Source organism: Zea mays, chromosome 10 (genome assembly GCF_902167145.1).
Source record: "Zea mays cultivar B73 chromosome 10, Zm-B73-REFERENCE-NAM-5.0, whole genome shotgun sequence".
NCBI lineage: Eukaryota > Viridiplantae > Streptophyta > Magnoliopsida > Poales > Poaceae > Zea > Zea mays.
The window spans coordinates 145,386,444-145,458,024 of record NC_050105.1 but is presented as its reverse complement, the minus strand read 5'-3'; the positions used below and the strand labels follow the sequence as shown (position 1 = coordinate 145,458,024).

At 45.1% G+C, this 71,581-nt stretch overlaps 3 protein-coding genes across 9 annotated transcripts; 1 reads left to right on the top strand and 2 right to left on the bottom strand.

Moving 5' to 3' along the window:
- The first annotated feature begins 19,716 nt into the window (after positions 1-19,716).
- Positions 19,717-23,170, top strand: LOC100283634 (AT hook motif family protein). 6 transcript variants are annotated; one of them, XM_008663761.3, is made up of 7 exons: positions 19,717-19,920; positions 20,545-21,441; positions 21,772-21,825; positions 21,911-21,964; positions 22,053-22,121; positions 22,220-22,277; positions 22,741-23,170. In XM_008663761.3, exons 2-6 carry the CDS (start codon positions 20,574-20,576, stop codon positions 22,252-22,254), a joined length of 1,080 nt encoding a protein of 359 aa, XP_008661983.1. In that variant the 5' UTR covers positions 19,717-19,920; positions 20,545-20,573; the 3' UTR covers positions 22,255-22,277; positions 22,741-23,170. The 6 variants fall into 6 exon arrangements, 5 of the variants coding, with proteins under 5 accessions (XP_008661983.1, XP_008661981.1, XP_020400672.1 ...); XM_008663759.3 differs by having other exon boundaries at positions 19,758-19,920; positions 20,489-21,441; positions 22,197-22,277; XR_004853044.1 differs by having other exon boundaries at positions 19,760-19,920; positions 21,895-21,964; positions 22,197-22,277.
- A 5,862-nt stretch (positions 23,171-29,032) lies between these two features.
- On the bottom strand, positions 29,033-34,003 carry LOC100277366 (uncharacterized). The gene is made up of 10 exons (NM_001361291.1): positions 33,678-34,003; positions 32,218-32,339; positions 32,006-32,145; positions 31,726-31,790; positions 31,423-31,640; positions 30,995-31,237; positions 30,294-30,395; positions 30,155-30,205; positions 29,656-29,746; positions 29,033-29,525 (listed from the first exon to the last, which is right to left on the bottom strand). The coding sequence occupies exons 1-10, from the start codon at positions 33,853-33,855 to the stop codon at positions 29,371-29,373; spliced, it is 1,365 nt and encodes a 454-aa protein (NP_001348220.1). The 5' UTR covers positions 33,856-34,003; the 3' UTR covers positions 29,033-29,370.
- A 6,708-nt stretch (positions 34,004-40,711) lies between these two features.
- LOC100193230 (uncharacterized) lies at positions 40,712-45,419 on the bottom strand. Of its 2 annotated transcripts, none has more exons than XM_008663184.3 (7): positions 44,910-45,419; positions 43,645-44,110; positions 41,911-41,960; positions 41,697-41,827; positions 41,508-41,610; positions 41,222-41,422; positions 40,712-41,061 (listed from the first exon to the last, which is right to left on the bottom strand). In XM_008663184.3, exons 1-7 carry the CDS (start codon positions 45,240-45,242, stop codon positions 41,059-41,061), a joined length of 1,287 nt encoding a protein of 428 aa, XP_008661406.2. In that variant the 5' UTR covers positions 45,243-45,419; the 3' UTR covers positions 40,712-41,058. The 2 variants fall into 2 exon arrangements, with proteins under 2 accessions (XP_008661406.2, NP_001131852.1); NM_001138380.1 differs by having other exon boundaries at positions 40,956-41,061; positions 41,151-41,422; positions 44,910-45,273.
- Positions 45,420-71,581: the final 26,162 nt, after the last annotated feature.

The window sequence follows — 71,581 nt, the reverse complement described above, 5'->3', positions numbered from 1 at the left end:
CAGCCCATGCTAGTCTTAGCGATTAAGCATGCATCTAGACCGGCCTCCTCTTTTGCAAAATCAACTAAATAAAGTTTGCCATCTAGTACACCCTTAAATGCTAGTGAACCATCACTTTTTCTAAAGACAGGCACATCTATATTTGTAAATAGACAATTATATCCCATATTGCATAATTGACTGATAGATAGTAAATTATATCCAAGAGACTCAACTAAAAACACATTAGAGATAGAGTGCTCATTGGATATTACAATCTTGCCTAAACCTTTCACCTTGCCTTGATTCCCATCACCGAATATGATTGAATCTTGGGAATCCTTATTCTTGACGTAGGAGGTGAACATCTTCTTCTCCCCCGTCATATGGTTTGTGCATCCGCTGTCGATAATCCAGCTTGAGCCCCCGGATGCATAAACCTGCAAGGCAAATTTAGGCTTGGGTCTTAGGTACCCAACTCTTGTTGGGTCCTACAAGGCTAGTCACAATTTCCTTAGGGACCCAAATGCAAGCTTTATCACCCTTGCATTTTGCCCCTAATTTCCTAGCAACTATCTTCCTATCCTTTCTACAAATAGCAAAGGAAGCATTTAAAGCATGATAAATTGTAGAGGGACCATTCATAACTTTTCTAGGAACATGAACAATATTCTTCCTAGGCACATGATGAATATTTTTCCTAGGAATAGCTCTACCATGCATATAGGAAGAACTGGAAGCATACATAGCATAAGAGTCATAGGCATGTGAATCAAAAGTATTACAACTCCTATGAGACCGTCTTCTATCATTGTACATAAAAGCATGGTTCTTTTTAGTACTACTTGCCATAGGGGCCTTCCCTTTCTCCTTGGCGGAGATGGGAGCCTTATGGCTTGTTAAGTTCTTGGCTTCCCTCTTGAAGCCAAGCCCATCCTTAATTGAGGGGTGTCTACCAATCGTGTAGGCATCCCTAGCAAATTTTAGTTTATCAAAATCACTTTTGCTAGTCTTATGTTGGGCATTAAGACTATCCATTTCATCATTTAACTTTGCAATAGAAGCTATGTGTTCACTACAAGCATCAATATCAACGTCTTTACATCTATTGCAAATAACAATATTTTCTACACAAGTTGTTGATTTACTAGCTATTTCTATCTTAGCATTCAAATCATCATTAATGCTCCTTAAGCTAGAGATCGTCTCATGGCAAGAAGATAATTCACAAGAAAGCATTCATTTCTTTTAACTTCTAAAGCATGAGATTTTTGTGCTTCTACAAATTTGTCATGTTCTTCATACATCAAATATTCTTGTTTTTCTAAGAGCCTATTCTTATTGTTCAAGGCATCAATTAATTCATTAATTTTATCTACCTTGGTTCTATCTAGGCCCTTAAATAAACATGAATAATCTATTTCATCCTCATCACTAGATTCATCCTCACTTGAAGAAGCATAAGTAGAGTTTCGACTACATACCTTCTTCTCCCTTGCCATAAGGCATGTGTGACGCTCGTTGGGGAAGAGGGATGACTTGTTGAAGGCGGTAGCGGCGAGTCCTTCATTGTCGGAGTCGGAGGAGGAGCAATCTGAGTCCCACTCCTTTCCTAGATGTGCCTCGCCCTTGGCCTTCTTGTAATTTTTCTTCTTTTCCCTCTTGCTCCCGTGTTCCTGGTCACTTTCATTATCGGGACAGTTAGCAATAAAATGACCAATCTTACCGCATTTGAAGCATGAGCGCTTCCCCTTGGCTTTGGTCTTGTTTGGCTGTCCCTTGCGACCCTTAAGCGCCGTCTTGAATCTCTTGATGATGAGGGCCATCTCTTCATCATTAAGTCCGGTGGCCTCAATTTGTGCTACCTTGCTGGGTAACGCCTCCTTGCTCCTTGTTGCCTTGAGAGCAACGAGTTGAGGCTCATGGATTGGACCGTTCAACGCGTCGTCCACGTACCTTGCCTCCTTGATCATCATTCGCCCGCTTACGAATTTTCCAAGGACTTCTTCGGGCGACATTTTGGTGTACCTGGGATTCTCACGAATATTATTCACCAAATGAGGATCAAGAACGGTAAAGGACCTTAGCATCAGTCGGACGACGTCGTGGTCCGTCCATTGTGCGCTTCCGTAGCTCCTTATTTTGTTGATGAGGGTCTTGAGCCGGTTGTATGTTTGGGTTGGCTCCTCGCCCCTTATCATCGCGAACCGTCCAAGATCGCCCTCCACCAATTCCATCTTGGTGAGCAAGGTGACGTCGTTCCCCTCATGAGAAATCTTGAGGGTGTCCCAGATCTGCTTGGCATTGTCCAAGCCGCTCACTTTATGGTACTCGTCCCTGCACAAGGAGGCTAACAACACAGTAGTGGCTTGTGCATTTCTATGAATTTGTTCATTAATGAAAATAGGACTATCCGAGCTATCGAACTTCATTCCACTTTCCACAATCTCCCATATGCTCGGATGGAGAGAGAACAGGTGACTACGCATTTTGTGGCTCCAAAATCCGTAGTCCTCTCCATCAAAGTGAGGAGGTTTGCCAAGTGGAATGGAGAGCAAATGAGTATTTGTACTTTGCGGAATACGAGAGTAGTCAAAAGAAAAGTTCGAATTAACCGGTTTACTTTTCTCGTAGTCGTTGTGGTTGTCGTCCTTTTGGGAAGAGGTAGACTCATCACTGTCGTCGTAGTAGACAATTTCCTTGATGCGCCTTGCCTTGTCTTCTTCTTCTTCCCATCTTTCCGTCTATGGCCCGAGCCCGAGTCGGTAGGCTTGTCATCCTTCGGCTCATTGACGAAAGACTCCTTCTCTTTGTCGTTGATCACGATTCCCTTCCCCTTAGGATCCATCTCTTCGGGCGGTTAGTCCCTTTCTTGAAGAGAACGGCTCTGATACCAATTGAGAGCACCTAGAGGGGGGTGAATAGGTGATCCTGTGAAACTTGAAAACTTAAGCCACAAAACTTGGTTAATCGTTAGCACAATAATTGCCAAGTGGCTAGAGAGGAGTCAAAACACAATAACCACAAGAAATCAATCACAGAGATGGCACGGTGGTTATCCCGTGGTTCGGCCAAGACCAACGCTTGCCTACTCCACGTTGTGGCGTCCCAACGGACGAGGGTTGCAATCAACCCTCTCAAGCGGTCCAAAGACCCACTTGAATACCACGGTGTTTTGCTTGCTTTTTCTCAATCTCGTTTGCGAGGAATCTCCACAACTTGGAGCCTCTCGCCCTTACACTTGAAATTCACAAAGAAGCACGGAGCAAGGGACGGATTAGCAACGCACTCAATACAAGAAATCACAGCAACACCACGCACACAAGTCGCAACGAGAGCTCACAACACAACTCAAAGAGTTCACTACTCAACTAGAGCTCTAATTGCTATCGCAAAGAATCAAAGGCGCGGAATCGATGTCTTGGTGCTTAGGAATGTTGTAGGAATGCTTGGTGTTCTCCTCCATGCGCCTAGGGGTCCCTTTTATAGCCCCAAGGCAGCTAGGAGCCATTGAGAGCAATCTGGGAAGGCAATTCTTGCCTTCTGTCGTCTGGCGCACCGGACAGTCCGGTGACCGATTTCTTTCCTTAACTGACGCAGCCGACCGTTGGTCGCCAGAGAGCCGTTGGCGCACCGGACATGTCCGGTGCACACCGGACAGTCCGGTGCCCCCTTCTAGCCGTTGGCTCGGCCACGTGTCCCGTGCAGATCGCGCGGCCGACCGTTGGCCCGGCCGACAGTTGGCTCACCGGACAGTCCGGTGCACACCGGACAGTCCGGTGAATTATAGACGTACGTCGCCGGTGAATTCCCGAGAGCGGCCACTTCGCTCAAACCAGCCTGGCGCACCGGACACTGTCCGGTGCACCACCGGACAGTCCGGTGCTTCCAGACTGAGCAGAAACTTGGCTGCTCGAGCCAAGGCATTTTCAATTGGATTTTTCCTGTTTCCAACACTTAGACACAATACATTAGTCCACAAAACAATGTACTAAGTTTGAGAAACATACCTTTATCCTTGATTTGTACTTTGTCCACCATTTTACACTTAGGCACTTGTGTTGGACACTAAATCACCAAAATACTTAGAAATGGCCCAAGGGCACATTTCCCTTTCAATGCTTCCATTCTCATCTTAACCCATCTCAAGAGAAACGCACCTTGCCCAAGAAGACACCGGGAAGCTTACCCTTGAAGCCTGGAACAAGCTACAGAAGAAACCTGTCCAGCTGCTCAGTCAAAAGGACCGACCGTGAGAATCAAAGTACTGCCCTTGAGTCAAAGTAAACAGAAAAAGAGGACAGAAGAAGTTATTACCATACAGAGAGGCAAAGATTCTTGGAACCAGAGACCACAAACATCAGGGTCATCGACCCCACCACTCACCCGTGGCCCCCGCACGCGTGCCCGCCTCCATGCGCACTACCACCGCCCACACCCCCCCTTTGCAGCGCACCCACCGCCACCATCATCGCCGGCAACACCAGACCCCCCTCCCCTTGTCGCACCTGCTGCCGCGTAGCACCTGCTCCATCACTACCACTCCACACCCTAGAGCACCACCTCGCATACCGCTCGCCTATAAAGCCCCCCACCAGCTCCCTCAATTCCTATTCCACTCAAAGCAAAACACTCCCGATAAAAATTCCCTCTGCCAAATCGCAAGCAACTCCATTTTTCCACTCCCTCGCCCCTAAGATCACAATGCTTGGTGATTCTTGGGTTGAAGTCTGTTGCACATGGTTCATAGTCTTTGGTTTCCTCCAGTGTATGATAGTAATACTCTTTGATAGAATCCTCCAGTGGGAAGAGCAAAGAGAAATAAAGAGGCAGTGAAAAGTGAGAAGTGAGAAGAGAAAAGAAGATAGTGAAGAGAAGATAAGAAGAAGGTTCTCCCAGAATCAACCCTGTGTCAGTCATCACTCTGCAGCCTAATCAAGAGCAACAACAGAATTTCAAATCCTGAAATTTTCTCAAACTCGCTCTAAATTCAAAATGAATTTCAAATTTCATTTCAAAATGTTTGTTTGCGAGTTGATATCAACAAATAAAGTATAGTGGTCTATATTCTCTCTAAAATCCTCCTCAAAATATCCTACAAATATTTCCCCAGTGATCCCCCTCAAATTGTTTACAGAAATACTGCCCAGATATTTCCCTAGTGATCCTCTTCAAGTTCTTTCTAGAAATACTGCCCAAATATTCCACCGATATATTTCCAGGTATTTTCCTCTTGAGAAATACCTTCAGAATCATTTTTCAAGTCCCTACAAATATTTTCTTCATAACTTTCCTCATGATCATACGTATACGTATGCCTCTAGTGTCATACGGTGAGCTCTACAAGCTAATCTCACTTATACAAGACAAATACATGCTAATGTCCCACTAATCCTTTCATCCTCCCACTAATCCTCTCATCCCTCCCCCTAATCCCCCCACCATGGCTATAAATAGAGGGGCAAGGGCCTCCTCTCATCCCACCCCAAGCCATTTCATGGCAACTCTCTTCCCCCCCCCCCACACACACCCACTCCATGTTCCACACAAGCACACACTAGCACAAGGATCGTTCGATCGTTCTTCGATCGTTCGTCCCCTGTTCTTAGTTTGTTCGTTCGTTCGTCCAATCGTTCGATCATTCGTCCGTTCGTCCGATCGTTCGATCGTTCGTCCGTTCGTTCGTCCAAATAATCTTTTTCCTACCGTTATGCTGCCGAAATTCCGATCGTTCGTTCGTTCGATCGTTCATCGTTCGTTCATAGTTCCTATTCATCGTTCATCGTTCGTTCATAGTCCCTATTCATCGTTCTTCCAGATAATCTTTATCCTGTCGTTATGCTGCCGAAATTCCGATCGTTCGTTCGTCCGATCATTCGATCGTTCGTCCGTTCGTTCATCCAAATAATCTTTGTCCTGTGGTTATGCTGCCGAAATTCCGATCGTTCATTCGATCGATCATTTGATCGTTCATCTTCGTTCATAGTTCCTATTCATCGTTCATTGTTCTTTCATGGTCCCTATTCATCGTTCTTCCAGATAATCTTTGTCCTGCCGTTATGCTGCCGAAATTCCGATCGTTCGTTCGTCCGATCATTCGATCGTTCGTCCGTTCGTTCATAGTTCCTATTCACCGTTCATCGTTCGTTCATACGACTATTCACCATCACTATTCACCGTTACTATTCATCATTACTATTCACTGACACTATTCACCATCGTTACTATTCAGTGTTACTATTCATCATCGTTACTATTCATCATCGTTGCTACTCATCGATGATATCTAGTAACTTTTTCGTCATTATTATTCATCGATTAGCCGATCACCCCAAATTTCAACTACTCATACATCATGCTGTCCAGTCCACCTAAGACCAGCCAGACCCATATTCCAGTCATACGAACTCCGGTGACTGTGATTTTCTTTCCAGTAGGGAACTTTCCATCTGGTCACCCATCCTAGGTTTCTCCAAGTTGAGCACGCTTAACTTTGAGATTCCTTCGAACCAGGCTCCCAAACTCAGATTCCAATAATTCTTGTTTCTAAATTCTTATCAAACTATTCCCTATCCAACCATGCCATCCCTTAAGCATGGTCCATATTCCAGAAAACTCCCAAAATACTCTTGTCCCATATTCTGCCTATAACTCTCTTGTTCATACTAAGTCAGACGATTCATTCGTCACTATTCTCACCAACAGTGAACTTCACTGTGCTACACCACATACACCCAGCTATAAATACACCCAGCTACCCTCTCCCTCTCCACACACACTCAACACCCTCAACCAAGGCAAACACCCCACCCACTCAGTTACTCTGCTCTGCCGGCTACACGCATAGTGTCGCTTCGCCTCCAGTCCACCCTCCTGGTAAGCACCTCCGCTCCACCACCAGTAATATCACAACACCACATGCCACAGATTCTACTCAAGACTCTACCCATCCATATATCGCTATTCTGACCACTATACTAAATATTTGATGGTATACTTGCTTGTTTGTATGTTTGCTAGTTCATGTTGCATAGTTATCGGAGTGTTCGTGCCATCTCGTGGAGGCCAGATCTGCAAGTCTACGCCAGGCGGTGGAGCCAGAAGCCAGTTCCGCGAGCTCTCCTTCCCCTTCGCCGGATAAGCACGGCAAGCTCACTGGATCTCTTTGGTGCATAAATTACCTATGATTTTTCAACCACAACTCTCAGCCTGTTATTTTATGCATGATATGATTTTGAGACAAGTTATTATGGCCACCCAACCGCTTGCCGCAATCAATCCCTGATATATATGTTCCAAATGATTTGAGAACATGTGTGAGTTTTCAAAAGGAAATGCTTTTCAAAATGTGTGTGATGAAGGGTTTTCACCCTTATCACCTTGTGAGTGGGATAATCAGGGTCTCCCTGGTTTAGGGGAGGGCCTAAGGTGTTGGCTCAGCTGGTTTAGGCGTGAGCAGAAGGATTGTCCCCTCATATAAGGACCGGTTTGTCATCTTCACTACCTGTACTCTTTAATAGTACAACCACTCGAGACTGTGTGGGCAGTCACTCAATCTGAACTCGTACGGTCCAACCCCAGGGTTATGAAGGCTAGGGAGCACCGGGAGGATAAGGAGGGGGAAAGTTTTGTCCGGTTTGGACATGGTGGTGGCCTGACTCCTTCCGGATAACCGTTAAGGTTAGGACGTGCGGGGAAAGAAAGAGAGTCGGATTCGGGTCTCATTGGCCATGGGATCGCAGAGCCGAACTAGTGGGTAAAGTGTACCCCTCTGCGCAGAGTTCAAACCTATTCGAATAGTCTGTGTCCACAGGAATGGACGAGTCTAGTATGGTATGACAATTAATGTTTTGTTTTCCAAAAAAAAGAGATGGTTTTGAGAAAAGTGGTTTTTAAAAGGTTCGGCGGTTGAGCCGTGAGCTATGGTGGACGGGAAGTCCAGTAGCTGTTTTTGAAAATGAAAACCAGTGGGAACTGCTGAGATACCTGGATGGTTTAGTCCAGGGGATTTTGTTATAATACTGAAAAACTTCCTGCTCCTTTTGGAGAGGATGCGCTTTGCAAAAATACAAAATGTTTTTCAAAACAACTCTGCATAAAATATTGCTATTTCTGCAAAATATCTTAAGCTCCACATATTCCATGCATTATATCTGATTTCCCCATTCCGCGGGTGAAGGTGGGCTGCTGAGTACGTTTGTACTCACCCTTGCTTATTTGTTGTTTTTCAGAAAAAGGAGATCGGGTAAGAGTTACGACTATTCCCAACCTTGCCTGTGGCTGTTGGACCGCTGAATTGCTTCACTGTGTATATTGGGCTGCTTCAGCCCCACTATGATGATATGTCCCGAGTTGTGGACCAACTCTTAAAGTTGTTCGCCACCTTTATAGGTTTGTCTCGTTTAAGCAGATCTGGAATCATATGATGTATAAATGTGTTTACTAGCCTCCTGGGACTAGTAATTGTATCACATTTGAGTCCCAGAGGATCGGGACGCTTCAAAGATGTTGTTGATTATTCCTACAGAACTGGTGTAACATCCCAAAATCCCAACCCAGGTTCGAAACCCTAATCCCCCCTTGGTTTTATTCTTCTCCCTTAACCCTACCCCTAGGTCACCCAATCCTTTGCATGCACTTAAAATGATTTGAAGCACCTCACATAAACCATATTTATCACCAAGTTCATTTAGAGAATTTTTGTTAAGAGAAAAAGAAACAAAAGACACAAAAGTAGAAAAGAAAAAGAAAAAGAAATAGAATAAGAAAAGAAAAAGGAAATCCCTCTCCCCTCCCTCGGCTGGGCCGAATTTCAGCCCAGCTCGCGCGCCCCCGCAACCCCCCTCTCTTCCGGCCCAGGCGGCCCAAACTGCGCGCCGCTCCCGCCCACTGACCTCCGGGCCCCGGCCGTCAGCGCCTCACCGCTCTCTCTCTCGCGCGGACCTCTCTCACTGGCAGCCCGACCCCACCCGTCAGCTCCTTCTCCCTCGCCCATCCCTCACCGGCGCGATCGCCGCCGAGCGCCCCTCGCCTCGTCGCCTCGCCATTAATGCTCGCCAGCCTCCGCGACAACCCCGCCACTGTGCTTGAGCCGACCTCTCACCCCCTCAGCCTACCCGAGCCGTCCCAATCGGCGTTAGCGCCATTCCCGTACCCATGGCGAGCTCGCCGGTGCTCGCCGTCTCCCCCATCCCCCTCCCTCCCCCGAGCGCCTATAAAAGGGCCCGCTCGAGCCCCGTCTTCGCCACACAACTCCAGTCATCCCCACTGCCCTCCTCCCCGAGCTGTTCAAGCAAGCGCCGTCGTGCTCCCTGCCTTGCTCCGGTGAGCTCCCTTCCCCCTCTCTAGCGTCTCTCTGTTCAATTAAGCTATGGCCGAAGCTCCGCCACACGCTCGCGATCACTAGGCACCACTTTGCCTCCCCTGTCGTGGCCGGAAACCTCACCGGCGGCTTTGCCGCCGCGGGCACCCGCCACTGCGCCGTGGACCGGCCGCCATAGGCCCCCGCAGGCCAAATTCGCCCCACCATCGTGACCCACTCCAACCGCCCGTGCTTCGCCACCCCTTCCCCGCCAGAGAATCGGACCGACGGCGGAGAACCGCCGCGGAGTTCGCCGCCGACCGGCCCCGGTCGAGCCCCTTTCCCCTCCGTTACCAAGTAGCGCCGTCAGCCCCCCCTCTCTCCCTGGCTGGTGGGCCCGCGCTACGGCGCCGTCCCTGCCGCCGTTCCCTCGCAGCTGGGCCGGCTAGGCCGCAAGCGCGCCCGCGCCCGCGCCCGCGCGCCATGTGGGCCAAAATTCCCCCCCCCCCCGGCCCAGTTGGATGGATAATCCCTTTTCTTTTTCTTTTCCTATTTTCTTTTCTCATTTTCACATATATATTTAGATACTAATATTTTATGCACCAAAAATTGTCTAAATAAATTATTAGGGCACAAAAATAATAAAGTATAACAATTTGCACACCCCACAAAGGTCACTATGTTTGATGTATTGTTATTGTCTATGTTTAATTAGCGGAAGAGGGATCCGATCCTCCGGAACTCTTAGCTCTGGAAGAAGGGCAAGAACCCGACCCCTCCGAGATTAACCTCTTGTGCCAGGAAAGCTTCGACGAAGGCAAGTCCATCTTTCCCTTGATGCATTATTTACCTATCTCTCTCTACCACTGCATAAGCCTAGATTATGGGATGGGAATCGAATTGCATGGTAAGCATGAGAGAGCCCGCATTAACTATTACTTCGATTAAAAGATATGGGACAAGTAAAAAGGGGTATAAGTGAAATGTTTTCCAAAAGAGTGCGATGAAGGGTACTCACCCTCATCACCTGGTGAAGTAGGATGATCAGGGACTCCCTGGTTTAGGGGAGGGCCTAAGGTGTTGGCTCAGCTGGTTTAGGCATGAGCAGAAGGATCGTCCTCTCATATAAGGACCGGTTTGTCATCTTTCATTACTTGTACTCTCAAAAGTACAACCACTTGAGGCTGTGTGGGTAGCCACTCAATCTGAACTCGTACGGTCCAACCCCAGGGTTATGAAGGCTGGGGTAGCACCTGGAGGATAAGGAGGGGGAATGTTTTGTCCGGTTTGGACATGGCGGTGGCCTGACTCCTTCCGGTATAACCGTTAAGGTTCGGACGTACAAGGAAGGAAAGAGTTTCGGATTCGGGTCTCATTGGCCATGAGATCGCAGAGCCGGACTAGTGGGTAAAGTGTACCCCTCTGCGCAGAGTCTAAACCTATTCAAATAGTCCGTGTCCACTGGTATGGACGAGTCTGGTATGGTATGACAATTAGTGTTTCTACTACAACTGGGAACAGGGAAATGTGTGTGTATGTTCTGTAAAGAAAGTAGTACCACGGGAGCGAGAAGCTCAGTGGTGGTCAAGCAAGTGTTACTTCTATTGTCTTGGGAAAACCCTAACCATTGAGTACTGCCTTTCTCTGAAAAAGTATGAGTGACTTCAACTCCACCATATAAAGCATGTACAATATAGGTGACTTTCTCTTTACGGGAGTCGGGTGGGCTTGCGGAATACCTAGTGTATTCACCCAGATTTATTCATGTTTTTCAGCAGCTGAAGACTTCTTTTCTGCTATGCTTGATTGATGGGGATGTGTCTTCACCCAGTTCTGCCTGTGGCCTGGGCTATTTTATCTTCCACTGCGCTTTATGTTTCTCGGCTCACTTTCGAGCTTGTATCCCCGGTATTGTAATAACATTATTCAGACTCTGTAACTATTTGAAGTAATGAATGTGGTTACTAGCCTCCTGGGACTAGTAATTGTATCACATTTGAGTCCCAAAGGATCGGGACGCTTCAACTGGAGGTGCAACTAATGTCATTAACTAATGTCTTTATGCTTTATACATTCTTACACGGATCTGTTTTTACAAGAGCCGAGCAGCGATGCTTCCATTTCGGACCACGACCTAGCTAAAGGCTAATGGTTCCAAATGTCTGAAGTACCGAAGACAGGGCTAGCTCCTCGTTTTTTGTCATGTCAACAAAATCGTGTATGATTGCAACAATATTGGCAAAATATTGTTGTAATTTATATTTTGATATACTGTGAATAAAACAAGTGCCCTATGAGACCATCATAATTTATACATTTTCAAACTAAATTTTACGACACTTCTTGTTGTGTTTTATGCTTCCATTAAAAAAAAGTCTTACTGCGTTTTACGCCAAATCTATGATACTTTTTGATGTGTTTTACAACAATCTCTTGCGAAGTGAGATTGTGAGCGTGTTTTACACTAAATTTCGTACTCATTTACGCTGTTTTAGCTCACGTTTTACGCTGAAATCATTCGAGCTAGAACTCGCGCACGATCGACTGCACGCGATTTTCACGCTGTAATTTTGGGCCCCGTTTGCTGTTACAAAACAGATATAGGATTTATGATAAATTTCGTACTTATTTACGCTGTTTAAGATCACGTTTTACGTTGGAATCCACCCGAGCCAGAACCCGTGCACGATCGACTGCACGCGATTTTCACTGCGTAATTTTGGGCCCCGTTTGCTGTTACAAAACAGATATAGGATTTACGCTAATTTTCGTACTCATTTACGATGTTTTAGCTCACGTTTTACTCTGGAATCCGCCCGAGCCAGAACCCACGCACGATCGGCCGCACGCGATTTTGACGCCGTAATTTTGGGCCCTGTTTGCTGTTACAAAACAGATATAGGATTTACGCTAAATTTTGTACTCATTTACGTTGTTTTAGCTCACGTTTTACGCTGGAATCCGCCCGAGCCAGAAACAGAACCAGATCGGGCGCGCGTGGATATACCTGACTGGGGCTTCCCATACTAATGGAAGCACAGGGCTTCCATTACCTCTTCTATATATATATATATATATATATAATTTGTATGAAACATAGATACAGAACGACAAACATCACGATGATATAGAAAATCCGTATGACAAACATTATCAAATATCACACAAATTATTTCTAAAGAGTCAATATAGAATTTTTAATGATAAGCATATATGTCGACAATCGTACACTATTCTAATTATTTTTAGCGATATTGATAAGTTTTCTCTCTTGTATGTTTGCAGTAATGGCATATCGACACGAATTGTCCTCATAGTGAACTTGGCAATAAACAACATTTGGAGCAGATTATCTAATAGATCAACTCGGTTCTTTGTTTTCATATTAATAGCTCTAAGTAACAGGTGACTAAAAACAAGGAAAGTCTGCTAAAATTCAATAGTGTGACTGTGCAGAACCCTCAATCTTTGAATAAATATGATTCCAGCCAGTGCTACCACTGCGCTCACAAAACAATCTGGTCATAAGTTGATTCAATCACATAATATGACGACGCATATGAACATGGACAATGTATATTAACAATATAAGTACAGAAATAAAGAGATGATGAGTCAATTTACTAAAGGGTATGGACAATGATAAAAAGTACCGGCAATGTAAATAAGGCAGGTGACAAAAATTATATGGGTTTATGCCCATAACATAGGCATCAGCTAACACATAGTCAAAAGATGAACATTTAACCTCGTGGGCATGCACAACAACCAAATCAGGTAATCAAATTGGAAAACAAGGGTCTAGAATGATTAGATCATACCTTAACTTTCCAACATATGAACTCCTTCTTGAGTGCATATCATCATAGTCATAAGAGATGATATATTATGTATGTGTTCCTTGGTTGAACCTTCGAGCAGTAAAAAAACTTCCCTTTCTGTTAGGGCTACCATGAGAGAAAAATAAAATTAAATATCACATATGATATTGCAGTCTGATATTTATAAAGAATTCCAGACAAAGTGCAACTTTATTGCTATAATCTTTTGAACAAGCTTATTCAAATCAGCTGCACTTGTTCATTGTTCCAAGTTGCCAAGTTGTAATGACATACCATAATTGTGAGAAACTATAACCTTATTTATACAACCAAATAGTGAATCATCTCTTCTATTAAAACCTGACTCCTTTTCGACGCACGCCCGTGCTTCGCGCTAGCGAGCGCACTTCCGCGTGACGCGCGGAGCCCTCCACAGCTGCACAGACACAGTTAGGCTTGCCTGCACTTTCCGTTTGGCCCCACGATGCAGCGAGAACGCGCGCCTTTGTTCGTTGTTCTCGGTCGGCTACAGGCGGGATGGGAGCAGTGACCGTCATCGCGCAGGACAACATCGCACGGCTCGACAGTAACCGACATGGTCTTGAGCAGTGACCGTCCTCACGAGGACAATGTCGCATGGCTCGACAGTGCTCGGCATGGTCATAATTTTTTGTCTGCGAGAAAGCCAATCGCTTGGGTATTATCTATCCACCGCACGACCTCCTCTCACGCCGCTCGACTTTTTCTTCCAGCCCCCGCCGTCCGTCCTCCTCTGCACCTGTACACTCACCTCAAAACCCCCTAGCGCCGTGCTAAAACCCTAGCCCTCGAATCCCCCTTGCCCGCGCGGAGTAGACGAGCCCGAGCCCGTTCCCATCGACCATCGCATCCTCAGCCTCAGGGTCCGCCGCTAACCTCTGTGTACTGCTTGGGCTAAGCATCGCGGGCGTCTTCCTGGTGGCGCGGCGATTGATGAGGCATCATGCGCGCCCTGACGACGGCGCTTCCATCGCCCGCCTGGAGCTCCTCCCGCCGCCCTAGCCTCCGTCGTCGCAAGGAGGCCAGGCCAGACGAGGTGGCGCGTGCCATCGCCATGTTCCCCAGATCCTGTTCCACAACGTCGAGGAGAAGCTCTGCCCAATGCTCGCCTTCTTCCAGGTACACCAAGCTCTCGCCTTCTTCAGGCACCGCGCCAAGGCGTCAAGCGCCACCCAGTCTCCCTCCCATCGGTCGTCGCTGCCTCATGCTGTTCGTGGTCGTGCTCGCGCTGCCCACGGCACGGAGGCATCGATCGGACCCACCGCCATCTGATGTATGCCCACAATCTGATGTATGCCAAGCTCTCGCCATCTGATGTATGCCCACAATGCCATAGCCATGAATTTCTGATTTTGTATTAGAAATATTATTTAATTGAAACATATATTTGGGCAATTTATACGTGCTCTATGTCTCGGTAGCTGTCTTTTATCCTTATGAAAATAATGGATAAAAGCACAAACTATTTACTTGTGACTCAAAATGTAAAAGAAGTCTTATTTTCATGTCTAATTATCTACTGAAATCAGATTCTAACACAGACCAAAGTCGAAGTATGAAATAAGTGTTTCTTGGTAGATGCAAGTGAATTGAAACAATTGCATAGACTGTTAAGTTTGAGCTGATATATCATAACGACATTGTCGATTTCATAAACCTATCAAAAACATTATTTGCAGGCAACTGGCATGCATTAGCACCAAGGACATTGTTCTTTGGACTGGAAGAACCATCCTGGCATGCCTTGCCTTGCTCCAAACTATTATCTGATGCTGTCTCAAAGGGTTTATCATTAATCAACGATGTTTTCCCACAATTCTGTTCAACAGAAGCCACATTATGCACAGGTAGGATAATCAACTGACATGTGCATAGGCTGCAGACCTTCAATATTGTCGTTTCTTCGCTTTAAGCTATCTATATTTTTACTATCACAGCTTGCACATTGAACCGTATCATCATTTTTGTTTATATCATCGATATTAGACCACTATGATTATCACGTAGTTTCAATATAAATCAGCCAAAATGTCTTTGGTCCAGAAACAAAAGGATAAAAACGTTTATTTTCCCATCTCCCTTCTGAATATTAATTTTGTACAACCATAAATATGATAGAAGTCCAGCAAGGGAATCAATGCTACGAACTCGTCATATTACAGATTGGCATGGGCGTTTTGCTGAACTGCTAACCTTGCCAAAATTTTCCAGAAATTATAGAATTACAAATCCCTGCACTAATAGTTCAGTTCATGGCTGTAACAACAAACTGAGGTTTATTTATATATGCTCCTTATCCCTTTAGTTCGTCTACAAAGTATTTTTTTGTCATTTGGTTCGCCTAGGAATTTAGAATTTGAGTTAGATAATTTATTTATATATAAGAAACTTAGAAAGAGACACTTGTCGTTATGCATTGAGCCATTCATTTGTTAATTTGTCCACATTTGTTTTGAATTTCTAAAAATGCAGTCAAAATATTTAGCCATTCTTTGTCGAAGCAAGGAACAAAATGTGTTGTAGTTTGGTTGGTCTCTCTATCTCTCTCCTTGCATGAGTGCATAGGAGAGGCAGCATTTTCACCAACTGGATCCCGGCCTTCATCAATTGCATTGCATCCAGGTCTGTAGATTCTGTTCTACCCGACGGTACCCCTTGTCATACACCACAAAGCCCTACGTGTGGCGCGTAACTTAGACTTGGATCATGTCACCTTATTTTGGATCAGCTTCCTGCTGTGATGGGTCTGATCGTTATAATGTGTTGCACCTCTGTGTATGGTAACTTGCTAAAACAGAGAACAACTGTAACTTTAATGTAAATTATTACATGCCTCTCTATGTGCCTGGTCTGATCGTTCCTTTGTTGTTCTGTCTCTCTCGCATGCTAAATAGTTTATCAAATCTTTAGCACTTATGTTTTCCCCCTTTGTAGATAGGGAACACTTATGTTGTTGCTTGCACCGTCTGAATATTATGTTTTTGTCACATGTGCGTTACTCTTAATAATGCTTTGAATTTTAGGTGTGTTCTTTGTTTATGTTGTTTGCTTTTCTCTTCTAAGGGTTGTTGTCATGGTTACTAACAAACAGGTAACATTGTTATGGCAGTGAGTTATTGAGAAGTAGTAGAGTTACCCCTCTATAGCCTTGGGGCATGAATATCTGCATGATAAAAGGTAAATCAAATGTTAAGTGTCATCCCATTCCTGCTTCTCCTTATCCTTTTACTCGATGTTTGACATTCTTCTTGACTTGTCCTGGTTATAATGATATCTAAAGATTTGTTGCTACCATTCTTCAATCATGTATTGTTATCTTTTGAAAAAGAAAGGACATGTCGTTGTTTTTTGTAAAGCTACCAAAGCGCCATATATTATGCGCAATCTTTTTCAGGTTGAGAGACCATGCCTTCAAGTCCTTCAAGTCGACAGTAGAAAATTATGTTTAGTAGCACAAGGAGCACTTGTGTAGCTGAAAGGATTTTCCATAAATCGAGCTTGAAGTCCTTCTGACTATATGTAATTGTAGTTAAAATATTTTATCACACAACTAGATGCACTACAGGTTATAACTGCTTGGTTCTCAGGAATTGAGGTGGCTGAAGTCCTTTGTACAAACATTATCTTAATGTGAAGGAGAGAAATTGAGGTAAGTGTTTTTCGATATAAACTCACACGTGATTTTGCAACGTCTGATATACATTTGTCTATACATTTGCATGGTAGAGCGCCCGATAGGGCGCCTTTTTTCTAGTACACTTGATAGGACACCATCATGAAAAAGAGAGTATGGCAACATGTATTAGGGAACCTGGATAAGACTAAAGAAAAGACTAAATCAACCAGATTCAAACTAAATCTCATTAGAATAGTAGAATAGATCACGATGAACTGTATCTACGCGTCCTGGCACGAGTAGACACAAATTGAACTGAGAGTTGTACCTACGATGTCCTGGCGTCCGTAATCCTCCTCTGGCATTGGCATCCGTGCGTTTAGCACCTCGACGACCGCACCCTCTGTGACATTTACTTAGCCCCCATTTGTTTCAGCTTTTTGGAGATTCTGACCACCAAAAGCTATTGCGAACTGCCAAACGCTCAGCTTTTCAGTCAGCTTCTATAAAATTCGTTTGGGTAAAAACTATTCAAAATCAATATAAACACATAATCAGTTGAGTCGTTGCAATAGTAGGAATCCGTCACTTTCTAGATCCTGAGTCCTATGGACACCTTTATCTTCCTCCGCACGTAATCCTAATGATACTCAGATTCTCCCCACAGCCAGATTCTCCCCACAGCCAGATTCTCAGAAAAGCTGGTCAGAAAAAAGCTGAACCAAACAGGCCCTTAGATACATGGACAACTCGAGAGCGTGTGATGCATCTGGGACGAGTATGACAGGGGTTGTTGCGGAGGGCAGCTGACATGACATTCGCCGACATGGGCGGAAGTTGTTTGGAAGGGGAGAGGACACATATAGCGTGGACTTTATCTAGGTAGAGATAGTGGAGGGCGCCTGGCGCAACGTCGGCGAAAGTTGTTGGCTACGACACGATGCAGAGGGTGGGGTGAGGACGCAGGGCAGGGGAGAGGGCGCAAGGCGAGCACGACATGTGCTTGGCGGTGGTGAGGGTGCGGATGGCACGAGAGAGGCGCTGAGGATGGGAATACAATGGAAATCACCGCGCCGCGCGTCGGTGTCGGGCCGTGGGGGCATCACGCGCGGGGTGGGGGGAGGTGAGGGCATGGTTCCCCCGTGGTATACAATATCGTCTTAATGGATATTAGAGATGTAGTATTGTGGTTTCTAAACTTTGTAATCACTTTATTTAAAATCATGACGACATCGTCACGTGTGCATGATATTGCACGGTGGTTGGCGAGACCGGAATATTACCGCGCGTCGTCCTATGCGCCGACACGTGCGCACATGGCGGCAACAAAAGTAAATAATTTGCGGTGACGACGAAGCGAGTACTGCACGCACGCACACAGTCTCGCTATCGGAAAGGTCTGATCAAGCATAACTTGTGCTGGGGCGAGGGTCACGGAAATGGGGCAGGCGTGGGCGCATCTCGCGACAAGTTTTCCAGGGGAAGCCACGACATGGTGCACGGTCTACAAACCGTGCTTATAGAGTAATAGTGATAAAAATACAAATCGTACTGTTTAGAATCTAAAAAATCAAACTTCTCGCAAGCATAAGGGCATGCAGGGGCGAAGCTAGATATACGGTTGGTAATGGATCATGATTTAAATGTTTTTTATTCGTTTAAGCTTTTAATTATTTTTAATTATAAATAATAGAAATAGACCTCGATCTTAATACGATTTGATTCTTAACATTTATAATATAAAATCTAGAGTCTATTATCACGCTTAGCTAGACCTACGAAGATTTATAAAACTAGTGAAATAAATTAGATTTTTATCGTGTATATGTACATATACTCATCTACAAGATACTATCATACACCCTCGAACCCTCCTCTGAATTACTCTCACTCCCGACGACCCGTGATCTCGAGTAGGGGTGGATGTCGAGCAGCTCGAATCGGCTCGAGCTGGCTCGTTAAGGTAACGACCTGGTTCGACTCGTTATGTTAACGAGCTAAAGATCTAACTCGGTTCGACTCGTTTGCCAACTCGAGTTGGACGAACGGATATAAAAATATGTAGCAAAAGAAGGAGATCGATTTAGAAAAAAGAATAGAGTTTGTAACTTAAGATTCCAGACTCAACAAAGAACAAGATTAACTATAATAGAGTATAAGATTAACCATTTTGGATCATAGATTATTGTGATTTGATTAATTACTCTAACTCGTTCAGCGAGCCAGCCAGCGAGCTGACTCATTATCATAACGAGTTGAAATACAAGTTTAACTTGTTACAAATTATAAACGAATCGAGTCGAGCCTCTATAAAGTTATCGAGCCGAACCGAGTCATTGTCAACAAGCTACGAGTTTTTCGTACTGCGAGGCGGAGCAGCCCGCCAGCCTCCTTCCATCTCGGAGCTGCCATACCACCATAGACTGCATAATCCGCTGCGAACAAACCTCACCATAGACTGCACAATAACGCGATCGTTCTCGTTGTTGTCCTGAAACTTGGAGGCGAACGAACCCACGACGGGAGAGCGGCTCTCCTGCATAATCCGCTGTTCTTCTGCATCGACGCGCCTAGACTGCTCTCTGAACTAGGAAACACAGCTGAACGAACACGCGATGCATCGCTGCCGCTCGCCGTCATCGTGCAACCCGCAGCCGGTGCTTCAAGTTGAAGCCAGCACCAGAACGCAGCCTTGTACACCGCTCGCCGTCAAACGGCTTGTCAGCGCCGCTGCCTCCCCACGTGCCGGCAGCCCGGCACCGCGGCACGCCCGGCGCCCCCACGCTACACCCTCCTGGATCCTTGTCCTGACTCCTGGAGCTGGATCGGCACACCACCACGGCACCACATGGCACACGCGCAGGCGCAGGCCGGGCCGTCCTCCACCATCGGCACCATGGGCCTCCGGACGCGCGGCCCACAAGCGAAGAAGTATGGGCCTCTGTGCTGAGGGTGACGTTCCCTCCTTCGCCTTAATTGTGGCTTAGGTTCCGCTCCCCAATTTTCCCTCATTTTCCTGGGGCTGCTGCGCCGCGCTTCTCTCTCTCGCCTTCTCCCTCTTCGCGGCGATCCGGGTTCCGCTGCAACGGCCCCTGTCGACTGTCGTCTTCTCTTCTCCCTCACGGCGCTCGATCCCTCCGGATTGCCGCGTAGCGGGATCAGTGGTAAGGAAGCGATAGCTCGTCTGGATTAATTGACCGTTTCCATTTGTTTGGTGTGAGCGTTCAAATGGAAATTTCTCTGTGGGATGGATGCTCCGATCAAGGCGATTCACTTTCGCTCTGATGTGTAACGGAGTGTGATGTCTGTTTATTTCCTGTGTTTTGGGGGGGGGGGGGGGGGGGGGGGTCGACTGATCACGATGTCCCTGTGTTATGTGACTATGTCCGTATGTGCAGATGGTAGCGTCCGAATTAAATATACGCATGCGCATGGGATCCATCGGCTTGTGTGTTGATTTATTTAAGGAATCAAGTTAGTCTTATTGATTACCTTTTACTCTCGCGTTTTAGCCCACGAAATATATTTATCTCTTTGCTTTAAAATTTTCGAATCATTTAGCAGATATACAAATGTATTCTAAGAACATTGGATTTGAGCCTGTAATGCTGCTTTGACAATACACGCTCTAACCATTGCATTGTTTGTCCTAAATTGTGCCGTGTAGCTTCTGAAAATTCTGTGCACGCTTTTTCATTCTGAGGGTGTTTGTTCTACTGCGTCACTTTCCAGGTTTAGAGGAGAGGAAGCGCTGATTGACGCTAACCGGGTGTTCTTACCATTTTTAGATTCAGCTGGTTGAACAGAACTAGTAAAGATGTCATCAGAAGGGAACAAAGATGTGCCTAATGAAGCTTTGTCCGTGGATCTGTCATCGATTTCTGGTGCAAAGCGCAAGCGTGGCCGCCCAAGGAAATATGAGCATCCTGCATATGAACTACCACAGAAGGTACAGCCCCTCCAAAGCGCCCCGCCTCTTCACTGCTCACAAGATGGCTCAAGTATGGCCAGCCATACATCAGGCGGCTATGCTCATGGTAGTTGGTCCGCACAACCTAGGAATTCGGTTAATGCTTCTATTCAAGGTAATTCTGGCAAGGATGACGTTCTCGGCAAGCATTTTGTTGGCAAGCTGACCAAGAAAATCCCTGGGTTTTCCCTCATTACGGTAAAAGTGAAGGACAATCAGGTGCTCAAAGGTTGGGTTCCAGATGAAATTAATCTCCGTCCAATAACACCTAAGGATGACCTTGCCCCAGAGCTACCCATGCTTCGACCGAGTCATGTTCGGAAGCGAGCATCAGCAATCCACATGCAAACAGCTCTTACTGTGCCATTGCACTTGGAGGATATTACACTTGCAAAGCCTCTGCAGATGAGGAGGCCTGTCGAGGAAACTATTGCTAAGCACTCTGTGCCTCTTGCTCCTAGGCCTTACATGGGTTCTGGTGTTGTTGCGCCAGTACCTATATCAGTTGCACTTGCACCCAATAATCCTGAATTGACAAGTTTGACCAGGCAGGATGCTGAACTTGTCATCCCACAATCATCAGTTGCTGCAGTGCCAATTACATCTGTTCCTCCATGCAAGCAACTGGCTAATCAAAACGAGTTTACTGAAAAGAATTATGTTGATGAGTTTCAGAAAGATTCAGAATCTCGAAATGTAACCAAGGAGTTACCAGGTAAGTTTTGCTGGATTGGTGTTCTGTTGTGTTTCAGATCATTGACTTGAATCTCGAAACTGTTGTCCCGCAGACTGTATCTCCCGTCTGATTTTTCAATCTCATGAGTCTTAATGACTTCCATATTAATGCTTGTAAATTTGTCCTTATGTAATGAAAGCTGGAAAAAACAAACATTGTTCTTGTGGATGGAGTTGCCAAGGATTCTCCAGGTCAAATCTAGTTTAGGTGCTACCTTTTATATAAAATTAAAATGAAGAATGTCTTTGGGTTGAAAGAGACTTCAACTAAACGTAACCTGATCTCATTCCCTTTTTTTGGTCCCTACAGGGGAAAGGCAACAGCTTAATGATCAAGTGACAGATGTGGTTACAGAATCTTCTGGTAAGATCTAGAATTTTATGTTTGAAGTGTAATAATTGGCATAGTGCATGTAGACGGAAGTCTCCATAGCTCTTTCTCCTGGCAGGTCAAATCCAGAATACTGATGCAACAGTGTCTGATAAGATCAAGATAACATCAGGCACAATATAATTTTATACTCCTGATTTCTGATTCCATATTATTTTGTTAAAACTTAAAAGTGACCATTAAGTGGGGGTTTTCTTCAGGCGCCAGAGATCAGCCAAATCCTGCAAATAGTGAGCAGCATGAGCAGCAGAGTTCTAAGGAACCATCAGGTGATATATGATCCCAATGTTTCACACACTTAAAAAAACTGGCCATGATCTTATATCGTGGGTATGGAAATTTAGACATCACAGAACAATATGAGCAGATGAAGACAGAGACCGATGTCCAAAAAGGAGTTGATGCCTCAAAGTCAGATGCCTCAGGTAAAAATGCCTACACCTCTCATTTTAATGTTTCTAGGGGCATCCAAATCTCAATTTTATGATAAAGTCTTGCAACGAGCCAACGATTGAATACATTTGTGTTGAAAAGGTCAAAGAAGAATGTGATGGTTTGATTATACCCTTCTATCTGCACAAAATAAAAAGGCGTACTAAATGTAAGAATTTGTAATTTTGTTGAAACTACATCCATGATGTCAAGTTCTCATGTGTACTCTTCTCATTGAAATGAATATGGCAGCTCGTGCGTGTTTGAGAAAAAAAAAAGATATATAGTTCTTTACCCTACACTTTATTGGACCCTAATTAGCCCATGCCAAATTTGTTAGCCATGCATAACTAATACTTGGTGGCCATGACTTATCCTAACCCCGCTGCCTACCTTGTCGGGAGACTTCTTTTTACTGCAAGAGCTAACAAATTACTGCGGTGTTTAATTTTGTAGTTCCAGATGACATTCAGCCTGCGTGTGATGAACAAGAAATCAAGGTTGGCTGTAAATGAAAGTAGAGATCAAGATTCAAGAAACACAACACAGATCATGATGTTTCTGTCAGGCGTATTGGGATGTGGAGCTGGAGTTTTACTGAATGGCCCAATGCTTTAGGTGTAGGCCCATTTTTTTACATTTTAGATTAAGTAGAGATACATATTTTTTTAAAAAAAACCAACAAACAGCAGTGTAGCACAGATAGAATCGCAAACGAGAAAAAAGGAGACAGAAACATACTTGGTCTTTTCAATTTTAGGAAGATGGCATGCCTTAAAAGTTAATTTTGAACTCCTAATCTTGTAATATAACTTTGGGCCCGTTTGGTTCCTTTAGTTCTGAGACTAAAGTTTAGTTATGAGACTAGAGTTTAGTTTTGGTTTTATGGACTAAAAGTATTCAAAACGCATTAAATGAATCATAAGACCGTCTGTAGCAGTCTACTCATAGTTTACCTAAAATTACTGTTTTACACTTTCTGCACTGTAGACTGTACCATTCGTAGAGTAGAGTTTGAATATGAGTATGAGGATATGTAAGCTGTTGGAGATAGTCTAAGAGGACTAAAATACCCTTAAGCATTCTTTTGATACATCATTTGGTCAATTATTTCCTCTAGATTCCTGTAAGTATTTTCAATACAGTTATAGGCTTGCAAGTTTTCAAAATAAACCTTTACACTTATGGGACGCTTGTATCACTTCATTTAAGAGAAATTAAAATTCATTTAATAAAGTAACATATTTAACTTAAAATTTAACATTCCATCACTTTCCAAATTTAGATATAAGTCTATCTCAAATTTATGGAGTGGAGGATGAAAAATGATTTTATGTATTATTAGAATTTCTACTCTGTAACTTATATGACACTCTTTGACTCACTCATTTATAATAAAAAGAGTAAATTTCAATGGCGGTCATCGAACTCGTCACGAGTTCTCATCCAGGTCCCGGAACTCGTAAAATACATAGGCGCATACATAAACTTGTCTTAGGCTCACATTTAGGTCCAAACCTCCCCCGCCTCCCTCGGCCAGGCTGACGTGGACTGCCAGGTTAGATTACAAAATGCAAAACCCCCCCTACTTCTCTTCATTTGAAGGTCCAAACTCCAACTTCAACGCATCTAGGTTCAGAAATTTGTGAATCAATGATGGAAAATGGAGTACATGTTCACATAGATGTACAGATAAAGAACTAGAAGCACATAACTTCAAATGAGCCATCTGAAATAGCATCCATACAGCGCCATGCATACAGGTTACATATGAGCCATCTGAAATAGCATCCATACATAGCATTATATATGTTTCTGATGCCACACGCCATGCATACAGGGTCATACAAGCTGAGCTTCCATACAAGTTTATGGTGCCTCATAGCATGCATACATGGTGCCTTACATGCTGAGCTTCCATACAAGTTTATGGTGCCTCAATATACACATCAAAATATGAAACCTGACTATCATTTACAAAAGGATCAGCATGCTATCATTCACAAAAAGGGTCAGCACGCTATCATTCACAAAAGGGGTCAGTAACCTATCATGTTGACCTACGTTTTCTTCCCTCCAGACTTGGGTTTTGTCTTGGATTTCTTAGTTGTCTTGGTTGCTCCTGTCGTATTGCCTGCACTCTTCCTCTTCTTGAGTGCTGCCTTTCCCGCCTTGGATGCGGTGGTGGGTGCAACAGGTCGAGCAACAGGCTGATTGTCTCCAATAAAAACTGAATCTGGTAGTGGACCATGCTGAATGTCTGTAGGGCCACTTGAAGCCTGCATGATAGTTATCTATTGTGAGCATACCTCATGGAGCATAGGTGACAACATGGTCTCATTGGGATGCAAAGTAAGGCCTAGTTGAGTATACCTCATGGAGCATCTGTGATAACATGGTCTCACTAGGATCTACAGCAGCAGGTTGTGGTCTCCCCATTTCCTGCATAAAAAGCATTGGTAACATAGCAAATAAACATGGATGCAAATTGAATTATAGTGGTGAGTGATATACTTGGGTGATGACTGGTTCTTCTCCATCATTTTCAACTGGTTGTTCTTCAACATGTGTTGCAGATATTTGTGTAGGATCGATTCCTAACTTTTTAAGACTGCAGCCAGCCCTATTGTGGTTCTCCTTCCCACACCAACTGCAAGTGATAACTACTCCATGCCTTGACAATTTAGGGCCTTGGGTTGTCTGAATCTCATGTGGCTGCTTCCTTCTAGATTTTGGTGGCCTACCAACCTTTTTCTCATAGATTGGTGGCTGAATCTCAGGACCATTTGTTTGTTTCCACATGGATTTGTCATTGCAAGGCATAATAGTGAATCCATACACAGAACTGTAAGTTTGAGTAGAATAACAAGCTGGGAGCAGATCCTCTGCTGGGATCCTCTCATGTCTAAGGCAGGCAATGGCATGGTTGCAAGGGATTCCAGTGAGATCCCATCTCCTGCAGTCACATTTTTTCTTCAACACATCTACAATGTAGTCACCCCCCTTAGACTGTACTTGGAAAATACCATGCCCAGCAGGTAGGACATAACAGACATTAGCATAATCAGCATTTTTTAAAAGTTTCTTCCTGATTTTTAGGCAAACAGGTCCTGAGAATTTTTCTGTCGCCTCTACTTGTTTGTTGTAAAACCTGGTCATCAACTGGGATTTTATCCTCTCCAACATAGACAGAATGGAGAGTTCCCTAGCCTCAAGGATGTATTTGTTGAACACTTCACAATTATTGTTCAGGAGGCTATCACACTTTGGAAATGTGCTAAAAAAGGCCCTAACCCAAGTGTTTGGTGCCATTTTATCTAACCAAGCATGAGCAGCAGGGTCTAGGACCTTCATGGCATCCATATTTTCATTCCACTGTGTAACAGTACTAGACCTTGCACACATCCATAGTTGGTTCTTTAGATTCTCACCTTTGAAGTGTTCCTGGAAGTTCTGGTACAGGTGCCTGACACAGAACCTATGCTCAGCATCTGGAAAAACTTGTTGCACTGCTGGAATCAGACCCTACATAAACAAGAAGCCCACATAAGATAGGATGTTACACAAGTCAATACATTGATTACATACCTTCTGTTTGTCTGTCATTATGGTCCATGGATATGTGTTGTCAATATTAAGATCTTTCTTGAGTGTCTCTAGGAACCACTTCCATGTGGCTAGGGACTCCACTTCAACAACAGCCATTGATATTGGAAATATACAGTCATTTGGGTCTACCCCAACAGCAGTTAGTAGAATGCCCCCAAATTTAGTTTTCAAATGGCATCCATCAAGGAAAATAACTGGCCTACAACCACTGAGAAATCCTCTCTTGCAAGCATCAAGAGACATGTACAGATGGCTAAAATGACCATCTAAAAGCTTCAGATAGAATGTGCTTCCAGGGTTTGATCTTAATATCTCATTGCCATAATCCCAAAGTTTATTATACTGTCCAAGCTCATCTCCATAGATGGTCTCCAAAGCTAGCCTTCTGGCTCTCCAAAGCTTGCTTCTAGTAGGTGTAAAATTCCATTCCTTCTGTACTGTCCTAGAGAAATTACCCAAAGTCATCTTCTCATCAGCCCTAAAGCTTTCAATATATTTCTCTGCTAGCCACTTTGCAGTGCATCTCTTCAGATCCCATTCCCTTCTACAATTATGTTCTGCCACATATTTCTTCACTAGAAAGGTCTTCACCCTACTGTCCCATGAGCAGTACAATGTCCAAGGGCAACCAAGTGCACAGTGAGCACTAATCCTCATCCTATCATTCCTAGGCATCTTGATGTCGACTCTATGTTTCAAGCTATACTCTGTCACAACTTTTCTGACCATCTCAACTGAAGGGAAGGTCATACCAAGCCTAAATGTTGGATTGTTAAGGTCATCAGGCACAAATGATTTAAATTTAAGTCTCACTCCATTTGCTCCATCTTCATCTTCTGGTAGTTCCAATTCATCATCGCTTTCCTCATCAGTACTCTGTGGTTGAGAAACTACTATTGCATTCCCCTTTCCCATCCTGCTCCCAATTGCCTTCTTTGACTTATCCTTAACAGCTACAGGGTTTACCACGCCTTCATCAACACTGTCAACGAAAAGGTCATCATCTCCCTCTTGAACATCATTGTCACTGTCCATGAAATCTGGATCATCTCCCTGTTGAACATCACTGTCATTGTCCATGACAAATGGATCATCTTCATCGTCCATGAAAATTGGATCATCTTCATTGTCCTTTCCTGTAGGTGCATGGTTAAAGTAGATGACAAAATTCTTCACCTTATCAGCCACTCTGCTCATCACTCTTGTGTCATCATCAGTGGACAAATACCTCAAACCATCTGACAAATCTTTCCCAGTTAAGAGCCAGTACACTGTCAAGTTGGATGGATTTAACCCATAGCCAAGTTTCATAACTATTTCTTCAACCCAGAAATAGGACCATGACCAAGCATCCACATGATCCCACCAATCTACCTTACCATCAATGTAGGCACGATTCTGACCACTGCCATAGAAAACCCCACCATGGTGAACCTCAACAGAAAACTTCATCTCATCGGCTCCTACATTATGAACACACAAAATCACAAAATATAAATCAGCTAGGATGCAACAAAGAGACAAAATCGTCAATCACTAAGTACATGGAGGGAGCGTGGGGAGATGGGGGCTGGACAGAGAGGGAGCATGGGGAGATGGGGGCAGTGCGGATGGGGAAGGAGCAGAGAGGCGGCCACCGGTCGGGGAGGGAGCATGGGGAGGCGGCCGGCCGGACGGGGAGGGTCCGCGGGGAGGCGGCCCGCCGGACGGAGAGGGACCACGGGGAGGCGGCCGCCGGACGGGGAGGGAGCCCGGAGAGGCGGCTGGACAGACAGGTAGAGAGTGAGGGACTCACCGTATTCTGGTGGTGGATCATCCTGCTTCCTCCTCCTCGGGGCCATGGAGAAGACGGCGGCTGCTGCCACCAACGACGCCTGGATGTCGAACCCTAGCCACCGTGCGCCTTCTGTCGCCTCCTCACGCGCGAAGGAGAAGAAAGGAGAGGGAGAAAGAACTGAAACTTGTATTTCCTAGGGAGGTTTCTGCATTTCGTCATCCGACCTGGCATTCACGTTGGCTTCTTAGACGCGGGCAGGGGAGATTTGGACCTAAATGTGAGCCTAAGACAAATTTATGTATGCGCCTATGCATTTTACGAGTTTCGGGACCTGGATGAGAACTCGGGACAAGTTCGATGACCGCCACTGAAATTTACTCTAATAAAAATGTAGAACATAAATATATTTGTCATCCTGCTAATAATAATATACAAATATATTTTGAATAAAATCGAATTAGCTTAATTAGTACATGTAGGGCTGGATAACGAGCCGGCTCGGCTCGTCCGAGTTCGAGCTGGCTCGTTAAGCTAACGAGCCAGCTCGGCTCGTTAAGGTAACGAGCCACAGAGTCAGCTCGGCTCGGCTCGTTTACGAGCTCGAGTTGGCTCGTTTAGCTCGCGAGCCAGAGCAGAAAAAAATAAAATGTATATAATAATTTTTTTTAGTTAATTTCAAACTAATTTAACAATAGAAAATAGTAATTATACTCATAGTTTCACAAACCACGTCAATATAACACCAAATTAGCACAATTCATCACTCATTAATTCACAATTCACATATATGTTCATCAGTTTAACTCATAAGTATACTTGCATAGACCAAATTAACACATAGGCATAGTTCATTAATCATTAGTTTAATTTATAGACCATAGACACCTTACATATATATAACATGTTCATTAATTATTATGTAAATGATATGTATATAGTTTCGTTTTACTGGAATATGGTAGCTCGTTTAGCTCGCGAGCTGGCTCATTAACGAACCGAGCTGGCTCGTTAACGAACCGAGCTAGGATGTCAGTTCAGCTCGTGACAAAATTCAAACGAGCCGATCCGAGTCGAGCTGACCATAAAACGAGCGAGCCAGCGAGCCACGAGCATTTCGTCCAGCCCTAAGTACATGTCTAAATTACTATTATGAGAATGAAATTCAGTTTCAATGATCCAAATGGAGCCTTAGTTTTTAAGGCTCTTGTCATAAATGACTTGCACTTATGCCCCGTTTTTAGTAAAACAATTTCACTCGATGCCAGCTCTAATATCCAAAAATATACTGCTGATATTACCTAAACAATATTGTCGAACAAGTTTATTTTCTCAAAACAGAACTTCAGAAGCTGTTACACTTGCAAGATGGATGTACATTAGCCTCGTGAAAATAAGGCCTTCACTATATGAATCTTTTACAATGTCACATTGTACATACTGCTCTTGGAAGAAGAGGTGTCGCTAAGATAACAAAGAATCGCTGCATTTTCTCCCTAATTCATTTTACTGTCCCGCCCCTAAAAAAAATTGGAAACCCACACCAAGCATGAAGAATGACAAGAAGTTGCAAAGCCCTTCCAACTAAAATACGGACACAGACCAGCAACTGACAAGTGAATCAACAGACTAGAGTCCTTTCAGACAAAATGGGTACGCCAGGATTCTTCCAACAAAAGGAGATTGTCATTGGTACGACAAGTTTACATGTATTTTCCTGGGACCATGCTGCTTGCAGCAGGGACCATTATGGGATGAATGGCCTCGAACGGCTGCACAAGTGATGCAGGGCTTGGTACCACCAATGGAAGGTTCCCAGTTGCCATGACTGGAGGAGCTAAATACACCGGGGGGTTGCCTAAAGAAAAGATTTTGCAGGTATTTCCATGGTCAGTTCAGTCCAAAATAAGTATGTTCCATTCGAGAAGAAACTTATGCTAAACATTGCAATATCTACAGTAGCCAAGACCATGTTTTTGGTCTGTTACCTTGGAATTTCTGCATGCTAGCTTGGTACGAATTCAATAACAAAGGGCAAGGCCATCCTTGAAAACCAACGGTTGTTCCATGCATTGCATCCTTCAATGGAAACCAAGAATAGATGAGCCAAGAGGAGGAAGGGGAAAATATGTGAGTTAACTTATATTTAGACTATATATCATTTCTATGGAGCAAGGTTGGTTCCTTGCCAGAGATAAGAACAGACCAACCATGGCAGAAAAGAACCATTACAAAATAAAACAGTTAATTCCAGTTAACAAACTAACTTGATATATAGAACAATCTGTGCAACATCAGGATTGGCAGCGAAGGTCAATCACATCAGATGTGAAGAACACTCAGTTGCTGGAGCATACAAGCTAACATACTTTACCCAAGGTCTAGGTTGTATAAATAAAATAGTGAACAATACTCTGCATCCTCCTCCTATTCTTGATATTTATCCACTTCAAGTCTCAAGGCAAACAATAATTGTGAATCACTCACCTGAGGACCTGGTTGAACATAAACAACAGGACTGAACTTCCCAGCCATTACCTATCATGCCGTCATACAAAAATAAATTTGTTTATCAGGACACAAATGGACATAACTTTAAGCATAAGGACAAGCAATTTAGACTTACAGGCTGAGGACTAGGGGTAGTATAAGTTGCCCCCACCTGCATAGGATGGTATGGTGTGCCAATTCTGGATGGGTCTAGCCTTGATGCATTATGGCCCATGATCTATGACCCAAAAGGTTAAGTAGTACCAGAATCCAGAAGCATGGTAATGTTAGACATCCATGATAGAGGCAACAAGCAAGACCAAATTTAAGTGTATTAAAATATGCTTGCACAAAGTACAGTAATAGAACATAAAAGGCAAGTTGTTAAAAGAAGCTTTCAAACATAAAAAATACATTTACATGTGAGCTAGGTTTTTCAGTTCGGAGTAAAAAGATTTTTTTTCTTGCATCAGAATTAAATTAAAGCTGATAAGCTGTAAGTTGACATGAAGAATCAGTTTACAAGTTCAATTTATTCATTTAATCCAACAGACAAGTAAATTAGACAGCTAACAGGTAAGAATGGCTTGAATAGCTCAACTGCAAAGGCAAAGCACATAGGAGTAACTGAGTACGTGCATGGCCTCAAATATAGAACAAATGATAACGGAGTAAGCCTAAGCCATATGCAGCAAGTTATCAACTTGAACCAAAGGCATGTTACAAGTTGCCATCCAATAGCCTTTTTAAATATCAAGAGGATAATATAGTATTATCCAATGAAGGCGAAATAAATGAAACAATCAAAAACACATAAGAATAGATCGAAGCACTTACAGACGGCACATACTGAGGTGAAATGGCATAGTTTGCAGGAGATAGATTACTACAATAAACCTTGTTGGATAGAGGTGAAACACCTGACACAGATTTTGGTTCATATACAGGCACACCCATTGGTACTTCAGGGGCAGAGTGTGAAATGTAGTATGTGTCAACAGGGGCCGCAGCTGCAAGTACTTGCCTAGAACTTGCAAAAGATGGAGAAAAGACCTTTGCGGAAGGATTGAGTTTGAATTCCTGAAATAATGTACAATTGCTCTATTAACATAGAAAAAAAGGATTCATAAAACAATCAACATAATCAACAAATCTGTACACTGGCAACTACAGGCATGGTCAAAACTCAAAACAGAAGATAAAATCTGCAAGCAATAGTAGGTATCACTACAAAACTGTTACAATCCAATATTAGATGAGCTCACCTTAGCAGCAGTTTTGCTTGACGTGACAATCTTGGCAACTGAATTATTGACTGGCTGAGAGGGTTTAACACCTGAAGCCACCACGGGCACAGCTGAAGCTGAACTTGTGATAACATCAACTTTAGGCACCATACTTCCAGACCTAGAATCCCAATTATTGGATAAACATGCCCCCACATGTCTGGTTGAAGAACTTAAACTTGTAGTAATACCATTATCTGAGCATTTGAACAGATTTAATGCAAATCGAGCAAAGGGAAGAAATACTATGCTGGTAATATAAGAAACAAAAGGGGTTCATACCTTGACCATTTCTCTTAACAGAAGTATTTTTCTCCTGACCCACCGAGGTGCATTTCTCAGCTTGCCTGTGACAAAAATAGTATTAATTGTTCGACAATGGAAAGAAGGAAATGGAGTTAAATAGATTGCTTGATATCTAATGCTTAAATCCGCATGTGAAAAAAATCGATTTCTCATTTATATTGGGGCCAAGTAGGATGCATACATGCAATCCATATGCGATTTCTCATATATATGGAACAATACATAACAGTATGCATGGCTGGAATTGATAACATACATAAGTGGAGACATATTTTTAGTTTTATTAGACATTTTTGGGTCATTTGCATGTGAAATTTGAGGCTTCAAGGATCCACTGGCAGCAACCACGTTGGAATCAAGAGGTTTACAGACACCTTTAAGGGGGAGTGAAAGACCCTGCAGAAAAAGAATGGGTATCATGAGCACCAGTATCATGAACCTTGTAGCATGCTACTGAATTAAAGCTACCTTTGCAATAACTTGTACAAGGTCATCTGGGCAAACAACAAGAGTGTCCACAAACGATCCCAGCGAGAGATTCACATCTCCCTTCCCGTTTGCAATCTTCTTTGCTTTCTTTAGCACGACACCTGCTCAACATGAAGTCATCAGTGCGATGCTATTTTCCCAACAGGAAGACGAATTTTCATCTTTGATTATTTGGCGCTTCATCTCACAGCAAGAAACGTACTGACGTATATGGGACAAAGCCAAACCAGTAAGAGTTTAGTGCTATTATAGTACTCATTTAAACAAGCTTCTCTCTTTTAGTACCCATAAATATAACTTGTTTAAAATAGTACTTATAAGTTAATCATTTCTGTAGAATAGAATTAAGTGTCATTTTACTTCCCTTTTCTTTTCTTTTTCTTTTCAGCTGTGAATGACCGAACTATCCCTAGAGTTTTTTTTTGTTTCCGGATCGTTAGTCGACCCAGATTGAAGTTGAACGGCAGGGTGTCGTCCACTCGCCCTTTCCCAGGTCGAATAAAACAGACCTCTTTTTTGCTCCAGCAGGCTTAGCAAGCTTCTCTGTATACATTTTGATGCTTTGTTCGAGATAAAAAAAAGCTAGCACCTCTCGGTTTTGTTCTAGTGACATTAAAAAAATTCGAGAATGTTGGATACTGCAATCTGACCATTTTTCCCAAATAATATCCATCAATCAAGCATGCACTTGACAGATACGTAATATAAATCAGCAGACAAATTTGGGGCGGTTCTTGCATCCATCCCATTGCCGCTTTTCTCTGTACTGTGACCTCTTCAATCTGGGAAATGGCGAGTGGACAGCACCCTGGCGTATCTAGAAACAATCTTTAGGGGCAGTTCGATCATTGGTTGCTGGGGAAAAAAAGAAGAAAAGAGAAATGGAAGTAAAAAGGCACTTAATCCTATTTTAGAGAAGTTGTTATCTTATAAATACTATTGTAGAGAAGTCAGTTTTTTGGATGTTAAACTCAGTAATAAATGACTACCACAATATTCTATTTACGTAGACTGTAGAAACTAGGAGCCCTCCCTATGATCTTGGAATTCCGCAGTGCGTCATCCCCATAACCCGTACCTTCGAGCCCAATCATGCAGCGGTTCCCACGACACCGCAAAATCAACCACCCCAACCAAGACGAAACGGGCGAGATCTTGGTCGCGAACAAACGAAAGCATGCATAGCTGTACCACAAAGATGGAACAAACCCAGCGATCCCTACCACCCGCCTCCAATCCATCCCGATTCCCGACGCACCGAGAAAACTAACATCCAGCGGGCTCCAAGCGATCACAACCACCCGTCCAGCGACTGCCAAGTGCCAACTGTCGGATCACTTCCAGGACGGCTTTCCCGTGATCCCCAACCCTGCAGGGGGGGGGGGGACCCAGCGAGACGCGGCGGAAGTGAGGGGAGAGAGAAAGATCAGAGCGCTCACCGTATCCGGCGTCGACGCAGGCAGTGTGGAGGACGCCGGCGTAGGCGGATCCGTCGCGGACCCGCACCTCCACGGGCAGACCCACCATGCAGACCGTGGCCAGCAGCAGCGCGTCAGCGATGGACGGCGCCGCCGCCTTAGGCGGCGAGGGCGGCGGCGGCTTCCTGGGGCGGGCCATTGGAGAGGGAGAGAGCCAGAGAGAGAGAGAGGAGCGGAGGCGGCCCGAAAAAGGCAAGCCGCAAGCGGAGGAAGGAGACCAAGGGGCGTGGCCGTGTGACTCGGACTCGCTTCGGATCGCAGGTGCCACCGCGACGCGAGTGCTCGACTGCTCGCGCCCTCTGTCGTCTGTACTCCCTTCCTTCTTTCCGGGCTGATGATGCGTCTGCTTTTGGTCCGCACGAATCATAAAGCCTGCCGGCGTTGATTTTTTTTATAGGTGACATCTGTACGGTATGCTACATACGCCAACGACGCGAAGCATGGGCATGTTTTTTTAAAATATATATATACACCAGATTTGCTTGCTTGTGTTAGACGTGGATTGTATGAACTTTGAATCATGTAAAATAAATAAAAGATAAAATAAGAAATGGAATATATCATAGATGATCGGATGAGCATGGCCTTAGCCTTTGGAATTAAAACTTTCGAAATCGAGGAAAGACATTGCTAAAGGGAAATAAGCTGTCTCCACCATCTAATATATTTCATCCCTTATTTCAAACTTTACTATAATTTAAAGTACAAATCTCCTATTTTACATAATCTTATCTGTTGCAAAACAACTTAAGTGAGAACTATGCTAGAGATTCAAATGATAGCTAGATCTAATCTCGTGAAAAGACATTATTAAACTATCTTCAACAGTTTAATCATCTAAATCTCTTATTTCATAATCTATTATATAAATCGTACAATCTAAAACGTAAAACAATATTTTTACAGTATACAGCGTAAAACAATATTTTTTATAGCTATATACATAATGTGGTGGTCATAACCTTAAAAGCAGCTTACTCATGCATTTTTTTAAACTCCACTATATAAATAGTATAGTCTGATATAAAACAATATGTTAGCTAGCCTTAAAAGTAAGCATCCCCGGTACGCTCACGATCCATCCTATCACTCGGCCAAAGCGAAGCAAAAAGGATTCATCATACTGTATTAGTAATACCACTGTGTTCAAAATGTAGACGTCCACGTCCACGAAAACAATGGTAGCCCATGTTTCTATAGACACAACAGCAACAAAACCCACATTACCCCGGATTGGAGGGTTGCAATTGAATTTTATTCTAATAGTAATAATTTTGTCAAGCGCCTCGACGCCCAACGTCGCTGGACCGCGGCTACGCAGTTCGTAGTCGCGCTCCAGACCTTCACCGTGAGGGATTCCTCATCGGTGGCTTGAGAGAGACAAGGGAGAAGAGCAGTTTTGGATAATTGATCTTTCTTGATTATTTCCCAGCCTATTACACGGCATATATATAGCCTCTGGTTCAACCAACCTTTCCTATGATTAAGACATATGAAAAGGAAACTAATCTTAACCAATCTCTCCTATTATTAAGGCATATGAAAAGGAAACTAATCTTAACCAATCCCTCCTATTATTAAGGCATGCAAGAGGGAAACTAATCCTTATCTTTCTAAACTTAGCCACTGATTGTGGCGCCTGCCTTGGCTGCGCGATCTGCAGCCCTCCTGGCGTCACGACGGCGCCTGTAAGTGCGGCCGTACATGACATCTCTCCCCCCCTCGACGATCAGCTCGTCCTCGAGCTGAAAATGGGGAAATTTGTCGCGGAAGTTGGCGACATCTTCCCATGTAGCATCAGTAGTGGCCTGCCCTTTCCAGCGGATGAGCACCTGCTGAATACCCCTGGCCAACCTGTACCGAACAGCCTGCTCCGGTTCTGGGATCACCGCCCCATTGTGAGTGGGTGGAAGAGGAGGTGGTGTAGCTGGTGGGGCGCCTACGAACTTCTTGAGAAGGCCGACGTGGAAGACATCGTGCAACTTGGCACGCGGAGGTAGCGCTAGGCGAACTGCCACCGGATTGATGAGCTCTGTGACTTGATACGGCCCGACGAAGCGCGGCTTCAGCTTGCCCTTGGGCGCGTGGGGAAGGGAGGAGGCTGCCCGATGACGCAGGCGCAGCAGCACCCAGTCGCCCACGGTATAGGAGACCGGTCGGTGCAGGCGGTCGTAGAACTTCTTCTGGACGGCCTGGGCATGTTCCAGACGGTAGTGAACATCCGCTAGGAGCTCCTCACGTTCAGCCATTGTCTTGGCCACCGCCGCCACCCGGGTATCGCCAGGCTCATAAGAACGGATGGAGGGAGGATCCCTGCCGTAAACCACCTTGAAAGGAGTGTCCCTGAGTGATGATTGGTACGCCGTGTTGTAGACGTACTCCGCCCACGGTAGCCAACGTAGCCACTGACGGGGCCGGTCCCCAGTGAAGCACCGGAGGTACATGACGATGACTTTGTTGGCCGCCTCCGTCTGGCCATCGGACTGCGGGTGGAAGGCAGACGTCATGTGCAGCTTGGTGCCTGTGAGGCGCATTAACTCCTTTCAGAACGTCGAGGTGAACACGGAGTCCCGGTCCGACACCATGGACTGAGGAATCCCATGGAGGCGAACGATCTCGCCGAAGAATGCCTGGGCCATAGACTCAGCACTGTAGGGGTGAGCCAGAGGAAGAAAATGACAATATTTGCTGAACCTGTCGACCACGGTGAGGATCACTGATTTACCCCCAACGCGGGGCAGCGCCTCGATGAAATCCAAGCCGATGTCGGACCACACGGCCTGGGGAACGGGCAGGGGCAGCAGCAGGCCCGCCGGGTGTAGGTGCTCAGACTTGTTGCGCTGGCACGTAGCGCAGGCGCGGACGAAGTCTTGGACCACACGGCGCATGGCGGGGAAGAAGAAATCGCGGTGGAGGCGATGGAGAGTGCGCTGCACCCCTTCATGATCGTCGTCGTGCGTAGCGGCCACCACTTCTAGCAGCAGCGGGGAGTCTGGCGGGATGTACAGCCGGTCTGCGTATGCCACCATGCCGTCGAGCAGCGACCATGGTGCGCCCCTTGTGCCGGCCGCGAGTTCATCCCGGATGGCGACTAGGGCCGGATCCTGAAGTTGAGCCTGACGGAGACGGTCGACGAAGTCGAAGCGGGGCGCGGACAGCACCAAGACCGAGCCTTCCGCGTCGGCGTCGCGCCGAGACAGCGCGTCGGCGACGGTGTTCGTGGCGCCCGGCTTGTACTCCACCGAGAAGTCGAAGCCGAGGAGCTTGCCCACCCAATGGTGCTGCGGGATTGTCGAAAGGCGCTGGTCGAGGAGGAACTTGAGGCTGTAGTGGTCGGTGCGGACGAGGAACGCGCGCCCCCACAGGTACGGCCGCCAGTGTCGCACGGCGTGCACCAGCCCGATGAGCTCCCGCTCATAAGCTGCCAGCGCGCGGTGACGGGGGGCGACTGGCCTGCTGAAGTAGGCGATCGGACGATGTTCTTGCAGTAAGACCGCCCAAAGCCATGTGTGGATGCGTCACACTCGACGATGAAGGCCTTGGTGAAATCCGGCAGCGCCAAAACCGGAGCCGAGGTCACGACCATCTTGAGGTCCTAGAAGGCTGCCTGGGCCTCGTCGCTCCAGGAGAAGCCCTCCTTCTTCATCAGCGCGGTGAGGGGTGCTGCAATCTTGCCGTAGTCATGGACGAACTTGCGGTAGTATCCAGCGAGGCCCAAAAACCCACGCACCGCGCGCGCCGACCGAGGTGTCGGCCAGTCGTGAGTGGCCTGCACCTTGGTCGGGTCCATGGCCACACCGTGGGCGGAGATGACGTGGCCTAGGTACGCCACCGATGGGGACCCAAAGATGCACTTGGATCGCTTGATGAAGAGGACATGGCGGAGAAGTTCGTCGAGGACGGCGCGGATGTGGCGCAAGTGATCTGCCCAGGTCTTGCTATAAATCAAAATGTCATCAAAAAAGACAAGAACGAACCGACGGAGGAATGGCCGGAGCACGTCGTTCATGAGCGCCTGGAAGGTTGCCGGGGCGTTGCATAATCTGAACGGCATCACCAGGAACTCGTAGAAGCCGTCGTGGGTGCGAAACGCCGTCTTGTGCACGTCAGCCGGCCGCATCCGGACTTGGTGATAACCGGAGCGAAGGTCCAGCTTCGTGAAGAACTGCGCACCATGCAGCTCGTCAAGGAGCTCGTCGACGATGGGGATGGGGAAGGCATCTTTGACGGTGAGGGCATTAAGGGCGCGGTAGTCCACGCAAAACCGCCAAGCCCCGTCCTGCTTCTTGACCAGCAGAACCGGTGAGGAGAACGCCGAGTCGTTGCGGCGTACAATGCCTTGGGCCAACATGGCGGCGCATTGCCGCTCCAACTCATCCTTGTGCGCCACCGGGTAGCGGTACGGCCGGACCGCCACAGGTGTAGAGCCTGGCTTGAGGACGATGGCGTGGTCCCGAGCTCGCTGCGGGGGCAGACCCGCCAGCTCAGCAAACACCCCGTCGAAGGAGTGCAAGAGCTCCTCAAGGAGGGCGCTCGGTGTCGTGGTAGCGGCGAGCAGGGGATGCTGACGGTCGGCGACGTCCGACCAGGAGACCTGGCGGCCTTGGTGCAGGAAGGAGACAGAGCGGTCGACGAAGTCCCACACCATGCGACCAAGGGTGACCATCCATTGAGTCCCCAGGACGAGGTCGTACCCTGCGAGCGGCATGACGAAGAGGTCGATGAAGAATGGCTCGCCCTCGATGATGACCTGGGTGCGGCGAATGACTCCTGGGCAGGTGACGCGTTCACCGTTGGCCACAGTGGCCGTGAGGTGCGGCCGCGGCTGGATCGGCAGGCCGGTGCGGCGGGCGGCATCCTCCCCAATGAAGTTATGCGTGGAGCCGGTGTCCAGGAGCGCGAGGAGGGTGGTGGCGCCTAGGGTGGCCCGCACCTGCATGGAATTGCAGATGGGCATGCCAGTGACTGCCCTGAGGGAGAAGACAGGGGCGCCGTCCTGCGGGTCGTCCCCTGCGAGTTCCTCGGCAGCGGCCGTGAGCTCGACGCCATGGAGGTAGAAGATGCGGCGACAGACACGGTTGTGGCCGCGGGTGTACGGCTCATTGCAGTTGAAGCAGAGGCCGAGGCGGCGCTGTTCCGCCTGTTCCTCCGGTGACAGCCGCTTCAAGGGCGGACCCTCTGGTCGCTGCTGGGGCGCGCCCGTGGGTGGTGCAGGGAGGGCGAGCAGCGGCTGCTTGGGCGCCGACGCTGGGGGAAGAGCGCGAGGGGCTCCCCTGGCGGCCGGTGGCGGTCCCCGTGCCAACTCCAGCTGCTCGGCCTGACGGGCGAGACTCATGGCCCCATCAAGTGTCTCCGGGTTGTGGATGCGAACGACGTGGCTCAACGGGGGAAGGAGACCGCCTGTGTAGAGTTGGACGCGTTGGCCCTCCGTGAGGCGACCCGCGCGCGACAGCAGGGCCTGGAACCGGTTGGAGTATTCCTCCACGGTCCCGGTGCGGCGACACTCCGCCAACTCGAACAGGGGTGCTGAGCGGAGTGGTGGCCCGAAGCGAAGATTGAGGAGGTCCTTGAACCGCCCCCAGGATGGTGTGCCCTCGTCGTCCTGCAGCTGGATGAACCACAGCTGCGCGACGTCCTCCAGATTATAAGAGGCCATCCACACGCGTTCCTCCGCCATGGTGCGCTGTTGGCGAAAATAGGATTCGCATTTGTTGATGAAGAGCATCGGGTCGGTGGTGCCATCGAACCGGGGAAAGTCGAGCTTCTGGAACCTGGGGGGGCGATCCACACGAGGGGGATCCTCGCGCTCGCCGCCGCCGTCGGTGGACGACGAGGACGACTTGTCCTTTATGGTGGCTTTCACGGCAGAAAACTGCATCAGCTCCATGAGGTCCTTGATGGTGGGCTCAGCCATGGTGATGGAGTGGTCGGTGGAGGCGGTGGGCGTGGAAGGGGATGGTGGAGGGCAAGGGCGGGTGGGTGAGGAACGACGTGACACTGATACCAGGTTGTCAAGCGCCTCGACGCCCAATGTCGCTGGACCGCGGCTACGCAGTTCGTAGTCGCGCTCCAGACCTTCACCGTGAGGGATTCCTCACCGGTGGCTTGAGAGAGGCAAGGGAGAAGAGCAGTTTTGGATAATTGATCTTTCTTGATTATTTCCCAGCCTATTACACGACATATATATAGCCTCTGGTTCAACCAACCTTTCCTATGATTAAGGCATATGAAAAGGAAACTAATCTTAACCAATCTCTCCTATTATTAAGGCATATGAAAAGGAAACTAATCTTAACCAATCCCTCCTATTATTAAGGCATGCAAGAGGGAAACTAATCCTTATCTTTCTAAACTTAGCCACTGATTGTGGCGCCTGCCTTGGCTGCGCGATCTGCAGCCCTCCTGGCGTCCTTATCTTTCTAAACTTAGCCACTGATTGTGGCGCCTGCCTTGGCTGCGCGATCTGCAGCCCTCCTGGCGTCACGACGGCGCCGGTAAGTGCGGCCGTACATGACAAATTTATAACATGATTTTATAAAATATTTTTATATATTATTATTAACAACGTGGAAGATATTTATAAAGTGAGACAAAAAAACATATTATGAAACATATTCCGTATAATCCTCATACTCTACCTCGTAAATTTAAGATAAGTTTATATCTGAGCTTTAGAAAGTGGCGAGAATTTAATATAAGCTTATATCTGAGCTTTGGAAAGTGACGATAAAATATCACATTCCAGGCTAAATAGACAATTTTATTTAGTAAAAGGCAGAGAAACAGGTAAAGATGAGGCCGCGTTGCCACCAACACATTCTGCCATGATGCCCATGTGCACAATCAGAGAACAAAACACAGCAACACACTTGTCCGTAGTGGTAAAGAACGAATCCAACGTTATACTTCATCAGTTCTTTTTATATGTGGCGTTTTAGTTTAAAAATAAATTAACGGACGATAAATATTCGAGAACGAAAATGCAATAGAAAACGAACGAAAGGCGGCACAGCGCATATATAGCATCGCAGTAGATATGCAATACACACTAATAGAGATAACAATACAGAGTAAAAGAGAGAACAATATATAAGACAAGTCTGGAAGGAAACTACGAAGCATGCCTCAACATAGCAATCACAGTTGAGCACCACTTGTTCATAGACATAACATAGTGCATATATATATGATATAACTCGAAGAAAACATGCCATGGGGCCATCAAAATCAGGAGATTTTCGAAACCACCTCTATTTTCAAGAAATCAATATATGAATGCCTAGAAATAATACTAATTGATCCCATCTCAGACAACCCAATGACCTACCCGAGCAAAGAGGCCTCACTGCAAGAAAGAAAACAAATTAACGTGTGGTCAGTACATAAGGTTAATACTTAATAGACGTTAAGTAATGCCTTGTGACGTTGGCATACATTTGTTATTAGTAGAGATATTTTTTTCACCAATTAAACTCCAAAGGGCATCAATTAGCTAGGAGCTTCACCTGTTGTTGCTGTGGCTGCTGTGCAGCTGGTTGCTGTTGGTAATTGGGATAACCAACATAAGCGCCATAACCATACATGTTAGGGTCCTGGGGTTGTGCATACCCACTGCCATAAGCCTCATAACCTTGTCCATAGCCACCATAGTAATCACCAACACCAGCAGGCGCACCCGCACCCCATTGCATGGATTCCTGCTGAGGCTGAGAATTTTTAAATCGCAGTATTAGCCACTTCATCTACACCATACAACATGACAGGAATAAAAACTGTATGGCAAGAAATGACCTGAGTCTGCTTGTTCGACAGGCTTCTACCCCACGAAAGCCGAACATTCTGTGCACCAATCAAGGCCCCTTGCAACATTAGCAGCGCCTGCTCAGCAGAAGGTCTGAAATTCATTGTCATAGTAACTAAGATGGAAAAAATACTTTTACAAATACATGTCAACCAACCAATCGAGTAAATAAGGCCAACCTGGTAACAAACTGAACAAAACCACATCTCTTCCCAACAGGGATCTTAACATGGATGACTTCGCCATAAGGAGAAAATGCTTGTTTTAGGACATCTTCAGTGACATTGGGGTCAAGCCCACCAACAAATATCTGAAGAGTGAACAAAAGAATAAAGTTAACAAAAAACTGGAAAATGAATGACTGGTATGCAGAAAAAAGAATTAAGAACGCACAGTGGTATTGTTAGGATCATTCTCAGACTGAGCTCCTTGAGAATTTGGTACTGTAAATGAAAGCAAAAAAAAGTGAAGGCAACAAATTGTAAGATTTAATGAATAGCAAAATCTAATAAATTAAGGCTACAATGGAAAAGCCTACCAGTCTCTAAAGTTAATAGGTTAACACATTTTTAATAATTAGAACATCTACAAATGAAAAATGTGCATACATATCGTGCTATATGTAGATAAGAGAGCGGTTATGAAGAATCTTGGTATTGGTAAAAACATTAGTGAACTTAGACACAGGTCCAAAACACAGATAAACATGGTTTTTAAAGCGGTAAGGCGCTCCAAGGCGTTGGACCACCGCCTAGACGCCTAGGCGGCGCCTAGGCGACGCCTAGGCGAGGTAGGCGGGCAAGGCGCCTAGGCGTCAGACCACCGCCCGGACGCCTAGGCGTCGCCTAGGCGACGCCTTAAAAACAGTGCAGATAAATATCGGATTCAAGCGGCTATAAACTGCCTAAGAGAATAAGCAAGAAGAAATTATGTAGAAAAATATTTATAGATCCAAGGCAAAAAAAAATGTTGTTTTCATACACTGCATAACACATGAAACCAAGCTGAACCAATGCACAAAATATGGAACACACTATGCAATAAAATCTCAGCTCTAATAATTTTTTTTTTAAATCTCAGCTCTAATAATTACTTATTTACTTTATATCACTAATAGTCAAATTAGCTAAGTAGGTACAGACCATGCACATGTGCCAAGATATTGGTAAGTCCAAATTGAAGGAAACAAAGAAAAAATGAAGATACATAATGTTGTATTCATACACTGCATAAAAAATGAAACCAAGCTGACCAAATGCACAAAATATGGAACACACTACGCGATAAAATCTCAGCTCTAATCATTACTTATTTACTTTAATATCTCAAACAGTCAAATTAGCTAAGTAGGTACAGACCATGCACATGTGCCCAGATATCGATAAGTCAAAAATGAAGGAAATGAAGAAAAACTGAAAATGCATAGACGTGACTCAGACCATCATCATAAAGAATGAATTAAAGAGAATAGAAAACAAGTATTTGCCCTCAAAAGCCTTGTAGGGAAGAAGGAACCAACAAGTCTTGTAGGGAAGAAGGAACCAACAATTATTTCCAAGCTCTAGGAACCTAAATATATGGGGAAGACTGAAAGAGTTCCAATCCTTGAGCCCTAGCAGAAAGCATGCACTAATAAAAGATGTACAAAAAGAAAATGTGAACTAAGTTTATACATAGACAAAACAGAATCAGAGATAGCACAGAAAAAAATAAACAAAGAACCAGAAGCTTAATAAAATCAACTTAATTTAGGACATAAATGATTTACACTGACCTAAATGAGGCCACACATTAAACAAGAAATGCATTGCAGCTCAGGTCAGTTCCAAGACCCCTATACGAATAGAGCCTGTTGGTATCCTGCTTCCAGATAACATGAGTTCCATGAGTCTACTATCCCTCTATTTATTAAATTATCCAAATTCACATATGGAATGTTGTACTAGGAATAATGACTTCTGGAAGTGAAGTGGTCGACAACTATGCCTAATTTTGATTGGAACACAAGTAATAGAACAACCCAAAAGACTAACATGAACAGAATAAGTTAAAGGTATCCCATGTGAATCAATCAGCAAATGTGCAGAAGCTAACAAGAATCACAGGGACATCACTGTCCATGCTTACCTCTCTCTTGAACAACACCACCTGCATTTTTTCTACTTGCTGCAGGACCAATACGCATAGGCCTGGAAGAACAAGGCATTCCATTCATTTCAGTCATTGCACGAGCTTGCTCTGTAGGATCGCCAAATTTCACAAATCCATAACCCTTGGTACGCATTGTCAATTTATCAGTCACAACTTTTGCACCCTTCACCGAGGGATAATGAACCCTGAATGTCTCTTGTAACAAGTAATCTGTAACATCTGCAGCCAAATCACCAACGAAAATAGTATAGTCAGGAGTATCATCACGCTTTTCACCAGCACTGGCCCAGTTCAGCCGAAATGTCAAGTCAACATTTGGCATCATTTGTCCATTATATGTCTGAAGAACTCGCTCTGCAGCTGCACGGCTTGTAAATTCAACAAAACCATAGCCCTGAAGCTGTCCTGAATTCTTGTCGCGGATGAGCTTCACATTTTGAACCTGCAAATAAATTTAGATACGAAGTGAAGGATCAAACTACCATGAATGCATGGACAGCATACAGCTATAAACGTCAATCAGAAAACACAAACAGAAACATGTAAATAGTAAAAAAGGACACAGCCCCATGAGTGGGGTCTGGAAAAGGGATAAACCCAGGAAAGCCTTCCACTCACAAATGCCAAGAGGCTGCTTCTAACTACGACCTGGTGACTCAGTAAAGCATGTAAACAGTCTTGCGCAAAAAAGAAAGGAAGAAAGAAAGAAAGAGAGAGAGAGAGATTCTGATATTTGCCATTTCCACAAAAGGGGTTCGCAAAATTACCGTCAGGCCCACATTTATAGACTTAGATGGATCCGCAATTTATAGACACAGACACACAGTGGCAGCAAAATACCAATTATTTCAATAAAAAACATGGCTGCTGAAATTATTACCCTGGCGCAGAAGATAATAGACAGCAAAAAAGCAGAAAGGAATAGATTTAAGTTATTTTGCAAGATATACAACCCTCGTTAGATCATGCTAACAAATTCATGAAACCAATTTTAAAATTACTGGTTCTAGAATCACAAATATAGCCCAGAGCTTGATTATTAAAAGAGATTCCAGAACCACCACAAACTAACTTAGACTGGACTTCAATCGTCAGCGGTCGTACAAAATGCACAGTAAAACGAGTAAAACCTCAAGCAAGATCTATTAGCAGCAGCAAAGGGTGCATCATATATTCCGTGAAAAGCAACAGTCGAAATCACGCGTATCCACGACCAGCATCAATCAGATCGGGTTCCATACCTCGCCGGTGTTCGAAAAGCACCCGAAGACATAGTTATCGTCCATCCAGTACTGCAGGTCCCCGATCCAGAGCGTCCTGACCTCGTCCGCCGCAGCGGGGGCGGCCGGCACCGGCGGCGCGGCATAATACGGCTGAGGGGGCGGCGCCTGCCCGTAGTGCGCCTGCGACGGAGGCTGGCCCCACATCGCTGGAGGCTGCTGCGGAGGTGGTGCGCCGTACTGCTGCGTCATCGGCGGCGGGATCGCGCCCCACTGCGGTGGCTGCCCGCCACCGGTCTGAGGGGGAGGAGGTAGCGCCATACCCGGCTGCGGCTGCGGGGGCTGCTGCATCATGGCGACTTGCCGAGACGACCTAACCCTAGCAGAGATGGGAGAGAGGAGATGAGCGACGGCGAGGAATCGGGGTTGACATTTGTCGTGGTTCGTGCGGGAGACTTGCGACTTCGCGGGAGACTTGCCGTGGGCCGTGGGCCGTGCGGGAGACTTGCCGTGGTTCGCGCGTCCGTGTCCGAGCCTAAAGGGAAGACGAGAAAGACAGTTGGATGACCATACTTTCATTTGGAGTAATGTTTTGGTACTATAATTGGCATACGTCGGGCTAGATATGGGCCTCCACCATAACTTCGGCTCTACCTTTGCAAGTCGTGCAACATTCGGAGTTAATGGTCCGGCCTGCCACCAAAACACCCAAAGAAAAGGGTGCATCACCTTCTTAGCTAATCTCCATGCATTAAATCAGAAATTCGGTGTTTCTGATGCTGGTAGCGAGTTATATATCATGTAGCAGTTGTTTGACTATAAGATAGTGAAAAACCGTCATGTAGTTGAACAGGCTCATAAAATACAGGCACTGACCAAGAACTCGAACAATTCTTATGTGTCTTGTCTGACAAGTTCGTGGGCGGGTGGTATTATCGCTAATCTGTCACCTTCTTGGACAGACTTTGCTACCACTCTAAAACATAAGAAACAAGAGTTTAGCGTGATTGAGCTTATTGCTTTCTCTTGATGTTGAGGAGAGAGCAAGAGCAAAAAAACACTCGTTGAAAAGGAATTGAGACTTCTAATGCCAATATGGTACAAAATAAGAATTCCAATGCATCACATAATAATAAAAAGAAGGACAAGCAACAAAATGTCATGAAGCCCAAGCAAGCAACCACGTTCAAAAAGAAGAACAAAGGAGCTGGTTGTTTTGTTTGCGGGAGTACTAGTCATTGGGCAAGCGCTTGTCGAGACCACAACTTCAAGCAAGAGAAAAAATAGCTCGAGAGAAGAAAACCGTAAACATGGTTGTTAGCGAGACTGGAGAAGGAACGTCGGGGTATGGTAATCTTTTACCAACTGTTCTTTCAGTGTGTCAGTCTCCTGAGTGGTGGGCTCATACTAGTGCTAATATTAATGTGTGTGCTGATATTTCTTTGTTTTCTTCTTATCAGTGTAAAGGGACTGGATCCTTACTGATGGGGAATGGATCACATGCTGACATGTGTGTGTTCTTGGTGTTGGTACAGTCATTATGAAGTTTACTTCAGGAAAGATAGTGCTATTGAAGAGCGCGCAACATGTCCCCTATATCAAAAAGAATCTTGTTAGTGGCTCACAATTATGTCGAGATGACTATAAACTTGTTTTCGAGTCTAATAAATGTATACTGTCAAAGTATGGAACATTTGTTGGAAAAGGCTATAACAGTGGAGGATTGTTCCGCTTATCTTTGCATGATACATGTAAAAAGTCCGTGAACAATGTTGTTTCGAATGAATCGAATATTTGACATTCACGACTTTGTCATATCAATTTTGGTTGTTTCTTGTGGTTAGCAATTTTAAATTTAATCCCGAAATTTCATTTAGTCAAAGGTTCTAAGTGCCAGGTGTGCGTGCAATCTAAGCAACCTTGTAAGCCTCATAAGGCTGCGGAGGCGAGGAATTTGGCACCACTAAACTTAATACATTCCGATTTATGTGAGATGAACAGAATATTGACTAAAGAAGGCAAACAATATTTTATTACTTTAATCAAAGATTCTACTAGATTTTGTAATGTGTATCTCTTGAAATCAAAAGATGGAGTTTGCATTATTTTAAGACCTACAAATCTGAAGCTGAAAATCAACTCGAGAGGAAAATTAAATGGTTAAGGTCTGGTCGTGGTGGATAACATTTTTGGGTGGTTTTTCTAATTTTTGTGTGAACTTGTTATTATTCATGAGAGAACATCTCCATTCACCACAATACAATGGGATTGTTGAAAGAAATAATCGTACTCTAACTGATTTGGTTAACGCCATGTTAGAGACTTCTGGACTATCTAAGTAATGGTGGGGTGAGGCGATCTTAACGGTGTGTCATGTCCTGGATAAAGTTCACACAAAGAACAAAGAAATCACACCATTCAAGAAATGGGAAAGGAAGAAATTAAATATCTCCTATTTGCGCACATGGGTTGTTTGGCTAAAGTGAATGTGTCAATTAACAAGAAGCGCATATTAGGACCAAAAATTGTTGATTGTGTTTTCCTTGGGTATGATTTTTCCACAACATTGGATATATGTTTTTAATAATAAACTCTGGAGCACCGGACATGTTTGTTGATACAATTATGGAGTCTATAGATGCTACGTTTATTGAGGACGGGTTTTTTATGAAAGTTACACATGATACGTCTAACGATGAACCAATGATACCCCATGAGCATTTTATTCTAGTAGAACACACTGAGGAATCCCATATACATAATCATGTGAAAGATGACAATGTATCAACTCGAAAAAGTAAGAGACCAAGGATTGCAAAGTCCTTTGGTGATGATTGTATTGTATATCTTGTGGATGACACACCAAGTACCATTGAAGAGGCATATTCATCTCCTGATGCTGACTTTTGGAAGGAAGCAATAAGGAGTGAGATGGATTATATTATGTCTAATGCAACTTGGGAGGTCGTTGAGCATCCTTATCGGGTAAGCCCATTGAGAGTAAATGAGTGTTGAATAAAAAGCTTAGGCCTGATGGTACTATTGAAAGGTACAAGGCGATACTTGTAATTAAAAGCTATTCATAGAAGGAAGGTGAGAATTTCTTTGATACTTACTCACATGTGGCTCGATTGACCACAATTCGTGTGCTACTTTCTTTGGATGCCTCTCATGGTTTTCTCATCAATCAAATGGATGTTAAGACAACATTCCTAAATGGAGAACTAGATGAGGAAATTTACATGGAGTAGTCAGCTAGGTTTGTAGCAAATGGTCAAGAAGGTATGGTGTGTAAATTATTGAAATCTTTATATGACCTAAAACAAGCACCTAAGCAATGACATGAAAAGTTCGATAAAAATTTGACATCGATCGGCTTTGTTGTGAACAAAGCAGACAAATGTGTATAATATCGATATGGTGGGGGCGGGGAAGTAATTTTATGCCTATATGTTGATGACATTCTAATCTTGGGGACAAGTCTTGATGTGATTAAAGAGACAAAAGACTTTCTGTCTAATAATTTTGAAATGAAATATTTGGGAGAATCTGATGTTATTATTAACTTTAAACTACTGAGAGAAGGCAATGGTGGGATCACACTTGTGCAATCCCATTATGTGGAAAAGGTTTTGAGTCGCTTTGGTTTTAACGGATGTGAACCTACTCCTACGCCTTATGATCCTAGTAAGCTATTGAAGAAAAAATCGAATGATAGCTAGGGATCAATTGAGATATTCCCAAATAATTGGTTCACTCATGTATTTAGCTAGCGCTACGAGGCCTGACAACTCGTTTGCTGTGAGAAAACTTAGTCGATTTCTTTCAAATCCGGGGGATGATCACTGGTGTGCTCTTGAGAGAGTTTTGTGCTATCTAAAAGATACTATGAGTTTAGGCATCCATTATACAGGGTACCCAACAGTACTGGAGGGTTATTGTGATGCAAACTGGATATCTAATGCTGAAGAGATATATGTTACAAGTGGATATGTGTTTTCACTTAGAGGTGGTGTTGTTTCATGGAAGTCTTGCAAGCAGACCATCTTAACGAGGTCGACTATGGAAGCAGAACTCACAACATTACATACCGCTTCAGTTGAGGCTGAGTGGCTTCGTGAACTCCTTATGGATTTAGCTGTGGTGAAAAACATGTGTTGACCACTTTCATGAACTGAGATAATCAGACTATGATAATTAAGATAAACAGTTATAAGGATAATATGAAGTCGACAAGGTACATAAAGAGGCATTTGAAATCTGTTAGGAAATTGAGAAACTCTAGAGTAATATTGTTGGATTATGTCCATACGTCTAAAATTCTGGTAGATCAATTTACTAAGGGGCTATCACGTAGTGTGATAGATAATGCATCAAGTGAGATGGACCTGACACCCACCTAAAGTTTATCATAGTGGTAACCAGTTTTATGTGATCGGAGATCCCGTGAATAAGAATGGTGAAACAAGATAGTGGTAGACTGAGAGGAAAGACCCTTAAAAAGGCTCATTTCAGATGCATAATTTTCTTACTGTAAGGTAGGTTGGTGTTTACACCTTAGTATGTTCCAAGTGGCTTCGTGAATCAAAGATGTTGTCCTAGATAACATCTTTAGAGAAACATACCTATACGGGTTAATTGCTAATCACAGTTTATGAGATCTGGGTGGTCTCTAGATACCTATGAAAGGTTATGTAGTTTGACTTATATGCTCCAACCAGAGGGGATGTGTTTGACAATCTAGCAGTGGTAAAATGTTTAGATGAAACCCATTCCACACAAAACTGTCAATTCAAGGTCTAGTCCATTGTGCAGTTGTGGTTAAATGTAGTCTAGGTTCTAGGTGGATGTTCAACTTAATTGTCTCCATTGAAACACCAGTATATCAAACATTTTAGATGATGAGAGCATTTTTGTGTGACTTAGCATTTGGTGGAATTTTTGGATTAATGTGGGCTTGGCCTAATTAATATTCAATAATAGTCAATGCTAATTGACCACTTTGTTATGTTGTACTAATATTTTAGCACCATTTGGAAGTTCAAGGGACAAATCAAGCAACTTAAATAGGTGGACCATTGGAGCATCTATTGAGAAGTTGAGAAAATGACGAAGGACTGTCACACTCGCGCGCTGCCGCCGCCGGCAGGGCCGGACCGAGCTCGTGGTAGATCGGACCTTGGTTCAAATATTCCTTTTAAATGGTTGTGCATTTGCCTGAAGTGTTACTGTCCATTGTGCTTCTCTCTTCCTTCTGAATGTGTATAAGAATGGAGGGGTAGGATGCTCTTCCAGTTACACGCGTTACAAATAGCATGTCCCCGTCCCACCTTCTGCGAGTACAGAGAGAGTGAGAGAGCAGGCCTCCAAAATCGCCGTCCACTGAGGTACACTTGCACAAGTGTGCAGACGATCAGGTTTTTAGGGAGCATACGCGCAACTGCTCACTTCATTCGTTCGACCAGCAACGCTTCGTCTACTTCTGTTGTTCGTGTTCCAGCGATCGTTCGAGGGACTGCACGACATACATCTTCCTGCATCGTCTGTGTACGACTACATAGAGCATATACACGAGATATCTCGTGTGAATGGAACCACTAATTCCTTGAGCGGTCCCTCCGCAGGATACTTTCTGTTTTACGTACTTGTGCATGTTTTATTTTTGTTTACTGATTATGCGAGTAGTGATATACACATGCACATACATGTCATCACATATATCATATTGTTATTTTGGATTAAATTAAAACTGATAATCCTTAATTTTCTAACAATTACTCTTGTTGTTGGTAAACCCTAGGCCGCCGATTATATTAGTCGGGTTCTTCTACTTATTTGTTTCCCACGGATAAAGCAAAAGTGACTAAAGTTTAGTTAATTAGAAGTTAAAGATCCGAACAAAAAGAAGTGAAAATGGTGAGTTCGACGGAGAGACACAGTTATAAAATTAGACATTTTGAAAAATGATACTTAGAATTTGTTGACAACAAAAAGTATGCATGTGAACTTAGCGAGATGAACATGAACATACTAACATGTCGTGCCTCGGTTTTACAACAACAACATGTGACAGTCTTAACCCTTTTATGAACCACTTAAGATAGACACACTTACATATACGATACTAAATAATTGCAAAATCTTATTTAATATAAACTTTATTATTCATTAAATATTTATATTGGTCAGTTCACAAAATACAAATAATTTCCACCAAATTCTAAATCGTGTATTAAACCATCTCAAATCCATTGTTTTTGTTCGGTCATTTGATAAACTACATATATAGGGTGTTTGGTTTGAGAAATCACTCCATCCAAATAAAGTAGTGAGAAAATGATAGACTAGCTCATTTTTCAAACCAAACACTCTAATAATTGTTTATATCATACCATTTCTTTCGATAACATTTGCTGGTGTCCTCACCCACCTCTTCTAAATGGGATATGTAGAATAGCATTTCTTCACTAAAACTTGCATCCTTGTCATGTAGCTTTCAAAAATGAATTTTCTCATTTGATCTTGAACCTACCTGACAAGGCCTAAATTTCATGTCTTGATTCCTAAATTCAAGCTTAAAAAAATTCTTAGAGTATTGTTTGTTACGTGGTGACTCCTTAACTAAATTTACATTATCGCCCTTTATGGCTTTAAGTCTGTCTATCATAGTTTTGGAAATAGGGGGACAATAGATTTGTGCTCGGTGCAGGATGCAAGCGCGGACTCACTCCGAATAGTAGATCACGGAGATCCGAGTTAAAAACTGAGACACGAGTTTTATACTGGTTCGGGTCAGAGCCCTAGTCCAGTATAGTGTTGATTGTTGTATTGCAGTAGAGCGTGTTACAACTGGTGTGCATGTGTCTCGAATGAAAAATTGCCTAGCCCCTTTTATTGCACAAGGGTGGACTTCACAGTGGGAACTTGTATTCTACTAGAGGGAGCTCGGCTTGCTGCCTCTGGATGGTGTAGTCCTCATCTGTAGGGTCATGTGTTGTCGTACCCCTAGTATGACGTTCCATCCTGTCCGTTCGGTATACGAGTCTCAGTAGCTTGCTTGGTGCCAGCGTTGCGGTACCTAGAGTGTATCGCAAATTGGGCTTATGGTAAGTGAAAGTCGCCTAGAGGGGGTGAATAGGCAAATCTGAAATTTATAAACTTTAAGCACAACTACAAGCTGGGGTTAGCGTTAGAAATAAAGTCGAGTCAGAAAGAGAGGGCGAAAACAAATCACAAGCAAATGAAAGCGGATGATACAGTGATTTGTTTTACCGAGGTTCGGTTCTTGCAAACCTACTCCCCATTGAGGTGGTCACAAAGACCGGGTCTCTTTCAACCCTTTCCCTCTCTCAAACAGTCACCTAGACTGAGTGAGCTTTTCTCCTCAATCAACTAAGACACTTAGTCCCCACAAGGACCACCACACAATTGGTGTCTCTTGCTTTGATTACAAAGGTGTTGAGAACAAGAAATGGGGAAGAAGAAAAGCGATCCAAGAACAAGAGCTCAAAGAACACGAGTAAAAACTCTCTCTGGTCACAATTTGCTTGGAGTGAAAATGGGACTTGGAGAGGCTTTGATTCTATTGGATTTGTGTCTTGTATTGATTGCACTAGCTCTTGTATTGAATGTGAAGTCTGAAAAACTTGGATGCCTTGAAGTGTGGTGGTTGGGGGTATTTATAGCCCTAACCACCAAAGTGGTCGTTGGGGAGGTTGTCTGTCGATGGGCGCACCAGACAGTCCGGTACGCCAGTCACGTCACCCAACCATTAGGGTTCGACCGTTGGAGCTCTGACAGATGGGACCACCGGACAGTCCGGTGGTGCACCAGACAGGTACTGTTCGCTGTCCGGTGCGCCTTCTGGCACCTGCTCTGACTCTGTGTGAACTGTTCGCGCACTGTAGCTGTGTCAGCCGACCGTTGAACTCGACCGTTGCGCTGGCAACCGTTGCTCCGCTTGGCACACCGGACAGTCCGGTGGCCCACCGGACAGTCCGGTGAATTATAGCGGAGTGGCATTTCCAGAAACCCAAAGCTCAGCAGTTCAGAGTTGATCTCCCTAGTGCACCGGACACTGTCCGGTGGCACACCGGACAGTCCGGTGCGCCAGACCAGGGGAGCCTTTGGTTGGTTTTGCTCCTTTCTTTTTGAACCCTATCTTGGACTTTTTATTGGTTTGTGTTGAACCTTTGGCACCTGTAGAACTTATAATCTAGAGCAAACTAGTTAGTCCAATAGTTTGTTTTGGGCAATTCAACCACCAAAATCATTTAGGAAAAGGTTTGAACCTATTTTTCTTTCAATCTCCACCTTTTTGGTGATTGATGCCAACACAAACCAAAGCAAATATATAAGTGCAGAATTGAACTAGTTTGCATAAGGTAAGTGCAAAGGTTGCTTGAATTAAACCAATTTACATTTTCATAAGATATGCATGGATTGCTTTCTTCTTATTTAACATTTTGGACCACGCTTGCACCACTTGTTTTTTTTTGCAAATGTTTTGGAAATCTTTTCAAAGTCTTTTTGCAAATAGTCAAAGGTATATGAATAAGATTTCGAGAAGCATTTTCAAGATTTGAAATTTTCTCTCCCTGTTTCAAATGTTTTTCCTTTGACTAAACAAAACTCCCCCTAGATGAAATTCTCCTCTTAGTGTTCAAGAGGGTTTTGCAAATTGAAAGAATGTAAATATGTTAGATACCAAATTTTGAAAAACTCCTCCTTAAAATATAGATACCAAATGAGGTAGAATTTCTTAGAGGAATACTAATTTCAAAGATACCAATTGAAGAACATTTAAAAATTTAAACTTATTTCGAAAATTTTGAAATTGGTGTGGTGGTGCGGTCCTTTTGCTTTGGGCTAATACTCTCTCCCCCTTTGGCATTAATCGCCAAAAATGGAGTCTTTAGAGCCCTTTTTTAAATTCTCTCCCCTTTGACAAACAATATATGAGTGAAGATGATACCAAAGTGGAGAGCTATGCGGAGTGACGGCGAAGGGTAAATAATACCAGTAGAGTGGAGTGTAAGCCTTGTCTTCGCCGAAGACTCCATTTCCCTTTCAATCTATGACTTAGCATGAAATACACTTGAAAAACACATTAGTCATAGCACATGAAAGAGATATGATCAAAGGTATATAAATGAGCTATGTGTGCAATGTATCAATCAAAGTTCCTAGAATCAAGAATGTTTAGCTCATTCCTAAGTTTGGTAAAGGTTTTCTCATCTAGTGGTTTGGTAAAGATATCAGCTAATTGTTCTTTGGTGCTAACATAAGCAATCTCGATATCCCCCTTTGTTGGTGATCCCTCAAAAAGTGATACCGAATGGCTATGTGAAAGGGAAATGTGCCCTTGGGCCATTTCTAAGTATTTTGGTGATTGAGTGCCAACACAAGTGCTTAAATGTGAATCTATACCCATGGATGGACAAAGTGCAAATCAAGAGTAAAGGTATGTTTCTAAGCCTTAGTACATTGTTTTGAAGACTAATGTATTGTGTCTAAGTGCTTGAAACAGGAGAAATCGAGTCAGAGAAAAGTTGGTTGTGTACAGCCAAAAGGTTGTTCGGTCTGGAGCACCGGACTGTCCGGTGGTGCACCGGACAGTGTCCGGTGCGCCAGACTGACTCGGGCGAACTAGCCGCTCTCGGGAATTTACCGGCGACGTACGACTATAATTCACCGGACTGTCCGGTGTGCACCGGACTGTCCGGTGTGCACCGGACTGTCCGGTGAGCCAACGGTCGGTCGGGCCAACGGTCGGCCGCGCGATGTGCGCGGGACACGTGGTCGAGCCAACGGCTAGAAGGGGGCACCGGACTGTCCGGTGTGCACCGTACATGTCCGGTGCGCCAACGGCTCTCTCGCGGCCAACGGTCGGCTGCGCCGTTTAAGGAAAGAAATCGGGCACCGGACAGTGTCCGGTGTGCACCGGACTGTCCGGTGCACCAGTCGACAGAAGGCAAGATCAGCCTTCCAGATTTGCTCTCAACGGCTCCTAGCCGCCTTGGGGCTATAAAAGGGACCCCTAAGCGCATGGAGGCAATAAAAAGCATTCCTACAACATTCCTAAGCACCAAGACATCGATTCCGCGTATTTGGTTCATTGTGATAGCATCTAGAGCTCTTGTTGAGTTGTGAACTCATTGAGTTGTGTTGCGAGCTCTTGTTGCGACTTGTGTGCGTGCTGTTGCTCTGATTTTGAGTCTTGTGTGTGGTGCTAGTTCCTCCCTTACTCCGTATTTCTTTGTGAATCTCAAGTGTAAGGGCGAGAGGCTCCAAGTTGTGGAGATTCCTCGCAAACGGGATATTGAAAGGCAAAGCAAAACACCGTGGTATTCAAGTTGGTCTTTGGACCGCTTGAGAGGGGTTAATTGCAACCCTCGTCCGTTGGGACGCCACAACGTGGAGTAGGCAAGCGTTGGTCTTGGCCGAACCACGGGATAAACCACTGGGTCATCTCTGCGTTTGATCTCTTGTGGTATTGTGTTTTGTTGAGACTCCTCTCTAGCCACTTGGCGATTATTGTGCTAACACTTAACAAGTTTTTGTGGCTATAAGTTTAAGTTTCACAGGATCACCTATTCACCCCCCCCTCTAGGTGCTCTCAATTGGTATCAGAGTCGTTCTCTTCACAAAGGGACTAACCGCCCGAAGAGATGGATCCTAAAGGGAAGGGAATCGTGATCAACGACAAGGAGAAGGAGTCCTTCGTCAACGAGCCAAGGGATGACAAGTCCAACGACTCGGGCTCGGGCCACAGACGCAAAGATGGGAAGAAGAAGAAGACAAGACGCATCAAGGAGATCGTCTACTACGACAGCGATGAGTCTACTTCCTCCCAAAAGGACGACGACCACAACGAATACGAGAGAAAGAAACCGGTCAATTCGAACTTTTCTTTCGATTACTCTCGTATTCCTCAAAGTACTAATGCTCATTTATTATCTATTCCACTTGGTAAACCTCCTCATTTTGATGGAGAGGACTACGGATTTTGGAGTCACAAAATGCGTAGTCACTTGTTCTCTCTCCATCCTAGCATATGGGAGATTGTAGAAAGTGGAATGCACTTTGATAGTACGGATAGTCCCATGTTTATTAATGAACAGATTCATAAAAATGCACAATCTACTACTGTGTTGCTAGCCTCTTTGTGCAGGGACGAGTACCATAAGGTGAGCGGCTTGGACAATGCCAAGCAGATCTGGGACACCCTCAAGATCTCTCATGAGGGGAATGATGTCACCTTGCTCACCAAGATGGAGTTGGTGGAGGGCGAGCTTGGACGGTTCGCAATGATAAGGGGCGAGGAGCCAACTCAAACATACAACCGGCTCAAGACCCTTATCAACAAAATAAGGAGCTACGGAAGCACGCGATGGACGGATCACGACGTCGTCCGCCTAATGCTAAGGTCCTTTACCGTTCTTGATCCTCATTTGGTGAACAATATTCGTGAAAATCCTAGGTACACCAAGATGTCGCCCGAAGAAGTTCTGGGGAAGTTCGTAAGCGGGCGAATGATGATCAAGGAGGCAAGATATGTGGACGACGCGTTGAACGGTCCTATTCATGAGCCTCAACCCATTGCTCTCAAGGCAACGAGGAGCAAGGAGGCGCTACCAAGCAAGGTGGCGCAAGTTGAGGCGGCCGGGCTAAATAATGAGGAGATGGCCCTCATCATTAAGCGCTTCAAGACGGCGCTTAAAGGTCGCAAGGGACAGCCAAGCAAGACCAAGACAAAGGAGAAGCGCTCGTGCTTCAAATGTGGTAAGATTGGTCATTTCATTGCTAACTGTCCCGATAATGAAAGTGATCAGGAAAAGGGGAACAAAAGGGAGAAGAAGAAGCATTACAAGAAGGCCAAGGGCGAGGCACATATCGGAAAGGAGTGGGATTCGGATTGCTCCTCCTCCGACTCCGACAATGAAGGACTCGCCGCCACCGCCTTCAACAAGTCATCCCTCTTCCCCAACGAGCGTCACACTTGCCTCATGGCAAGGGAGAAGAAAGTAAGCACTCATGATACTAGTACTTATGCTTCTTCAAGTGAGGATGAGTCTAGTGATGATGATGAGATAGATTACTCATGCTTATTCAAGGGATTAGATAGATCTAAAATTAATAAGATTAATGAGTTGATTGATGCTTTGAATGACAAGAATAGATTACTAGAAAAACAAGAGGATCTTTTATATGAGGAGCATGATAAATTTGTTAGTGCACAAAATTCTCTTGCTCTAGAAATTAAAAGGAATGAAATGCTCTCTAGTGAATTATCTACTTGTCATGAATCCATCTCTAAATTAAAAAGTGTTAATGATGATTTGAATGCTAAGTTAGAAATAGCTAGTAAATCAACATCTTGTGTAGAAATTGTTGAAACTTGCAATAGGTGTAAAGATTTTGACATTGATGCTTGTAGTGAACACCTAGTTTCAATTTCCAAACTTAATGATGAATTGGCTAGTCTTAATGCTCAACTTAAGACTAGCAAGAGTAATTTTGATAAGCTAAAATTTGCAAGGGATGCCTACACAATTGGTAGACACCCCTCAATTAAGGATGGACTTAGCTACAAGAAGGAAGCCAAGAACTTGACAAGCCATAAGGCTCCCATCTCCGCCAAGGAGAAAGGGAAGGCCCCTATGGCTAGTTGTGTGCAAAAGAACCATGCCTTTATGTACCATGATAGGATACAATCTAGAAATGCTTATAGGAGATGTAACGCATATGATGCTTGTGATTCTCATGACATGTTTGCTTCTAGTTCTTCTTATGTACATGATAGAAATGTTGGTAGGAGAAATGTTGTTCATAATATGCCTAGGAGAAATGTTGTTAATGTTCCTAGGAAAGTAATGAATGAACCCTCTACAATTTATCATGATTTAAATGCTTTCTTTGCTATTTGTAGAAAGGATAGGAAAATAGTTGCTAGGAAGTTAGGGGCAAAATGCAAGGGAGACAAAACTTGCATTTGGGTCCCTAAGGATATTTGCACTAACCTTGTAGGACCCAACATGAGTTGGGTACCTAAGACCCAAGCCTAAATTTGCCTTGCAGGTTTATGCATCCGGGGGTTCAAGCTGGATTATCGACAGCGGATGCACAAACCATATGACGGGGGAGAAGAAGATGTTCACCTCCTACGTCAAGAATAAGGATTCCCAAGATTCAATTATATTCGGTGATGGGAATCAAGGCAAGGTAAAAGGGTTAGGTAAAATTGCAATTTCTAATGAGCACTCTATCTCCAATGTGTTTTTAGTTGAGTCTCTTGGTTACAATTTGCTATCTGTTAGTCAACTATGCAATATGGGATATAATTGTCTTTTTACAAATGTAGATGTGTCTGTCTTTAGAAGAAGTGATGGTTCACTAGCCTTTAAGGGTGTATTAGACGGCAAGCTTTACTTAGTTGATTTTGCAAAAGAAGAGGCTGGTCTAGATGCATGCTTAATTGCTAAGACTAGCATGGGCTGGCTGTGGCATCGCCGCTTAGCACATGTGGGGATGAAGAACCTTCACAAGCTTCTAAAGGGAGAACACGTGATAGGTTTGACTAACGTACAATTCGAAAAAGATAGACCTTGTGCAGCTTGTCAGGCAGGTAAACAGGTGGGAGGAGCGCATCACAGCAAGAATGTGATGACCACATCAAGACCTCTGGAGCTGCTACATATGGATCTCTTCGGACCCGTCGCCTATCTAAGCATAGGAGGAAGTAAGTATGGTTTAGTTATTGTTGATGACTTTTCCCGCTTCACTTGGGTGTTCTTTTTGCAGGATAAGTCTGAAACCCAAGGGACCCTCAAGCGCTTCCTCAGGAGAGCTCAAAATGAGTTTGAGCTCAAGGTGAAGAAGATAAGGAGCGACAACGGGTCCGAGTTCAAGAACCTTCAAGTGGAGGAGTTCCTTGAGGAGGAAGGGATCAAGCACGAGTTCTCCGCTCCCTACACACCACAGCAAAATGGTGTGGTAGAGAGGAAGAACAGGACGCTAATCGATATGGCGAGGACGATGCTTGGAGAATTCAAGACCCCCGAGCGTTTTTGGTCGGAAGCCGTGAACACGGCTTGCCACGCCATCAACAGGGTCTACCTTCATCGCCTCCTCAAGAAGACTTCGTATGAGCTACTAACCGGTAACAAACCCAATGTATCTTACTTTCGTGTATTTGGGAGTAGGTGCTACATTCTAGTGAAGAAGGGTAGAAATTCTAAATTTGCTCCCAAAGCTGTAGAAGGGTTTTTGTTAGGTTATGACTCAAATACAAAGGCGTATAGAGTCTTCAACAAATCATCGGGTTTGGTTGAAGTCTCTAGCGACGTTGTATTTGATGAGACTAATGGCTCTCCAAGAGAGCAAGTTGTTGATTGTGATGATGTAGATGAAGAAGATGTTCCGACGGCCGCTATACGAACCATGGCGATTGGAGAAGTGCGGCCACAGGAACAAGATGAACGAGATCAACCTTCTTCCTCAACAACGGTGCATCCCCCAACTCAAGACGATGAACAGGTTCATCAAAAGGAGGCGTGTGATCAAGGGGGAGCACAAGATGATCACGTGATGGAGGAAGAAGCGCAACCGGCACCTCCAACCCAAGTTCGAGCGGTGATTCAAAGGGATCATCCCGTCGACCAAATTTTGGGTGACATTAGCAAGGGAGTAACTACTCGATCTCGATTAGTTAATTTTTGTGAGCATTACTCCTTTGTCTCTTCTATTGAGCCTTTCAGGGTAGAGGAGGCCTTGCTAGATCCAGATTGGGTATTGGCCATGCAGGAGGAACTCAACAACTTCAAACGCAATGAAGTTTGGACACTGGTGCCTCGTCCCAAGCAAAATGTCGTGGGAACCAAGTGGGTGTTCCGCAACAAACAGGACGAGCACGGGGTGGTGACGAGGAACAAGGCTCGACTTGTGGCAAAAGGTTATGCCCAAGTCGCAGGTTTGGACTTTGAGGAGACGTTTGCTCCTGTGGCTAGGCTAGAATCAATTCGTATCTTGCTAGCATATGCCGCTCACCATTCTTTCAGGTTGTACCAAATGGATGTGAAGAGCGCTTTCCTCAATGGGCCAATCAAGGAGGAGGTGTACGTGGAGCAACCCCCTGGCTTCGAGGATGAACGGTACCCCGACCACGTGTGTAAGCTCTCTAAGGCGCTCTATGGACTTAAGCAAGCCCCAAGAGCATGGTATGAATGCCTTAGAGACTTCTTAATTGCTAATGCTTTCAAGGTTGGGAAAGCCGATCCAACTCTTTTTACTAAGACTTGCGATGGTGATCTTTTTGTGTGCCAAATTTATGTCGATGACATAATATTTGGTTCTACTAACCAAAAGTCTTGTGAAGAGTTTAGCAGGGTTATGATGCAGAAATTCGAGATGTCGATGATGGGCGAGTTGAACTACTTCCTTGGGTTTCAAGTGAAGCAACTCAAGGACGGCACCTTCATCTCCCAAACAAAGTACACGCAAGACTTGCTGAAGCGGTTTGGAATGAAGGACGCCAAGCCCGCAAAGACTCCGATGGGGACCGACGGACACACCGACCTCAACAAAGGAGGTAAGTCCGTTGATCAAAAAGCATACCGGTCAATGATAGGGTCTTTACTTTATTTATGTGCTAGTAGACCGAATATTATGCTTAGCGTATGGATGTGTGCTAGATTTCAATCCGATCCTAAGGAGTGTCACTTAGTGGCGGTGAAGCGAATTCTTAGATATTTGGTTGCTACGCCTTGCTTCCGGCTCTGGTATCCAAAGGGGTCTACCTTTGACTTGGTTGGATACTCAGATTCCGACTATGCTGGATGTAAGGTCGATAGGAAGAGTACATCAGGGACGTGCCAATTCTTAGGAAGGTCCCTGGTGTCGTGGAACTCTAAGAAACAAACCTCCGTTGCCCTATCCACCGCTGAGGCCGAGTATGTTGCCGCAGGGCAGTGTTGCGCGCAACTACTTTGGATGAGGCAAACCCTTCGGGACTTTGGCTACAATCTGAGCAAAGTCCCACTCCTATGTGACAATGAGAGTGTTATCCGCATGGCGGAAAATCCTGTTGAACACAGGCACACAGCCGCACAAAGCACATTGACATCCGACATCACTTTTTGAGAGACCACCAGCAAAAGGGAGATATTGAAGTGTTTCATGTTAGCACCGAGAACCAGCTAGCCGATATCTTTACCAAGCCTCTAGATGAGAAGACCTTTTGCAGGCTGCGTAGTGAGCTAAATGTCTTAGATTCGCGGAACTTGGATTGAATTGTAGCATACATGTATTTATGCTTTTGATCATGTTCCTTTTTGCATTTTGTTGTTTAGTATGGTGCTCAAGTTGTACAAACACTCCCTGGACCTCACAAGTCCATTGCAAAGTGATGCACAGTTTTAGGGGGAGATGTGTTACAACTTGACCCTTTGAGACTAACCATATGCTTGAGTTTGCTTGTTTTAGTCTCGAAGGAGAATTAAAAGGGAAAAGGTGGACTTGGACCATGCAAGACTTCCACTGCACTCCGATGAAAAGAGTAACTTTTCCAAGTTCATCTTTTAACTCTTATTGCCTATTTGCTCTTAATTGAAGATTTTGGTGAGGCAATGGGGTTAAAGGGCCAAGATTGATCCTGTTTTGGTGCTTGATGCCAAAGGGGGAGAAAATAAAGGCCAAAGTGATAAATGGATCAGCTACCACTTGAGAGATTTTGAAAATAGTAGAATAGAGTTTTTTTGTTTTGTCAAAACTCTTTTATTGTCTCTCTTGTCAAAAGTTGGCTTCTTGTGGGGAGAAATGTTGATTATGGGAAAAAGGGGAAGTTTTTGGAATCCTGAATCAAATACTCCTGAAATGACTCTCTTTATGACTTAACATGTGTGTTTGACTTAGAGATAGAAATTTGAGTTTTGATTTGCAAAAACAAACCAAGTGGTGGCAAAGGATGATCCATATATGCCAAAATTGAATCAAAATAAATTTGAGTTTTATTTGAAGTGATAGTGCACTTGTTCTAGTTGCTTTATGTTGTGTTGGCATAAATCACCAAAAAGGGGGAGATTGAAAGGGAAATGTGCCCTTGGGCCATTTCTAAGTATTTTGGTGATTGAGTGCCAACACAAGTGCTTAAATGTGAATCTATACCCATGGATGGACAAAGTGCAAATCAAGAGTAAAGGTATGTTTCTAAGCCTTAGTACATTGTTTTGAAGACTAATGTATTGTGTCTAAGTGCTTGAAACAGGAGAAATCGAGTCAGAGAAAAGTTGGTTGTGTACAGCCAAAAGGCTGTTCGGTCTGGAGCACCGGACTGTCCGGTGGTGCACCGGACTATGTCCGGTGCGCCAGACTGACTCGGGCGAACTAGCCGCTCTCGGGAATTTACCGGCGACGTACGACTATAATTCACCGGACTGTCCGGTGTGCACCGAACTGTCCGGTGAGCCAACGGTCGGCCGGGCCAACGGTCGGCCGCGCGATGTGCGCGGGACACGTGGTCGAGCCAACGGCTAGAAGGGGGCACCGGACTGTCCGGTGTGCACCGGACATGTCCGGTGCGCCAACGGCTCTCTGGCGGCCAACGGTCGGCTGCGCCGTTTAAGGAAAGAAATCGGGCACCGGGCAGTGTCCGGTGTGCACCGGACTGTCCGGTGCACCAGTCGACAGAAGGCAAGATCAGCCTTCCAGATTTGCTCTCAACGGCTCCTAGCCGCCTTGGGTCTATAAAAGGGACCCCTAGGCGCATGGAGGCAATAAAAAGCATTACTACAACATTCCTAAGCACCAAGACATCGATTCCGCGCATTTGGTTCATTGTGATAGCATCTAGAGCTCTTGTTGAGTTGTGAACTCATTGAGTTGTGTTGCGAGCTCTTGTTGCGACTTGTGTGCGTGCTGTTGCGCTGATTTTAAGTCTTGTGTGCGGTGCTAGTTCCTCCCTTACTCCGTATTTCTTTGTGAATCTCAAGTGTAAGGGCGAGAGGCTCCAAGTTGTGGAGATTCCTCGCAAACGAGATATTGAAAGGCAAAGCAAAACACCGTGGTATTCAAGTTGGTCTTTGGACCGCTTGAGAGGGGTTAATTGCAACCCTCGTCCGTTGGGACGCCACAACGTGGAGTAGGCAAGCGTTGGTCTTGGCCGAACCACGGGATAAACCACTGGGTCATCTCTGTGTTTGATCTCTTGTGGTATTGTGTTTTGTTGAGACTCCTCTCTAGCCACTTGGCGATTATTGTGCTAACACTTAACAAGTTTTTGTGGCTATAAGTTTAAGTTTCACAGGATCACCTATTCACCCCCCCTCTAGGTGCTCTCACTATGTGCTTAGTGCGGCTGTGCTCAACGGGATTATCCGCCATGCGGATTGCACTCTCATTATCACATAGGAGAGGGACTTTGGTTAATTTGTAACCATAGTCCCTAAGGGTTTGCCTCATCCAAAGCAATTGCGCGCAACAATGGCCTGCGACAATGTACTCGGCTTCGGCGGTAGAAAGAGCAACTGAATTTTGTTTCTTTGAAGCCCAAGACACCAGGGATCTTCCCAAGAACTGACAAGTCCCTGATGTGCTCTTTCTATCAATTTTACACCCTGCCCAATCAGCATCTGAGTATCCTATTAAATCAAAGGTGGATCCCTTGAGGGTACCAAAGACCAAACTTAGGTGTATGAACTAAATATCTCAGGATTCGTTTCACGACCCTAAGGTGAACTTCCTTAGGATCGGCTTGGAATCTTGCACACATGCATACGAAAAGCATAATATCCGGTCGAGATGCACACAAATAGAGTAGAGATCCTATCATCGATCGGTATACCTTTTGATCTACGGATTTACCTCCCGTGTCGAGGTCGATATGCCCATTGGTTCCCATGGGTGTCTTGATGGGCTTGGCATCCTTCATTCCAAACTTGGTGAGTATGTCTTGAATATACTTAGTTTGCCTGATGAAGGTGCCCTCTTGGAGTTGCTTCACTTGAAATCCTAAGAAATATTTCAACTCCCCCATCATAGACATCTCGAATTTTTGTACCATTATCCTACTAAACTCTTCACAAGTAGATTTGTTAGTAGACCCAAATATAATATCATCAATATAAATTTGGCATACAAACATATCATTTGCAACAACTTTAGTAAAGAGAATAGGATCGACTTTACCGACTTTGAAGCCATTAGTGATAAGTGAGAGCACCTAGAGGGAGGGGTGAATAGGTGATCCTGTAAAACTTGAACTTAATGCCACAAAAACTTGGTTAAGCGTTAGCACAGTATTGCCAAGTGTCTAGAGAAGAGTCTTAGCGAAACACAATAACCACAAGAGAATCAACACAGGTAGACACAGTGGTTTATCCCGTGGTTCGGCCAAGTACAACACTTTCCACAATCCGAGCTATCAAATTTCATCCCACTTTCCACAATCTCCCATATGCTTGGATGGAGAGAGAACAGGTGACTACGCATTTTGTGGCTCCAAAATCCGTAGTCCTCTCCATCAAAGTGAGGAGGTTTGCCAAGTGGAATGGAGAGCAAATGAGCATTTGTACTTTGCGGAATACGAGAGTAGTCAAAAGAAAAGTTTGAATTAACCGGTTTCCTTCTCTCGTAGTCGTTGTTGTCGTTGTCCTTTTGGGAAGAAGTGGACTCGTCGCTGTCGTCGTAGTAGACGATCTCCTTGATGCGCCTTGTCTTCTTCTTCTTCCCATCCTTCCGTTTGTGGCCCGAGCCCGAGTCGGTAGGCTTGTCATCCTTCGGTTCGTTGACGAAGGACTCCTTCTCCTTATCATTGATCACGATTCCCTTCCCCTTAGGATCCATCTCTTCGGGCGGTTAGTCCCTTTCTAGAAGAGAACGGCTCCGATACCAATTGAGAGCACCTATAGGGGGGGTGAATAGGTGATCCTGTAAAACTTGAACTTAATGCCACAAAAACTTGGTTAAGCGTTAGCACAGTATTGCCAAGTGGCTAGAGAAGAGTCTTAGCAAAACACAATAACCACAAGAGAATCAACACAGGTAGACACAGTGGTTTATCCCGTGGTTCGGCCAAGTACAACACTTGCTTACTTCCACGTTGTGGCGTCCCAACGGACGAGGGTTGCAATCAACCCCTCTCAAGCGGACCAAAGACCTACTTGAATACCACGGTGTTTGCTTTTCTTTTCTATATCCCGTTCGCGAGGAATCTCCACAACTTGGAGTCTCTCGCCCTTACAAAGATGTTCACAAAGAAGTATGGAGTAAGGGAGGGATTAGCAACTCACACAAGACACAAAGATCACAGCAAATACGCACACACAAGACCCAGACTTAAGCTCAAAAGACTAGCACACTAGAACGGAGCTCAAATCACTAGAATGGCGAACAAGTGCGCAAGAATGGAGTGTGAGTGATCAAGATTGCTCAAGGAATGCTTGGTGTGCTCCTCCATGCGCCTAGGGGTCCCTTTTGTAGCCCCAAGGCAGCTAGGAGCCGTTGGGAGCAATCCGGGAAGGCAATTCTTGTCTTCTGTCGCCTGGCGCACCGGACAGTCCGGTGCACCACCGGACACTGTCCGGTGCAGATCTCTTTCCTTATTTGTCGAAGCCGACCGTTGGCGCCTTGGAGCCGTTGGCGCACCGGACACTGTCCGGTGCACACCGGACAGTCCGGTGCCCCCTTCTAGCTGTTGGCTCGGCCACGCGTCACGCCCGGATTAAGCGGCCGACCGTTGGCCCGGCGACCGTTGGCTCACCGGACACTGTCCGGTGCACACCGGACAGTCCTGTGAATTATAGTCGTACGCCGTTAATTTCTTCCCGAGAACAGCAAGTTCGCCTGAGCCAGCCTGGCGCACCGGACACTGTCCGGTGCACCACCGGACAGTCCGGTGCACCCAGACAGAACTGGCTTTGGCTAAACAAGGCCATCTCTACTCCAATTCGATTTCTCCTGTTTCCAGCACTTAGACACAATACATTAGTCACTAAAACAATGTACTAAGTCTGAGAAACATACCTTTATACTTGATTTGTACTTTGTCCACCATTTGACACTTAGGCACTTGTGTTGGACACTAAATCACCAAAACACTTAGAAATGGCCCAAGGGCACATTTCCCTTTCAATCTCCCCCTTTTTGGTGATTAATGCCAACACAACATAAAGCAAGTAGAACAAGTACAAAATCAATTCAAATAAGAACTCAAATTTGTTTTGAATCAAATTTGGCATATATGGATCATTCTTTGCCACCACTTGGTTTGTTTTTGCAAATCAAACTCAATTTCTTATCTCTAAGTCAAACACACTTGTAGAGACATAAAGAGAGTTGTTCCAATAGAAATTGATCACAGTATCAAAAACTCCCCCTATTTCTCATAATCCACCATTCTCCCCACAAGAGACTAACTTTTGATAATAAGAAGCAAACAAGAGTATTTTGACAAACAAAAACTCTAACTCTACTTTTTCAAAATTCTCAAGTGGTAGCTGATCCATTTATTGCTTTGGCCTTATTTTCTCCCCCTTTGGCATCAAACACCAAAACGGGATCAATTTTGGCCCTTTAACCCCATTGCCTCACCAAAATCTTCAACTGAGAGTAAAAAGGCAATAAGAGTACTAAGATGAACTTAGAAGAAGTTACTCTTTCATTGGAGTGCAGTGGAAGTCTTGCATGGGTCCAAGTCCACCTTTTCCCTTTCAATCCACCTTCGAGACTAAATCAGGCAAACTCAAGCACATAGTTAGTCTCAAAGGGTCAAGTTGTAGCACATCTCCCCCTAAATTTGTGCATCACTTGCAAAGGACTTGTGAGGTCCGGGGAGTGCATGTACAACTTGAGCACCATAAATAAACAACACAATGCAAAAGGAACATGATCAAAGGCATAAACACATGTATGCTATAAATCAATCCAAGTTCCGCGAATCTAAGACATTGAGCTCACTACGCAACTTGCAAAAAGTCTGCTCATCTAAAGGCTTGGTAAAGATATCGGCTAGCTGGTTCTCGGAGCTAACATGAAACACTTCGATATCTCCCTTTTGCTGGTGGTCTCTCAAAAAGTGATGCCAGATGTCAATTTGCTTTGTGCGGCTGTGTTCAACAGGATTATCCGCCATGCGGATAGCACTCTCATTATCACATAGGAGGGGGACTTTGCTCAAATTGTAGCCAAAGTCCCTGAGGGTTTGCCTCATCCAAAGTAGTTGCGCGCAACACTGTCCTGTGGCAACGTACTCGGCCTCAGCGGTGGATAGGGCAACGGAAGTTTGTTTCTTAGAACTCCATGACACTAGGGACCTTCCTAAGAATTGGCACGTCCCCGATGTACTCTTCCTATCGACCTTACATCCAGCATAGTCGGAGTCTGAATATCCAATCAAGTCAAAGGTAGACCCCTTTGGATACCAGATCCCGAAACAAGGTGTAGCGACTAAATATCGAAGAATTCGCTTCACAGCCACTAAGTGACACTCCTTAGGATCGGATTGAAATCTAGCACACATGCATACGCTAAGCATAATATCCGGTCTACTAGCACATAAATAAAGTAAAGACCCTATCATAGACCGGTATGCCTTTTGATCAATGGACTTACCTCCTTTGTTGAGGTCGGTGTGTCCGTCGGTTCCCATCGGAGTCTTTGCGGGCTTGGCGTCCTTCATCCCAAACCTCTTGATCAAATCTTGTGTGTACTTCATTTGGGAGATGAAGGTTCCATCCTTGAGTTGCCTCACTTGGAACCCAAGGAAGTAGCTTAATGTCACACCCGGGTTTTAGGGGCACCAAGACCCGGGCGCGAACATAAACACCAGATATGCTGGGACCAAGTCTCACACATATGATGTATAGTGGCACAGGATCGAATGTCACATCTTTATATATAACAGGAGTTCTATACAAAATAAATAATTACATTATAAGGAGACAACGGTCCAGCAACCCAAAGTTGACTGGGAGACGACGGCCTAGACCTCTCACGAACACATCGCAGCATCCTCCAAGCGCCTCATCCTGCGGTACCTGTTCTTGACCTGTGGGGGGTGTGAGACAGCAAGAGTGAGCTCACATATGTTCATCGCTCAACAAGTTGTGGGGAATAATGTGTATGGACTCGCCAAAGGTGGGAGCTCATGTGAAGTGTAAGGCTTACCAAAGAGGATGGCTGAAGCTGAGCATTGCTTTTAAAGTTGGTCAAAATTTTATTAGCCATTACTAAGTATAAGTAAATACCAACCCAATTAAATAGTAGAACAGAAGTAACAACATCACCTGCAATGCAATGCATATGACAAATTGAATTTAAGTTCCATAGATTAATCATGTGAGTGTCCGAGCTGCTCATGACCGTGAGCACGGCTAGTATACCAGTTTTACACTCTGCAGAGGTTGCGCATCTTTACCCACAAGTCATGTTACCCATCTGCCAAGGGATCGCGACTTCCCATACACCTCTACCGAGGAGGCGAGGCAGGGTAACACTACGAGGCCTTTACAAAGTTCCACTAGCTTCAGAAAACCCGCTACAGTTTATAAGAAGCTCCAATGCAGGAATCCCTTGCAGGACCGCCATCGCAGCAAAATCCTCCCGAGGGCCTCCCTACACTGACCACTCCCCTACTGCCCTTGCCCCTTTCGGGTAAGGTAGTCTTCCACTAGCTTTCCTAATTAATCGGCCAAGGGCGTCCCATTAAACCCTTGTGGTAGCACTGTTTTCCCGGGTGGTTCTCCATGTTCCAATTAACATAATGATCTTATCATGAACAGTAAATAGCAACTGATAACAAAAGTATGAATAATATGTATCTCAATGCCCAAATCCACATATAGCACTAGCAAGTACTACCCAGAAAGTTTAGTGGTAAACAAGGCATAAAGATAGACAAACTAGGGTAACCTATTAGGTCCCATCAAATTAACCTATGCAGATCATTATGATTAATTAGAACATGAGTGGGTAAAAGAAGTGATCAAGGGCACAACTTGCCTGGGACTTGAGATTCCAGGTACCAGGATGATCTTCAGATGACTCGTGACCTCACTGCTAGTCGTAGCAATACAAACAAACATTGTATAGGCAAAATTAACATTACACCAAACATATATGCAAAATATACAGTAATAATCTACACATTAAAATAAAATTCTAGGAACAGAAATCATAATTTTTGGACTTATAGATTTTAAGTTATGCATTTTCAAATGTTTTATGTGTTTAAAATGGGATTAAGTAAGGAATTAAATTTATTACTGTTTTAATGACAAAACAGAGGCTCTAAGTGATAGAGAATAAAATTATAAAATTTTAGGAACTGGAATGGAGTAATTTGAAGTTCATATGCATTTTCTATGAATTATTGAAGTTCTAGACATTATTTATACATTGAAAATCAATTTGAAATTTAAATTCTCGGGTTAAAACTATTCTGGACGGGGCCTCATTTTCTGGAAAACGCAGGGGCCTCGGGGTAATAATCCAGAGACACAGAGAACAGGCCCTGTGGACGGCAGGTTATTTACAGGGTTTCTGGGGGGGTTCTTTAGCAAAGTTGACCCGCGAAGGGGTATCTAGGGTTTTCAGCCGTAGGATTAGATCTGGACGACACGGATTAAATCGATCTTCATCTGAACCGGTACGCTATATGGACTATTGGATCTAGATCCAACGGCCCTGATTAGATATGCCCTAATATTGAAACAGTACGCAGCAGCAACCCTTGGATCTAAGATCAAGGGCACGGATTTAAAGAAGCCGAGATCACCCTGGATCCATCCGATCCACGACACACGGCCACGATTCAATTAGGTGAAAGGAACGCCTGATCAGATCGTGGCCACCCATCTGAGAATCGACGGCACAGACCTAATCTCCCAACGAGTAAGCCCACATCTAATCTCTACCGTAGATTAGTATCCAACGGCCACCATGCCATGTCCTCGCACGACGGCGAGCAGAACGGCGCCGTTGGCCCTCACGGCGGCGGGCATGCCGGCGATGGCTGTTCGGCCCCACCGACGGGCAAATCCAACGCAGAGCGGTGCTAACCGGTGAATCAATAGACGACGAATGCGCGAGAGGTGACCATACCCGAAGTGGTGATGCGAAGCTTCCCGTTCACGGCAGCGGGCGGGCATACGGCGGAGCACTGCGACGGTGAGTAATTCATACGGCCATGGTGATCCCCGAGATTGGCAGCACCATTGCCCAATTACCAAGGTCCCTGGTGATCCCACAGGTGCCAACATACGAGGAGATGCAGCCATGGGCGCGAATCCTATCGGCGGCGGGAGCTTTCTCACACTCTCTCTCTCTGAGTCCTGCTTGCAATACCGGCACTGCTGTTCGGCGTTTATGGGGAAGAGTCGAAGGGGGAGCAGAGTAGGGCAAGGGCGCGAGGCTGCGGTTCTTATACCCGAGGAGTAGCAGGCGGGCAGCCCCGGGATCCACGGCCGTTGCGCGGCGGTCGGAGTTTGTTGCGACCGAGGTCTTCGGAGTCCGTCCATCAACCGCCAGCGCACGAAGCGGAGAGGAGATAGGGATGAGTGGCGAAGACCCCGGCGTACGCTATTTGAGGTGAAGCCTTGGCCAGCAGCTCCGGAAGAAGGGGGAGGAGACCGCCCGCCATGTGCGGGATTCAGTTGAGGAAGAAGATGACGACTGAAAGGGAATTAGGCTTACACCTAGTTCCTATATAATTTTGGTGGTTGAATTGCCCAACACAAACAATTGGACTAACTAGTTTGCTCTAGTGCATAAGTTATACAGGTGTAAAAGGTTCACACTTAGCCAATAAAATGACCAAAGTGTTGGATTCATCAAAGGAGAAATGTGGCAACCGAAGGCCCTCTGGTCTGGGAGCACCGGACTGTCCGGTGTACACCGGACTGTCCGGTGTACACCGGACAGTGTCCGGTGCGCCACCGGACAGTGTCCGGTGCACCAGAGGACTCCAACTCGAACTCGCCACCTTCGGGAATTTCCAGAGGCGACTCCGCTATAATTCACCGGACTGTCCGGTGTACACCGGACAGTGTCCGGTGCGCCAAGGGAGGTCGGCCTCAGGAACTCGCCAGCTTCGGGAAACTCCAACGGCTAGTCCGCTATAATTCACCGGACTGTCCGGTGTGCACCGGACTGTCCGGTGCGACTCCGGAGCAACGGTCTTCTCCGCGCCAACGGCTCTCTGCCGCGCATTTAATGCGCGCTCTGCGCGCGCAGATGGCAGGCGCGCCCACTCCGGCACACCGGACAAGGAACAGTAGATGTCCGGTGTGCACCGGACACCCAGGCGGGCCCACAAGTCAGAAGCTTCAACGGTCGAATCCAACGGCAGTGATGACGTGGCAGGGGGCACCGGACTGTCCGGTGTGCACCGGACTGTCCGGTGCGCCATCGAACAGACAGAACTCCCAACGGCCACATTTGGTTGTTGGGGCTATAAATACCCCAACCACCCCACCATTCATGGTATCCAAGTTTTCCACTTCCCAACTACTACAAGAGCTCTAGCATTCAATTCTAGACACATCAAAGAGATCGAATCCTCTCCAAAACTCCACACAACGCCAAAGTGATTAGAGAGAGTGATTTGCTTGTGTTCTTTCGAGCTCTTGCGCTTGGATTGCTTTCTTCTTTCTTGATCCTTTCTTTGCAATCAAACTCACTTGTAATTGAGGCAAGAGACA

Coding starts and splice junctions, on each gene's coding strand:
- LOC100283634 (XM_008663759.3), top strand. CDS start 20,574: ATGTCATCAGAAGGGAACAAAGATGTGCCTAATGAAGCTTTGTCCGTG. Junction 21,826..21,910: donor TGTGGTTACAGAATCTTCTG/GTAAGATCTAGA, acceptor TTCTCCTGGCAG/GTCAAATCCAGAATACTGAT. Junction 22,278..22,740: donor CTCAAAGTCAGATGCCTCAG/GTAAAAATGCCT, acceptor TTAATTTTGTAG/TTCCAGATGACATTCAGCCT.
- LOC100277366 (NM_001361291.1), bottom strand. CDS start 33,855: ATGGCCCGCCCCAGGAAGCCGCCGCCGCCCTCGCCGCCTAAGGCGGCG. Junction 31,641..31,725: donor TGTTAAGAGAAATGGTCAAG/GTATGAACCCCT, acceptor TCAAATGCTCAG/ATAATGGTATTACTACAAGT. Junction 29,747..30,154: donor ATGTTCAACCAGGTCCTCAG/GTGAGTGATTCA, acceptor TTTCCATTGAAG/GATGCAATGCATGGAACAAC.
- LOC100193230 (NM_001138380.1), bottom strand. CDS start 45,242: ATGATGCAGCAGCCCCCGCAGCCGCAGCCGGGTATGGCGCTACCTCCT. Junction 41,961..43,644: donor TGGTGTTGTTCAAGAGAGAG/GTAAGCATGGAC, acceptor TTTCATTTACAG/TACCAAATTCTCAAGGAGCT. Junction 41,611..41,696: donor TTTGTTCAGTTTGTTACCAG/GTTGGCCTTATT, acceptor AATGAATTTCAG/ACCTTCTGCTGAGCAGGCGC.